This window comes from Chiloscyllium plagiosum, unplaced genomic scaffold, assembly GCF_037043375.1.
Source record: "Chiloscyllium plagiosum isolate Xiang-an unplaced genomic scaffold, Cpla_swu_hap1 HiC_scaffold_28, whole genome shotgun sequence".
Lineage (NCBI taxonomy): Eukaryota > Metazoa > Chordata > Chondrichthyes > Orectolobiformes > Hemiscylliidae > Chiloscyllium > Chiloscyllium plagiosum.
The window spans coordinates 35,624,986-35,697,074 of record NW_028270166.1 but is presented as its reverse complement, the minus strand read 5'-3'; the positions used below and the strand labels follow the sequence as shown (position 1 = coordinate 35,697,074).

At 41.3% G+C, this 72,089-nt stretch overlaps 1 long non-coding RNA gene across 1 annotated transcript; it reads right to left on the bottom strand.

Moving 5' to 3' along the window:
* Positions 1–36,222: 36,222 nt before the first annotated feature.
* On the bottom strand, positions 36,223–64,384 carry LOC148142526 (uncharacterized). Its single transcript, XR_015751941.1, has 3 exons — positions 64,291–64,384; positions 43,231–43,337; positions 36,223–36,286 (listed from the first exon to the last, which is right to left on the bottom strand). It is a non-coding gene; the product is annotated as an uncharacterized LOC148142526 (long non-coding RNA).
* Positions 64,385–72,089: the final 7,705 nt, after the last annotated feature.

Sequence of the window (72,089 nt, the reverse complement as noted above, 5' to 3'; positions counted from 1 at the left end):
TGAAGAGAAGTGAGAAAAAAATGCACATCTTTGGACTACCTTAAAATAAGGAACTTTAATACAACTTCCATTTTCGATTGTCGGCTCTGGGAGCGAGGTTGCTGCAGTCTCCATCCTGCAGCATCAGGCATGGTCATTTACCTGGCAAAATATGGAAACAGTCTACTGAAATCTGAATAGTGAATGTTGGATCAGAATAGGTGAAACAGTGCCTGGAGGCATTGTGAAGCAGCCCTAACAACAGAGCTCTTCTCTATAGCTTTGATAGTCTTAACAAATCATTATAAGAGCTCTCTAGTGTATAAGAGCATTCAGTATTGTGCATAGACTGCTGTAAATCAAATATTATAAATTAATAACCAGTTTACCGAGACATGCTATGCTTGTGTATGATATTCAGAGATTGCTTATTTGATTAAATAAACCTCCAGTGTCCCAACATAAATGCATTACCTCCTTGGTACCATGTCCATTAAAGGTCCCAGCTTCCACCGTCCATTTGTGCTGAGTTCACATATCTTCTCCAGAATGCTGGGCCAGGGGTTAGATTGGGCCTCAGTGTTTCTAAGCAGGGAGCAAAAGAAGCAGCAGCAGCTTCTTTTCCCGGTTGCTGTGGCCTTGTTCAGTTGAAACATACTTGTGAACATTGAGCTAAAGACAGAATCAACCTCGATTAGAACATTCTTGCTGTCCAGTTTCTAAAATGAAGATTGATATTTTGCGCGTGGGGCTAAAGGTTGGATAAAAATATATCCCAGCAAAGCTCAGTACAATATGGATGAGGTGGGAGAAATTTAAAGTGGTAAAGCAGACGATCGGTTTATGATATTGTATTTGAGATGATTCAAAGCTTCACATTAAAAGTGAATATTATTGATGGCACTTCTGACAAAGGAAACTGAAATAAGACAGTTCTTTTCTCTGTTTGGTCTCTACAGATATTGTCTCAACATTCGCTACATTTTCTATTTTTATTTCAGATTTTCAGTGTCGATATTTTTCTGCTCTTTTAGTGAATCTGCTGTTATTTTAGACAACAAGAGACTGTTCAGTTCTGAAAGACATCTGGCATATGCTGATTTGACAAAAAGGAAGGCGCTGAGAAATGACAAGCCAACAGATTCAGGGCAGTTTTGCTTGAGTCAGGTCAATACATTTAACGGTTAGAAAGGAATCACAAATTGAATTTAGTGGAAAGTGATGTGATACATTGAGGACTCTGCTGGACAAGGGCAGTTATTGTTTATTGAGAAACTAAATAAAGGAGCAAAAATCATAGCGGGAAAAACATCAATATTTTAGGGATTATATCTGTTATTCCTTTAAAAAATTTGTGTTGCCACTTTGATCTTCCAGGTTATCGTACATCTGTCTGCCCACAACACTTAGAGCAAGCATTGCTCATAATTGACCAGATACTCAGTCAGTTAAACCATTAAATGCCATGTCAATGAGTGCAAATCAGAGGGTAGGTATGCTGCACCACGTAACTCACATCTTGATTCCCAAAGCCAAGATACGATTGGGAATGTGATGGAATATTCTCGACTTGCCTAAATAGGTGCAGCTGCATTAAAACCAGGGAGGCTCAATGCTGTTCAAGGGAAAGCAAGACTGCAGGCCTATCCGCCAGCTTAAACATCCACACCAACAACTGCCTATACACTCTGCCTGCAGTGGGTATCATTCACAGAATGCACAGCAACAATTCACTAAAATCTCAGACCAAACCCAGGTCCTCGAGCACATCGAAAACAAGGGTAGACAATGCTCCAGGTTATTCATCATTCTGATTTTTGCAAATATTGCTGTGTTTTATTTATTTTGGTCAAATTCCTAGAACACACTGAATAACTATCTTTGAAGAGGAAGTTTCCAGAATGGTACCAGGGAGAAGGGGCTTCAATGAAATGGAGACAAAACAATTCTCCCCAGTACAGAGGAGGTTACTGGGCAATTTAATGCTGATGATACTATCACTAATTATGAGGGTTTTCTTTTCCCGGTGGTGCTGGGAAAGCACAGCCGTTCAGGCAGCATTTGAGGAGTAGGAGAGTTGACATTTCAGGCACAAGCCCTGATTTCCTCTCTCTCTGTTCTCTGCAGAAAAAGCTAATTTAAATGTGAGAAAAACATCATATGTTTCCTCCAGCAGTTGTTGTAATTCCCACACTTTCAAAGAATATGTCCGAGACCTTTTAAAATTGTGAACGGGTCCTTGTACCAACTGAAAATTGATGAAAGGCACCAGAGAAGGAAGACTGAGAAACAGCACTCTGTCCAGTACAAGCAACCCTATATGTAGGAACCATGTATTGCCTGGCCCTATGAAATGTGAGCTGTTAGAGTCGAATTACTTATAATAAATAATCATTTTTGTTGAGTACAGAAACCTGTTCCTTGCTTTCTATTTTGATTTTGAATACACAACCCCAGTGAATAGTGTCAGTGTACCTACACCAGATGGACTGCAGCAGGTCAGGAACGCAGCTGAACATACCTTCCCAAAGGCAAGGAGCAATGGGCAATAAATGCTCGCCCAGCCAGCAACACCCAAGTCTTGTGAATTAATTTTAAATTGGGCCATTTGTTTGAAGTGGAGAATCTGGCTTGGCTATTGGGAATAAGCAGGTGCAAGGAATCAGTATAGTTATGATGGGCCGAACATACTGAATGATTGGCATTCTTCTTTGTCATAAGAGTCTTGAATTAACAGCACAATGGGTGTGCCTTCACCACATGAACTATATTTCATGGAGGCAGCTCACCACCACCTTCACAAGGACAACAAGTTTCTATCAATGAGACATCAGGAGAATGAATGCAAAGCAAAACAATACCAATGGTCAGTAGGATTGGTGAGAAACTAAATGTACCAGAGAAGTTTTCAGGTAGTGCTAAATGTTGTTTTGGGAAGCATGTAGTTTTTACAATGGGGCAACTGAAAAAAGGAAGGAATTTTGAAACCATGGAATAACGTGAATTGTGAATAAGGAATGTATTTGTATAACATTTTAGTTTTGTTCTTCACTTTGTTTTGTGTGTTTTTTTTAACATTAACAAAAATATTTCTGCTGTTTTGAGTACATGGTTTCACTCAGTGTTCTGGTGATAAAGCAGCAATAAAGCTGATTGGTTCAGCTGAGCCATTTTCCTGAAAGCTGCTGTCAGGTTGAATGAGCAGGTTCACTTGCTTTGCGACCCTACCATCTGATTTGGTCTCTCTATTGTGTTCACCTTCAGCAAATTGTAATTGCAGTAGAATTCTTCAAAGGATGCAATATCTTAACAGCTGTCCCCTACCCAATAAACTCTACTAGAAAGAAGAAATAGAACACCACAATTACAAAAACTTACATTTATTTTTATTTATTTTATGCATTCACATAGGATGCAGACATTCCTTTTATAGACAATATTTATTACGCCTCCATGACTGGCAAGACGTAGTTAAAAGTCTATCACAATGAATCAAATGTAGGCCAAATCAGGCAAGGCCAGCAGATTTCCTTCCAAAAAGATATTAATGAACCAGGGATCTGACAACAATTCCCAGTAGTTACAATCACATCATTAGGCTAGTTTTTTTATTCCACATTTTTATTAATTTCAAATTTCACCAACTGCCAGAGTGAGATTTGAACTCATGTCCCCAGAGCATTAGCCTGGTGTTCTGGATTACTAGTCTTGTGGCACTACCACTTTGCTGCCACATTTAATAGAGTGAAACATGCCAAAGCACTTCACAGGAACATTATAAAACAAAAAGTGGCACCAAGCCAAATAAGGAGAAATTAGTACTGATGATCTAATGGAAAACCTTTGGGATACCATTAGCTTAAGTTCTCATCCAAATCACAGGATCTGATTTGGACATATAGGAGAAAGTGAGGACTGCAGGCGCTGGCGAGTCAGCGTTGATAAAGTGCGGCGCTGGAAAGGCACAGCAGGTCAGGCAGCACCTGAGGAGCAGGAGAGTTGACGTTTCAGGCAGAGCCCCTCTTCAGACTGGGGAGGGGGAATGGAACTGATAGATAAATGGGGGGTGGGGCCAGAGGAAAGGTAGGTGATGGGTGGACGAAGATAGGAGGTGATAGTGATAGGTCAGTGTGAAGTGAGGAGCAGATAGGTGGGAAGAAAGATGGACAGGTAGGACAGGTCAAAGGGGCAGATCTTGGGTGGGGGGGGTGAGGGAAGATATGGAAACTGGTCAATTCAGTGCTCATGTCGTGTGGTTGTAGGCTCCTGAGACGGAAGATGGGGCGTTTCTCCTCCAGTTTGCAGGTGGTTTGTGTAGGCAGTGGAGGAGACCCGGAATGGATGTATCCTCAGGGGAGTGAGATGGAGTGAGTTGAAGTGGATAGCCACAGGAAAGTAGAGTTGGTTGGTGCCTATGGACCAGAGATATTTCATGACCCGTTCCTTGAGTTTGCACTTGGACTCTTCGATGTAGAGGAGACCACATTAAGGCATCGGATGCAGTAAAAGAGATTGGAGGATGTACAGGTAAATCTTTGCTGGATTTGGAATGACCCTTTGGGGCCTTGGACTGAGGTGAGAGGGGAGGTGTGGGTGCAGCTTTTGCACCTCTTATAGCGGCAGGGGAAGGTGCCAGGTGTGGAGAGGGGGTGGTTGGGGAGAGTGGACCCAACAAGGGAGCTGCAGATAGAATGGTCCCTGTGGAATGCAGATAGGAGTGGGGAGGGACATATATAAAGGCAAAATTCCACTGGTACTGGAAATCTGAAACAAATACAGAGAAAGGTGAAGAAACTCAACTGATCTTAATAGTATCTGTGAAGAGAGAGACAGATTTAATGTTTTAAATCGAATGTGACCCTTCTTCAGAACATTGATTGAGACATATATTACTCTGCATTAATAGAGGCTCGATATCCAGAAATTCCCTATCAATATTAGTGTGGAGCCCCGGTATAGCAGGGATTATAAACATTTCAAGCAGACCCACTACCACTTTCTGAAACCAACTCAGACAGACAATAATGGTGACCTGGTGAATGTCATCCACAACAAGTCATCAAATAAAACATATCTGGATAATCCGATCTGTATTTAAAATGCTAGGTTTTAAAATGTGGTCTATGTTGAAATGCCCAGTGCTTTTTCTGCTAACTTGCTGTGATGTCAGGGCTACTGAATAACTTCCAGTCCCTCACTCAAGTGGCAACTCCTAGAAATGGGGGTGTTAACAGACAATTCATCACACAAACAAATCTGATTCTGTTCTCACTTGAAGTTCACGCATGCAAAAATACTCCAATACCTTGCATTTATATAGCACCCATAAAATAATAAAGTGTTCCAGGATTTTTTTGTAGCATTATAAGGCACCATTTGCCCGCTACCTGCAAGTTAAAGCCTCTGAGCCACACACTATCCTGACCCTTCCTTTGCCAATGCTGGTTCAAAGTCCTGGACCTCCCTTCCTATCCTTGCACTCCCTGAAACCTCTATGGTCTGACACCCACAGTACTCCCACCCAGAATGCTGAATAATTGATAGCAGCATGAAGACTGTATCATGGACCAAGCAGCTAGAATTTAACTGGCCTGGAAAGAGATCATCCAATATTCTCTAAAATGACTGCTTTTCATCTCATTTTATATTGCACAGGGTATTTTAAATTTGTTTAAAATTCCACTTCCAACCCTGATTGAAGACATCCATGGTTTCTCAAAATCTCCAGGCCCAGCAGAAGCAGAAGTCCCAAGGCTGCCACAATACAAAGACATAACCTATACCAAAACAGCAAACAGAATACACTAAACCATTAGGGAGCATGCCGAGCTAATAAAGAAGGTTTAAAAAGTGTATTTAAAAACAACAGTTGCTCCTACCCTTCCCTTCCTTCGAATGAAAATAGTTATGAGTGGTATGGTGATCAGTGTTTACCACTGCTGCCTCACAGCACCATGGACCCTGATTTGATTCTAACTTTGGGTGACTGCCTGTGTAGACTTTGCAATTCTTCCTTGTGTCTGTATGGGTTTCCTCCGGGTGCTCCAGTTTCATCCCACAGTTCAAGGATGTGCAGGTCACGTGGATTGGCCATGCTAAATTCCAATGTGGTGCGCATGGATGCGTAGGCTAGGTGGGTTAGCCATGGGGAATGCAGGGTTATAGGATGGGACTGTTGGTCTTGGTGGGACGCTCTTCAGAGGGGCAGTGTAGACTCAATGGATCAAATGTCTTGCTTCCACACTGTAGGGACACTATGAACAGCTTGGTCTTCTCAAATAACAATTTCTTAGCCTCTCTTTCATATTTCATAGCTCGTTCCAAAAAATCCATGTTGCAATGAATGTGTAGTGAACTCACTACTGAATGTAGTAGATCAGCACGATCAGTGCATGGTGGCAAAGACTAATGCCTCATTGAGAGGGATTTCTCCCCATGCTGTCAGAGGAACTGTTGCAAAAGTACATGGACTTTAATGCCAACACTGAACACCAACTCTCGAGCTGAGAGCAGCTCACCTGCCCAATCCCCATTCTGCATTTTACTTACAGTGTTTTTAGGTGCATATTAATCCCTGGAAGTGGACAGTCAGCCAATCACATGTCCAGTAACCATGCATGTTCAATTGCAGATTTCCTTTCCAAAAGGGCATTTATGAACTAGATATTTTTTGATAGTGGCTACACCGCTACAATTGGGCTAGCTTTTTATTTCAGATTTTTCTTAAAAATTGAACTTAAAATTCACTTCCCACAGTGGAACCTCAACCCCTGTTTGCTGAATTATTACATCGCGTCATACGGCACAGAAACAGACCAGTCCATGCTGACCATAATCCCACCTAAACTAGTCCCAGCTGCCTGATCTTTGCTCATATCTCTCCAAACATTTCTTATTTATGTACTTATCTAAATGTCTTTTCAATGTTTTAATTGTACCCACATCCACCACTTGCTCTGGAAGTTCATTCCCCATACAAACCACTCCCTGTGTAAAGAAATTGCCCCAAATGTGCAGAAAGATGCCATTTGGTCCATCGAGTCTGCACTGACCCTCAAAAAGCACCCCTCCCAGACCCCATTACCCTGCATTTTCCATGGTTAATCCACCTAACCTGCACATCTTTGGGATTGTGGGAGGAAACCAGAGCGCTTGGTGAAATCCCCACGCAGACAGTCACCCAAGGCTAGGATTGAACACAGGCCCCTGGTGCTGGAAGGTAGCAGTGCTAACCATTGAGCTACCATGCTGCCTCAAATTAGCTTGGGCCTCTAGATTCTAGTGTACTTGCAGTCTTTGTGGGTAATTCAAAAGAAACAAGCTTATCTTTCTCTATCTAACATCTGGAACAGGCTGGGAAATTCATTTCTGGAAATGGCCACTTCCACTGAATTATAGTAAGTTGGCAGATAATAGGCTGTTTATGCACCAACTGCAGCCTGACCTACATATTCAATCTCAAAACTGTGAAGGTTTTTGGGACAAAAATTGAAATATTTGTCTTTCAGTTTCTGTAATTACAAACAAATGAGGTTTAAAATGGAGATGTTTTGTTCAGGAGAAACAAAAGGAAGACAGCTGACAGGGAGGGAACAGTGAAATTCTTTTTGATCTGGAATCAGTCGTGATAAGGTGCTTTGATGTTTGGAAGCATGTTGAAAATGTTAATGAGTGCAGCATTTTTTCATACTAAAATGCCTCTTCCAATTAAAGTCAAGTATTAAAACAAGAAGGCTGATGGTGAACTGACAGTTGCAAGTGATTACCTATCAAGGTGTGAAGACTATTAAGGTTTGAGTTGCCTGACTGTTTCAAAGAATTCGCTTGAACTTCAAAGGAAAATAAAAGCTTATAACTTACATCTATCCTCCAGTCTGCACTTATCTCTGACACTGCTATGCATGAAAGATGGGGCGGGGGGAACCTGTGGATTTGAATCTGTCAAGATGGGTAACTTTCTGCACTGGCAGCAAGTTAAAGGACTGCAACATGTTGGGAAGTCAGAAGAGTATGCTGACTATAACTCAGTTGCATGTGTGTGTGTCTGCTTTTGTATATGTCTATTTTGTGTGTGTGTATGTCTGTTTTGTTCTGTCATGTGTGTGTGTTTCATATCTGTTTTGTGTGTTATATGTGTGTGTTTTGTGCCTATTTTGTGTGTGTGTGTGTTTCGTGTCTATTTTGTGTGTGTGTTTTGTGCCTATTTAGTGTGTGTGTGTTTCGTGTCTATTTTGTGTGTATGTGTGTTTTGTGTCTATTTTGTGTGTGTGTTTCGTATCTATTTTGTGTGTGTGTGTTTTGTGTCTATTTTGTGTGTGTGTGTTTTGTGTGTGTGTTTCGTATCTATTTTGTGTATGTGTTTTGTGTCTATTTTGCGTATTTGTGTTTGTGTGTGTTCTGTGTGTGGTATGTTTTGTGCATGCGTGTTTTGTGCATGAGTGTGCATGTGTGATGTGTGTATAGTGTTTTGTATGTTGGTGGTGTATGTATGAAAGATAAATCTCTGGAGGGCACCTATTTAAAGCTGCAGAATGGTTGTTAGCATTAGATTTAATTCTGGATTGTGACTAAGGTTTCCTGGACTTCAGGGAACTCACCAGAAAAAGAAACAAACTAAGGGGGCAAGTTGAGAGGACAACAAAGATCTAAGAAATGAATAGGTAAGGATTTTTTTTTTATTTTGAGATGTGACATTGGCTTCCTTGCTTAAATGGAAAGGGTTTTTAAAATCTCACAGGACTTGTTCTGAGAGTGTACTTTTCCCTGATGTGGAGGTGTTGCCAATCATGTGAAATGCCATATTTCTTGCCTTTGATTCCTAGCTATCAACATTCGCAACAGAAGGACCATTTTGCAGATCAATTTTGGATATCACAGGAGGACCAAGAAGATCAGCAGCAGTAGCAGCAACAGCAGCAGCAATGTTCTCTTCAGTTAGCTGTGAGCCCCACAGTCAAAGGAGACAGGTACAAGCCTGTAGTTCAGAGGGGACACGCCCTGAATACACGGTGCACAGGCAGAGGATTGTCTTCTTGGAAGTGACTCACTCTACTGCCTTGGAGGATGTGGGCTGCGTGATGTTTAGACTTACCCATTAGCTGATTGCTGGCATTCACAGCCTACTAGAACATGATCTCCTTCTCAGTAAACAAAGGCCTTCGCCATTTTGTCAGTGGTAGCCAAGATCACCACAGCAACAAAAGCAGACGGTGCTTGAAAAACTCAGCAGATCTGGCAGCATTTGTGCAGAGACAGCAGAGCCAGTGTTTCAGTTCCAGTGACCCTTCTTCAGAACGGGTCATCCCAGCTCTCAGTCTCTTTGTGTCTGCCTTCCTACAGAGATATTCCCATAATAACATCTGCCTAGTGGCAGATGAATCCCACACCTGCTTGTCACAGATTTATATCCATCTCACTATGAAGGAATCATGTTGTGATGGGAAAGCATGTGGATGCATTCCCAGAGCTTATACTCTTCTGAACCTTCTCCAACATAGTAATATTCCTCCTACCACAGGGAGACAAGAACTGGGCACAGTACTCCAGAAGAGGCCTTACTAACGTTTTGGAGAACTTCAACATGACATCCCAACTCCTATACTCAAAGGTCTGAGCAATGAAGGCAAGCATGCTAAATGCCTTCTTAACCACTCCATCTATAGGTGATGCAAACTTCAAAGGATTATGTACTTGAACCCCTAGGTCTCTTTGTGCTACTGTCCAAGGACTTATTTTTAATTGTACAAGTCCTGTCCTTGTCTTTTTTTAACCAAAGTGAAATACATCCCATTTATCCAAATTAACATCCATCTCTTCAGCCCATTGATCTAATTGATCAAGATCTCTTTGTAATCTTCACTGTCCACTATACCACAAACCTTGGTGCTATCTGCAAACTTACTAACCACGCTTTCTATATTCTCACCTAAATAGTTTATATAAATGACAAACAAAAGTGGACCCAATTCTTGTGGAACACCGCTGGTCACAGGCCTACATTCTGAAAAACAGCCCTCTCTGTTTCCCGCCATTAAGCCAATCCAATTGGCAAGCTCATCCTATATCCTATGTGACCTAACTTTACTAATCAGTCTACCATGTGGAATCTTGTTAAATGCTTTACTAAAGTCCAAGTAAACAATGTCTACCACTCTGCCCTCATCAACCTTCTTGGTTGTTGCCTCAAAAAACTCAATCAAGTTTGTGAGACACGATTTCTCTTGCATAAAACCATGCTGACTATCCCTGATTATCCCTTGCCTCTCCAAATGCACATAAATGCTATCTTTCAGAATCACTTCCAACAACTTACCCACTCACTGGTCTATAGATTCAATTAAAAGCTAGCCTGTAGCAACCATGTGACCATTGCTAATTGTGGTAAAAGCCCATTTGCTTCACTCACGTCCTTTACAGAAAGATAGCTGGCTACATGTAACTCCAAACCCACAGGAATGCTGTTGGCTTTTAACTGCTGTCTGAAAGGGCCTAGACAGGCAAACATTTCAAGGCCATCTAGGGATTGGGAATAAAGGCTGGCCTTGCCAGCAATGCCCACATCCCATGCAGGAATAAAAAGAACCTGTCCCTGAAATACACCTTCTCCAGGTATCCACACCGTCATTAGGACTGCCTACGTTCACCTCATAGACATTATTTAAATCCATCCTTACTTGAAATCCTCCTCTGTATGTCTGAAACCTGTAGACCTGATCTACTCCATTTCTAGATGGCCTCCCTCGTTCTACCCTCCACAAACTGAAGATGATCCAGAGCTCTGCTATCAATGTCCCATAACACTAAGTCCCTCTTATCCATCTCTCTTGTACTCACGACTTATGGTGATTCCATAAGCAAACCCTGCCATGACCTTGTCCTTCCCTACTTCTGTAATCTCCTCCAGCCTAATCACCTTGGCACTATGGTAATCCTTGAACAATCCCAATTTCAATAGTTTCAAGACTGGATTCCCAAGGTCTAAAGCTTGTGTCTCTGTCTCTTTCTCCGTAAGGCACTCCATAAAACCTAACTCTTTGACAAAGGTTTTGGTCACCCATCCTAATCTCTTCTTTTGTATGTCAGTGTCAAATTGTGTTTGTGTTTCTCCCCTTGTAAAGCCCCTTGGGGGTGATTGATTGCATCAAAACTGTTCACTTTTGGAGCCCTGCATTGAGAAGGAAATTGTGAGCCTCGGATAGGTTATTGAGCTATTGGCCGTGCCTCAACAGATTTCTCCACCATGGTTATTAGTATGGAGGATTGCAGTATCATTTTACATGAGATCAACACTTTGCAGTTACCTCTATGAGTGCAGCCTCCAGGGATGCTCCAGGGAAATCATGTTTTTTTTCAAATGCTGACCTGGTCATGATTAATTAGTTCACCAAATGACAGGCACAACCCCGGGGACTTTTTAGCCACTTAACTCTGTACCAAACTGAGCGCTGCCTTTAAGTACAATCCGAAAAGGACAGCTTCTCCTAGTCTTTAAACTTCATCCCTCATTGAATGCATCAGTATTTACCATTCATAAATGTTGGGAAAAACATCTCAAGTTTATTCTCATTCACAAGGAGCTTCAGGCCTCAGGTTTCCTGCTCAAGGCTGAAAGCTAAAGGTGGGGGCGGGTGGTGGGGGGTTGGGGATTGGAGCCAGGAGGGACGTTTGACATCATCAGCCAAATACATCAACCTGTTGGCATTTGTAAAGCCTGGAATATGAGCTGGATTATGAGCCAGGGTCGACAGAATGTCTGCAGCTCTCTGGTTACATATTGCTGATGCTGGACAACTCCCAGAATCAAACACCAAAGGGAGTGTTACATTTCCACTCCTAAATACCAAGTTGTCAAGTTTTTATCCCCCCTTCTATCTGCTCAACCACTTGAAGCCTTTCTCCATTACTCTGTGGTCGCTGTTTTAGATCACTGACATCATTGCCTGAATAAAGTAGAATTTATGAGTTGATTTTCAGCCTGCTTAATAATACAGGGATCGAGTGCCGTCAGACATGGCTATTCACTTATCACAGGTCGGATGTTGCGATAACATTTTTGTTACATTAATTATAGTTATGAATGCTAAAGTACAGAGCCATTTCTTGTTGGAGCATTTAATCTTATTAACAAAACAAGCAAATATTCCCTGATATGCTCACACAGAGTAAGATAAGATGCTGTTTCATAACAATTAGGACGTTGTATCCAACTGGACATAACCTCAGGGCTGCTGATTTATGATGGCCAGATAAGTCAAATGCTATCTTTTTTAATTAAAAAAGGATTCATAAAATTGACAAAAGAATGTACTGTCCAACAATTAAAATACATTGCACGAAGTGCAGTATAATTTCATTCCCTTCAATCAAATGTAGTATGCTGTTCTGAAGAAGTAATTTCAAACTCAAAACATAAAATCTATTTCTGTCTCCACAGACACTGCCAGATTGCTGAGCTAATCCAACACTTTCTGTTCTTATTTCAGATTTCGAGCATCTACTTTATTGAGCTTTTATGGTATGCTGTGGTGTCCCACTTAAAATTATGACTAAAATTACAGGTACAATTACAATTTACCTTGACAATGCATGTTAAACATTCTCTGGAGCATATCATCTGAAGATATTTACATGGCTTCAGCTCCCTGGTCTCAGCTCTGACTCTGTTTGGTGCAATCCGGCTGAATTTTACTAGGTGTCATTCCTGATGAAGGGCTTTTGCCCGAAACATCAATTTTCCTGCTGCTCAGATGCTGCCTGACCTGCTGTGCTTTTCCAGCAACACACTCTCAACTCTAATCTCCAGCATCTGAGAGATGCCTTTTATCAGATATCAGCCAAGTGTCATTTCCATTGGACTTCATGGAGGTTTCTCCTCTTGAGGTCTGGCTCCTTGAGGCCCATCTCGTGCTATCATCCCTTACGTTCCTCATTATCTAGGTACCATGCCCCGATGGTGGCCCTCTCATCTGATGCTACCCTGGTTTGCCGCCCCACGATTGTCCCTTGCTGCTGTCTTGGAACTCTAGCTATGCACCCAGTCAAATGTTGGCATCCTGGAGGCGCTCTTCACCACCAATACAGTGGCATAGCAGCTGCAAATTAGGTGGCACAGTTGACAACTTCTTGCAAATACAACTGCATGTTCTTACGTCTATTGCTGTTTAAGCCACACAGTTTAGCTGTCCTTATCCTGAGCCACATCCCATCTTACAAACCTCTCTGAGTCACTGCCACCATGACCTCAATGCCCACCATAACCCACCATCTAATTATTGTCCAATGTGGCATTATACATGGAGTTCAACCATTTCAAAATGTTCGCCAATACCAAAAGCGAACAGAAATCAAACAATCAAAGGCTGCATTTGCCTTTTGGAACATAAACATTCATCCATGTGACTGTGAAATAGCTAAGCAAGCCACTCAGACTAAGGGGCAATAAGGAGTGGGTAAAAAATGCAAAGCACACATTCCATGAAAGGATAAACGATAAAAACAATTCTCTTCCCAAGTCACCATAATATTTTTCCCATTTGAATTTGTTCCCTCCACCCCCAGGTGGCATGGTGGCTCAATGGTTAGCATGACTGCCTCACAGCACCAGGGACACTGGTTTGATGCCACCCTTGAGCGATTGTCTGTGTGGAGTTTGCACAATCTCCCCATGTCTGTGTGGGTTTCCACCAGGTGCTCTGGTTTCCCCCCATAATCCAGTGATGTGCAGATTAGGTGGATTGGCCATGCTAAATTGCCCATAGTGTCAGGGATATGCAGGCTAGGGGGATTAGCCATGAGAAATGCAGGGATAGGGGAAGGTGGTGAGATACTCTTCGGAAGGTTGGTGTGGACTTGATGGGCCAAATGGCTTGCTTCCAAACTGTAGGGATTCAATGATATTGTGCTATGTAAGTATTCAGATGTTACTTTATATACATCCACTTTTAGAGTATGCGAATGCAAATGATATTGGTTGAATTCTCAGAGAGTCAAGTTAATTTTGATGATTGCATCTCATTGAGATTCACCCGAGTTCTGTGTAGGTTGTGAGACATTGTTTAGATTCTTGAAAACTCATTAAAGCACTGCAGATTTTTTTTTTGAGATAATTCAACAAAAGGTCAAAACCTGCAACCATAGAGTCTGAGAGGAGTAGGGAAGAAGAAATTAAGTAAATTAAAAAGCCATATAAAGATAAAACAAAACTTTGACTGATAAAGGCTGATTTCCTTATTCTTTATGTTGAGGGCATGCTATTTTCTCACATACAAAACAAAGGGAAAATGGAACACACTGAACACAGAATTACAGGTTGTTTTTATACTGAATACATTCTGCTATGACAGATAGAACCAAGCCGTTTCTCCAAGTCATGTGACAGGGCATGGCATCACAACTCCCCCTGCTGATGTTTATCGATTGATATTTAATATACCCCAAAATATTCGACTGGCTGGCTGCAGTGTTGCACAATGCTAGCAAAACATTTGAACAAAGCATTCAGTCTGTCATTATTCAGTTTGCACTGTTCTAAACAGCAGTGAAAATACTGACTTCTAATCATATCAATTTATGCACATTGTTTTTTTCACACTCAAGTGAGAAAAATGAAGGTGAAAATCAAAAATGTCCTAGATAGTTTCAAACCTGTGATTCTACTTCCAGTTTATTCTCCTCATTACTCTGTTATTACAGTCATGTGTCACCATAGTCTTACCAGACCATAGGGGCAGCTCTCATTTTGAGAGAAGATCCTGGTGGTGGCTTAACCTGAGGGCTATCAGACCTCAGGCAAACTAAGAGGTTGAGAAGGAGAGTCCTTCATGGTAACCTCAAGCTAGTGATGGGAATTGAACTCCCACTGTTGGCATCATACTGTTCTGCAAAGCAACAATCCAGCCAACTGAGATAACCAACTCCTGGATGTTTGGTAAGGCATAAGACAGATTTCTTGTGTTTAATGTTACAATCTACTCAACGTTCTTTGAATTAAGAATACTCATTTACTTAGCATGAGGTCTACACAATAACGTCTCTCCTCATAGGTTCCTTATCACTTAGTCTCTGTCATTACTACTGATGTAGCTTACTACTTTACATTTTTGAATATTAACCCCATACTCGACTCTCAGCTCTCTGAATTGCTGTCTCCTTACAATATTTATATTATCCTACAGCTTCCACTCCTCTTCATCCAAGCGTCTGTCATTATCTCTGCCTCACAGAGGCAAACAATGTGGCAGCTTCACCCATCTCCATAATTTTGTTCTCATTTCCCTCGGAGGGAGCTGAGGATCTCTGTTCTCCAAGATTTCATTTGCACTCGGTGAATTACTGATTGAGTTGTCAGAAACTGCCAGCTCTTTATTCGGGTTGTGACTAGACTTTTGAAAAATTGGTTCATCCCATTGAGGCTTCCATCTCATCCTCAATAGTGTGCTTTAAATTGGATACATCAGACCGTTATCGCTCTCTACAAGCTACGATCTTGGAACTAGCTTTTCTCCACAATGTTGCCGACCTGATTTTGATCTTGCTATACACCATTCAGAGCTCTGGCAAGCCATGATGGGCTCCATGGATTAAAAGCAAATAAGTTTGCCAAAGATCCTCAGACAGCACCTTCCAAACCCACGATCACTTCTGTCTAGAAGGACAAGGGCAGCAAATACATGGCAACAGCACCACCTACAAGATCCCCCCCCAAGCCATTCATCATCCTGACTTGGAACAATACTGCCATTCCTTTAATGTAACTGGGTCAAAATCCTAGAATTTCCTCCATAAAGGTCTATCCCATAGGTCTATCTCCAGCATGGTCTGGAGCAGTTCAAGAAGGTAGCTCATCACCTTCTCAAGGGCAGCTAGGGATGAGCAATAGATTCTGGCCGAGCCAGCGAGACCTATGTACCACAAGGTAAGAATAGCAATATCTCAAGGTCTACACAGTCACATCTCTCTTCAGAATCTCTCTGTTGTGTGATCTTTCACATCACAATTGATGTATCTTATTATTTACCTACTTAAGTATGAACTTTTTACTTTACAAATCCCAGCCTCAAAAGCCTTTTCTACTTTACAGACAGAAGTTTCAGTGAAATATTCCATTTTTCATCCCTTAGCTACTGCTCGTTGTGCAATGATCAATAAATTACAGCAGTCATAAACTTAAAATGGTGAAACCCCTCATCGGGGAGGAACACCTGATGAGGTATAGAGGTTAATACAGTGGATTCAGTGGGGAATGGTAATGCACATCTGATGCTGAGCTGTGTAAATACTTTCCCTGTCAGCTCTCTGGATGAGCAAGACTCCGGTCAAGCCAAACAATACTTTGGCGGAGCAATAGCAAAGTGTGGGGGGTTTTAATATGTTAATGGGCTTTGGGCATTGCTGGGAAGGCCAGCATTTGTTGCCTGCCCTTATTTGCCCTTGAGAGCAGTTAAGAGTCAAGCTCTTTTCAAGTCATAGGATCATAGAGATGTACAGTACAGAAAGAGACCCTTTGGTTCGACACGTCCATGCCGTCCAGATCCTAACCTAATCTAGTCCCATTTGCCAGTGCTTGGCCTGTAGCCCTCTAAACCATTCCTATACTCATCCAGATGCCTTTTACATGCTGTAATTGTACCAGCCTCCACTACTCAGAACTGGGATCATATTGGTCAGATCAGCAAAAGGTGGCAGATTTCCTTAACTAATGGAATGAGATGGGTTTTTACAACAAGCACCAAAATTGAGACTTTATTTCAATTCCATATTTTGTTTGAATTAACTGAATTTATTAACTGCTTGAGTTCAGGTTTCACCAGTTGCTCTGGTGAGTTTCAAAGTCATGAACACAGGGCATTAGCTTTGTCCTCAGGATTACCAGTTCCAGTGATATTATCATTAAACCAATGGCAATATCAATAATCCAGTGATATTATTGCCATACAATCCAGTAAACTTTGGTAACATGATGTATTGGCAGTTTGTGAAAATGGTACTGTACTGGCATAAAGGCAGAAAATGAATAGCCTGGAGGTTTCTTATTATCTCAACACACAGAAGCACATTTTACAGGCAAGTGGGAAGGCGATACTTAGTTCCAAACCTTCATTTCTCTTCCCACTTCAATATGGCCTTCAGTTAGATATTCAATCATGGGGATGCCATAGATTAGCCCAATCATGTCTTTATCTCTTGAGTTGTGTTTCCAAGAAGCTTTTTCAAGGAGCAAAGTTGGTATCAAATATAAATCATTGCCTCTGGTGACAAGACGGGCATTTAAGCAGTCAGTTTCCCTGGGAAATAGGTATCTCTGGCCCTCACTTTCCCAGATATCACCAAAGTCTGTGGTCAAAAACTCTTGAACAACTGCATGTGTATTTTTCTTATTATTTGAATCTAACTCCATTATGTAAACAATGAATTCACAAATAGCCGCACCAGCTTAGTCATTGTTACATTTCAGATTCGTAACACATTTTGTGTTTCCTACAAAGTTTTTACATAAAACATGGACTAAAGTAGCAAAAATAAATATCTAATATACCAGATTTGCAAATGTCAAATCACTGCTGGACTTTGTTCAATGCAAACACTGCGCAGAAGTAAACTTGACACTGTAAGTCCTTCCTACTAATATCATTCCAGGATCATCCTGATTTTGGGTTCAATGCCAGAGGATAACTGATACAAGCACAGCACAGAGACAGGCTCCATTCAGTGGTAGAGTTAGCTTCATCTACTTTGTGTGCCTGTGAGTCATTGTACTGGCGTTCTTTGCTAGTGTGAGTTTTTCATACGGTAATTGTATCTCTAAATTCCAGACAAATGTAAGATCCAGGAGCAGAAATTAAGTAGCTTCTACCTATAACACAGATACATTTTTCAGGCGCTTATAATATGATTCACATCAGCTCCTTTTCCTGCTTTAGCTAAAATCATGGTTAAAGAATACATCCAGCCCTTATGTTAGTTCAGGCTATGGTTCTGATCGTTGCGGTGGCCAGAGCAATGGTTTTGAGAGCTGTATCTTTATTCTCTCCTTGACTTGCAATAATATGAACTTTTGTTGCTCCTCAAACCCTGTTGCAGTAGAAAACCTGGCAACAGCGCAAACCCCAAGTGTAATAAACAACAAGCCCATATAGCATCTGTCTCCAGTTTACTGGATCATCCCTTGCTAGCTGCCTGATTCCAATTACTGCCAATGACTAGGATCGCAGACTGCGATTTAAATGATGAGTGCCTTTTGAACCCGTTCCCTGTTACAACTCTCCTGGTGAAACAATTTACTTTTCAAAAAAACTAATAAATTATTGAGTCGTTTAGTAGTGCAGAACTTAAAGATTGTTGTAAAGAAAACATTTTATTGAGGTTTTTTTGTCTTGCACTCATCAGGACAATTTGCACGAATGCTAATGTAAAGGGGACAAAGTTAAAAATCACACAACACCAGGGTATAGTCCAACAGGTTTATTTGGAAGCACTAGCTCTTGAAGGGCTTTTTCTTCATCACGGAGCAGCACTCTGAAAACTAGTGTTTCCAAATATAACCTGGGGTCGTGTGATTTTTAAGTTTGTCCACCCCAGTCCAACACCGGCTCTTCCACATCATGTAAAGGGAAAACGACATTTATACAAGCAGTGAAGTAAAAGCAACATGAAAAGGAGAAGGCTGACATTTTGGCAAATAGACTCTGATTGGTATGGACAGTGAACCAGTTAGGTGATGACTGACAGTTAATTGCCAAGCTTTGTTTAATTTTAAACCATGCAGCTTGACTCTGGTCAAGGCATTGTCCTGAGAAAGGAACTGGAGAATATTTGTAACCTGTTTTGTTGAATTAAAACAGGAACAGTGTATGTCAGTTCGGTTCACAGTATTCCATACATCCCCATATTGGAAGCCACTTGTATTAATATCCAGACTTAAAATCTATGAAATCTATAGGGTTCCTTTCTTTGCAATCAGAAATAACATACATGTGCACATGTGTACACTCTCTCACACACATGCGCACGTGCCACCTAAAGGTTTAGTTAATGAATAATTGGACAACAATGGTATTTTATTGATAATTCTGCCTGATTTAGTTCAACAACATGTTGGAAGAGGCCATTCTTGTCAGCTTGGTCTTATGGCAGTTTTAGAGATGGAGAAGTTGCTTGGATAACGATTGTCCATTGCTAATTGAAACTATAAACGCTTAAATCTGATGTTTTATATTGATGGACTTGTATAAGATGCAACTTCAGAGACCAAGGAAGCTGAAAACAATAAGAGAAGGCAAAAGTAGAACAATTATTAATTGTTGGACAATTTAAGGCTTGATTCGTAAACTCAAATGGAGGGAAGAGAGATTTGGAGACAAAAGGAATTCTACGTTTTCAAGTCACTGGCAAAGAATGAGTCAAAAATCAAAGAATGATGGACTGAGTTTTCATTTCAACTATTTAGAGATGGAGGAATATGTAGGATAGTAGATTTTGAGCTGAAATAGGATGGAAAATTGTGAGGAGCAGTAAGCATACCAGAGTAGATAAAAATCAATGGAAACAAGAACAATTGAGCAGATTAAAATAAGAGAGAAGTGTTCCAGTCCCCATGACAGACATTCTTAATCAGTGGAAAAATATCTACATTTGAAGCACATGCAAATTCTTGAAAATTCAATTTCAAAAGCTCACAAAGATCCTTGATGTGTTGTAAACAACGTTTTAATCAAGAAGATTCAAATCCAGTTTTGAAAATTATCCAACACTTCAGACCCGTTCTTGAGAAACAGCTCTTCCTCAAAAAAAAACTAATCTAATTAATTATGCAGATTTCCATCTGGTAAATAGCAGTGTCTGGGGCAGATTCTAATCCAAATTCGAAAACAACATCAATATTTAAGCTTATATTCAAAGTAATTGCAAAGTCCCATATTATTGCTGCAAAAGTATTTCTGGAATTGTGTTTGAAATCATTCCTCTTTTGTCAATGTCAAATTCTTTAACACCGGGTAATATGCACAGCAGTACAGTAAAGCTTCTTTACTTCTCACTCAAACACTATACCCAACTTCAGAACAACATCAAAACCTGCACCAGCAAAGCAATTCTCCATTTCTCATCAGTCATCTCAAGTTGGAATCAATTTTGTGCTATGGGTAAGCCACATCACAGATTAGATGGAGACTATCCAGCCTCAATACACAGGCAACAAGACAGGATTTCATCCCATTAATTTGAATGGCTCTGAAACAATTTCTGCAGTTTGAGTGACAGTGTTCAACCATCCTTCGTCCCTCTTCTTTCAAAGCATTAATACATTTGAATGAAAGGAAGCAGTTCCATTTTCATTAACAGGTCGCATCCAAGATCAAGGCATAATAAACCAATTTGTATTACATTTTAGCAGAGTAGATATATTTAAAACCATCAACGTAGTTTTAATAATCTAACCAATTGGTTTTTATAAACTAATGTTTTGGATAGCATATATTAAGTTGTAATTCCTTGCACAAAGATATCCAATCCTGTCCTGGTATGGCACGGATTATTATCCAGAGAAAGTCCACATGAGTGAATACTGGATAATTACCAAGAAGGGGAAAAAACAATAAAACTTGTGAATGATATGTACTGGTCTAACTTGTCTTGATTGCTGTCAAAATGTGGCTCCAGTATAATCCAATATTAACTTTTTTTTTACAATTTCTTTTCTGTCTGGGTAGTGATGCCCCTGCAAATATACTGCAAACACACTTTACCTTTTCACAAGAGCTGTGGGCATTTTACACAGGGCATTGAACAATAACTGAGTCTGGAATCAGGTTCTGGCAAAACCGAGGGCCTTCAGATAAGGAAAAACGCTAAGGAAATCGAAACTACAGCATGTTACAGCAAAACTTGCTCTACACATCAACAGATCTGAGAGAAACATCTTCAAGAAGCCATAGGGGAAGGCATCCTCATTACACCGTATCTAATAATGTTCACCAAGGAATGTTTTGTTTACCTGATGTACAGGCAATCACTCCCCATATCTTTTGTGAGCTGTGTATCAATTGTTGGCAGTGCCCTCTGGTGGTTTAGAAAGAGTCAGCATGATACATTAAGCCTTCCATCAAATAAATATTAATGTATAAAATCAAATGTAATTAAACTCATATCTAAAATTAAACAGAAAGAAACTGCTGGTCATAAAATCCCTGACCATTGTGTTTGATGTATTTCTTCCATTTGTGAAAAAATACTAATCATATTCTTTTGTCAATTACATTTTGAGATGAATTATATGATTACAATGAGTACAGTGAATAAATAAAGGCTGACAATATAAATGTTGTGGGATGGATGTTATAAATTGTGTTGACTAAAACCTAATTAAATATATGTTTATTATATTTTATGAAATTTTCAGGAATTAAATAACAAAGGAAATGCATATTTGACTTTAAAATGTTTCATTTGAAATGTTAAACAACTTGTGGGAAATTTTCTTCAATTTATTAAATCTATCTTGTTATTTTCCTCCTTTTGACTCATTATTTTTATTTTTGACAGAAAACTTTGAGGAATCTTTGATTCAAACTTTTCAATTTTATGGATATTTTAGAGATTGATTCACTTGCATTATTAGGGATGAAAGCAAGGACAGAATGGTGAAACAGGAGCATGAAAGATAAGAGTGAAGAGGTGTACTATGTCATGAGAGATTTTGCATGATCATTTCCAATAGTCAACTATGCAGTAGCTAGAGGATATGAATTCAAGGAAACCTAAATATAAAGAGAGCTGGAGGATATTGTATGCATAAAATTGATAGGATATGGTAAGAACAGTGATGGAAGGAGAATCTTTAATCTCTCAATAACAGAGGTGGATATTTGCAAAACAGGAAGTGAAGCAATGATGGACTAGGATTAAATGGGGAACTCTCTCAGACATAGTGTGATGCTTTAAAATTTGATGATTTGAGACATGTGGAGTGGAAATCCAACTCAGTCGCAGAAAATGAGTAATGATACATGCTCCACTAGTTATACTCCATTGATTATTTCAGAATACTGGGTGATATTTTCATGTGACATCTTGTTTTTTTCTCTACTACAGGGATGTATTTCTCATTCATTGACTCCTTATTGACCATGAATGCCCAATGACCCAACTGCTCAATCATCGTACCCAGTAAGAAACTGCAAGTTACTTGGGTATATTGTAACTAAATTTTTCCAACTCTTACTTGATGTCTTTATACTGAGAAAAATTCCAGAAACAGTTCCTAGTACATGTGTTTATTGATGGCTGGTATTTAATCAGGCTGTAGGATGGTAAGTATGTATTCCTCAGCCCTCTTGCCATTGCCCAATTAAGTCCATTCTGGAAGGGCATACATAGAGCATTGAGACCATTAAATATTCTGGCATTCACACTAACATGTACAGGACCCACCATGACAGAGGCCTGGTAGGGGAAAGTGAGTGCCTGATTCAAGAGCACTCAGTGTTCAATCAATGGACCAACACCAGCAAGGTGATGTGACTAAGAGATACACTTGCTCTTGTTGTGTGTCTCCTCCATTGAGACACCACCCCACTAACCCATCATTACATGGGGCTCTCAGTGACCTTGGGCCTTGAACGGATGGAGTACCAGGTGCAGCCACTGCCTTCCTCTTGGCCATACTGAGCAATAAAGAGGTGCTAACCTCTGATTAATTAAGTGGCACCTCCTATTGCACATTTGCTCCAGGGCTCCTTGTTCCCAAGGAAGGCCCACCATTGCCCAGTTAAGTAGCATTAATATGGAGGACAATCCCAATGAAAGATGCTACAGGGTTTTCACTGGCTACCAGTCAGCAGGTGAGACACCAACCCCAAACCCCCACACACACCTCCATTAAATACTAGCCAATCAGTAATCGTTTGATAACACCTGGTGAAGTCAGTTTTGATGCCCGAAACTAATAACCCATCATAGGCCAAGAGTCATCCTGAGGATGTGTATTTCCTTATTGCTGTACTGAATGATTATTTTACACATTCTAGGTCACCAATGGATCTTAGTGTATCTTCTCCAATACAGTAAAAATGTCAGGTTGTTTGGAATAATCTCCCAAATTGGATTTGTCAGTACAGTCATAGAGATGTACAGCATAGAAACAGACCCTTTGGTCCAACTCATCCATGCTGACTAGATATCCTAAATTAATCTAGTCCCATTTGCCATCACTCGGCCCATATCCTTCTAAACCCTTCATATTCATACTGTCATCCAGATGCATTTTAAATGTTGTAATTGTACCAGCCTCTACCACTGCTCTGCAGCTCATTCCATACACGCATCACCGTCTGCTTAAAGAAATTGTCCCTTAAGTCCCTTTTAAATCTTTTCCCTCTCACCTTAAACCTATGCCCTCTAGTTTTGGACTCCCCTATCCTGGTAAAAAGACCTTGGCTCTTCACTGTATCCATGCCCCTCATGATTTTGTAAACTTCTAAAAGGTCACCCCTCAGCCTCGGACACTCCAGGGAAAATAACACTTTAAATGTTGATTGGTGGTAACCTACGACAAATTAATCTGAAATAAGTCTTATTCTTGTAAAATACTCATGGAAGAATGTTTGCACAATATCTGATGTTTAAGCATTCAATGTACCATCTCACATTGGTGCAGTTCAGAGACTTATATTCATTACAAGGCCATAAAAGAGCTTTGATCGTCAGTAATACATGTTATTTTTTTTAGATTAGATTACATTACAGTGTGGAAACAGGCTCTTCGGCCCAACAAGTCCACACCGACCCGCCGAAGCGCAACCCACCCATACCCCCACATTTACCCCTTACCTAACACTACGGGCAATTTAGCATGGCCAATTCACCTGACCTGCACATCTTTGGACTGTGGGAGGAAACCAGAGCACCCGGAGGAAACCCACGCAGACACGGGGAGAACGTGCAAACTCCACACAGTCAGTCGCCTGAGGCGGGAATTGAACCGGGGTCTCTGGCACTGTGAGGCAGAAGTGCTAACCACTGTGCCACAGTGCCGCCATGCTGCCCTAGATAGCCTTGTCGGTTTGATTTCACCTGTCACTCCTATAAGCAAATTTCAAATCCTGTACATTATATATATTTGTTTTTTCCTCAGAGGCAATGTAGATATTACAATGGTTTTCTCAGGTTTTATTTATGTTGCTTTAAGATATTCTGTATTCAAAAAATATTTATACTCATGGTTACAGCTCAGGTTCAAGGAACATCCATGGTGTCTGTTCACTTTTCTCTGAATCAAACCAAATCAAACACTGCGCGTATGGGTCAGTTCCTGGACTCATGATCAAACACAGGACAATTAAACCATTGAGCACTATAATCCATATCTGCTGCAGATTGGGGAATGGACAATGTGCTCTGAGGTTTAATAGGATGCCAGAACCTATACTGGTTTCTAGTTTTCTAAGATATGAAAGTAAGAGTTCACACACCAATAGGAATGAGCACAAGAAGCTTTTAATCTAAAACTTATCATTGTCTGATCAGTAAATGTTTGGTAGAGATCATGAAGTTTGGATTTTGCCCTAGATAGCCTTGTCGGTTTGATTTCACCTGTCACTCCTATAAGCAAATTTCAAATCCCGTACATTCACATGTGATAGGGTCCGGTGAACTCATGCAATTGGGCTCAGTGGTTAGCACTGCAGCCTCACAGCACCAGGGTCCCAGGTTCAATTCTAGCCCTGAGAGACTGTCTGTGTGGAGTTTGCACATTCTCCCCATGTCTGCATGGGTTTCCTCCCACAGTCCAAAGACGTGCAGGTCAGGTGAATTGGCCATGCTAAATTGCCCATAGTGTTAGGTGCATTAGTCAGAGGGGATTGGGTCTGGGTGGATTTCTCTTCGGAGGGTCAGTGTAGACTGGTTGGGCCAAAGGGCTTGTTTCCACACTGTATAAAAAAGACAAAAAAATCTAGACCATGTGCAGAATAAAGTGACAGCATGTGTTCGATCTCTCTCTTGATGATGGCAGTTCATACAGGCCTGCTTCCTTAGCTTGCCCCAACCAACTGTATATCTCTTTCATGGAAAGAGATTCCTATTGTCCTTCGTGGACTATGTCTTTTGTTCTTACACACAATGCAAAACTTACCTCTTCTTGAAAATATCCATTTAATCAGTAGCATGGCCCAGAACTGATATCATAACTTTGCTGTGTGCATGGCTGTAATAATACCAATACACTGCCAGGTACGTTACTTCTCTTCACAGCTGATGCACGCAAAACTTCCATTAACAAACAGTAACTGTACAAAGGAACAAAATGGTTCATTTGAAATAAGGTACATGACTGAACAGAATATAGATGTCACAGTAAGATCTGTCAGGTTCTCAAGCGCATGTTATGGAAAGCAACAAGATGGAAGGGTGTGATGCCTCAAGCATTGGTTCACTTTCAAGCTCGGTTATTTGAAATCACACAGATCCTGTCTGTCTGTCAATAGTTACATAAGGTCATTCAAACCTTTTGCCTTTGAAAAAAAATGCTGACCGTTTACTTAAGTCTTTGTCCTTGAGCTCAGTCTAATAAGTTGCTATTTAAACGTCATGTGCTTGGTTTTGTGGATGTCTCTGGAAGCCAGCATGTATTGTCTAATCCGAAAGCTGATGATGGGAACTCTTGAATTGTTGCCAGCCATCTTTTTATTTAAAATGCTTTCGAACTAGTGATGAATTTCAGAGGCATATACATATATGTCTAACAAAATGTGCACATTGGATGGGAGTTTTGAGTTTCCCCTGTACCTACTGCACAGGTACTTTCAGCTGGAGGGGGTTTCTTTGATGTTGAGAGCCATTAATTTCACCTCATCATTGAAATTCAAGTTCCTGGATCCATGTTTGTCTGAAATAAGGACAACAATTTAGATTTGTATAGTATTTTTAATTTAATGTTCCAGTGTGCTGCATAGGAGCATCATGAAACAAGATATAACACTTAACTACATTAGGAGATATTAGGTTAAAAGAGGTATGTTAGTGAGGTTAGTGATGCTATGTAAGTGAAGTTAGAGAGGCAGAGATGTTTAGATATAGAGATGTGCGGTCTTGACAGAATTTACTTCCTGTAAGATAGTGGTGGGGCCTGGAGCTCATCAGCATCGCTCGCTTTTCTTTTCATTTCCTTTTTTTTCTCTTTTTTCTCATTTATTTTCCTTTTCTTTTGACTTACTTCTTTTTAGTCTTGGCCTTAGCAGGGATGGCGAGTGGGCCTATCCTGGCCTGGAGCAGAACCAGAAGTGCAAACTCATGGCTGCTGCGGCAGAGGTGGGTTTGGGCCTAGTACAAGACCCTGTGGCATCAGCAGCGACTGCGAGGCGGGCCTGAAGTAGAATCATGGCGGCAGTGGAATTGAATTTGTGCCACTGTGGCACCCAGCAGCATCAGGGTGATATGGTGACTCAGCAGTTAGCACTGCTGCCTCACAGCGCCAGGGAGTCAGGTTCGATTCCCGCCTTGAGCTTCTATCTGTGTGGAGTTTGCATGTTCTCCCTGTGTCTGTGTGGATTTCCTTTCATCATTTATATAAATGACTAGGATGTGAACTTAAGAGGTACAGTTAGTAAGTTTGCAGATGACACCAAAATTGGAGGTGTAGTGGACAGCAAAGAAGGTTACCACAGATTACAACAGGATCTTGCTCAGATAGGCCAATGGGCTGAGAAGTGGCAGATGGAGTTTAATTCAGATAAATGCGAGGTGCTGCATTTTGGGAAAGCAAATCTTAGCAGGACTTATACACTTAATGGTAAGGTCCTAGGGAGTGTTGCTGAACAAAGAGACCTTGGAGTGCAGGCTCAGAGCTCCTTGAAAGTGGAGTCACAGGTAGATAGGATAGTGAAGAAGGCATTTGGTATGCTTTCCTCTATCGGTCAGAGTATTGAGTACAGGAGTTGAGAGGTCATGTTGCGGCTGTACAGGACATTGGTTAGGCCACTGTTGGAGTATTATGTGCAATTCTGGTCTCCTTCCTATCGGAAAGATGTTGTGAAACTTGAAAGGGTTCAGAAAAGATCTACAAGGATGTTTCCAGGGTTGGAGAATTTGAGCTATAGGGAGAGGCTGAACAGGCTGGGGCTGTTTTCCCTGGAGTGTCGGAGGCAGAGCGGTGACCTTATAGAGGTTTACAAAATTATGAGAGGCATGGATTGGAAAACTAGACAAAGTTTTTTGCCTGGGTTGGGGAGTCCAGAACTAGAGGGCATAGGTTTAGGGTGAGAGGGGAAAGATATAAAAGAAACCTAAGAGGTAAGTTTTTCACGCAGAGGGTGGTACGTGTATGGAATGAGCTGCCAGAGGAAGTGGTGGAGGCTGGTCCAATTACAACATTTAAGAGGCATTTGGATGGGTATGTGAATAGGAAGGGTTTGGAGGGATATGGACCGGGTGCTGGTAGGTGGGACTAGATTGGGTTAGGATAACTGGTCGGCATGGACAGATTGTATCGAAGGGTCTGTTTCCATGCTGTACATCTCTATGATTCTATGACTCTAATAAAAAGATGTGCAGGTCAGGTGAATTGGCCATGCTAAATTGCCCATTGTGTTTGGGACATTAATCAGGGGTAAATATAGGGTTTGGGTGGGTTACTCTTCGGACTGTTGATGTGGACTTGTTGGGCCGAAGGGCCTGTTTCACACTGTAGGGAATTGAATCAGCATCAGGTGCATCTGCACTGGCAAGACCCAGTGAGGACTCGTATTGGTGAAGGCAAGATGGTGCGAAGAGGGGCCACCTTTGTTCCAGCAGAGGCACTGCAAAGGGGACTGACGCCTGGTCAGCAGGCCCATGGCCGAGCACTTCATTAGAAGGACTGTAAAATATTTATTTCTTAATTTTTCTGCCTTTGTATCCTATGTTTTTGTTTATTGCTGTGTTTTAACATGGCGCCAGAGTGTGGCATCACCTTACAACACATTCCATTGTAATTTGTAACTAAATACATGTAACAATAAATAATTCAAATCAAATCAAGTGGGAATAGGTTGATGGGGAAGCAGTTGGTTATGATTCCCAGCTTAGGTGGGACAGATTTGCAGAACCTTGGTCTGACTCCTTGGTTGTAGGGGCTCCTGGAGGAAGCAACTTGAGGACTGTTAACTGACATTTCCCTCACTGTTTAGTTAATCCAGAAGAGCCAACTATCATGACTAAATAAAACCAAACCTATTTGGCCATTTAAAATGACTGATCTCCTAGGATTTTTCCATTGCTTCAAAACTATTGAACCATATCTAAGTAAGCAGTTTCCATGTCAATGTGTCTCAGCAGCGACTCCTTATTTGAGTAGGTCATTAACAACAGGAACAACTTGCATTTAAATAGCATGTTTAGCATAGCAAAATGTCCCAACTTACCTCCTGGAGGTATAAAGGAAGAAATGGATGTTGGACCGAAAGAAGCAAATAATAGAACAAATGATTAAATGTTTGACTGAAGAGATGAGTTTTTGATGGCGGAGGCTGATGTGAAGAGGTACAATAGTTGAGGCAGGAAGCTTATGAATGTGATGGTCAAATGCACAGTCATTCACGTTTAACTCAGCAATGAGAGTTTAATGGAGGGCTAGCTAGTTAAGGATTTGGAATGCTACATGATGTTTTGGTGATAGGGAAAGATGAAACAGAGATCAATTTAAATGAACAGATGATAAGTCAATGGAATGGAGGAGATTCAGAAGTGAAGGCATGTTTACAAGCGAAATGCTAGTGGATGACAGGGAAAGGATTTCAGGTACCAAGTTTTGGATGAGCTCAACTCTTTGATGATGTGCTGTTGACTAGAAGACCCACAAGAACAGTTGCACCTGGAGAGGATGTGTTGCCTGTGAAACATTCTTTATGGACAATTCTGACCAATTCATTACTTACGAAACACAGTTACACAGGTGCACGAGACCATCAAAACACTGCAGTTCAAATTTCCTTTTATTAAAACACTTGCATGTCAGAGAAAACAACTCTTGCATGAGATTAAGCTAACTTTTCCCAAACTGGGCTAACTGCCTGAAAACCAAATATACTGCCCACTCCAGTAAACTTGATTGGATTGCTGGATTCAATTCACTGAGTTCTGTCAATGAGTGCACTCAGAGTCTTTTTGGTACAAAGACAAGTCTCACACGGACTCTTTGCTGTCAAGTCTTCACTGAGGGAATGGCAACCAGATGTCCCTTCTTATCCTGACGGAAGTGAATGGACACTACCAATCTTCCATTGTATCCTGGTGATCTTCCTTTTCCAAACTAGGCTGAGTGATCTCAAAGGTTTTAAACACAGAACATTGCAATCAGCATGACCACCACTCCTTATTTGGACAGGACTTTGTAGTTTTGTGAAGTCTCATGTTATGTTTCCGCGTGTTTTTCAAAAATCAGTTGAAAGTTAGTTTGCAAAAGTACCACCAGACAGCTATTGAACCAACATTTCATTTCTCTTCTATTTTATTATTTTCAACTGTCATTTCTCAATTTGAGAAGCAAAAGCTTTCACAAAGGTAATATTTTAAAATAAACCTCTTCGTTAAAAGCTATAATTATCCATAAGCAGACACATGAAAATAGTGGTTAAAGTGGGTTAGAATGCCTTGAGATGATGTCCTGACTGCATCAACTTAATTCTTACCTCTTACTCACCCCTCTACCTCCCCCCCACCTGTGAGTAGAGGATATGATGAACTACTAACGGAGGCTCATTGTTATTAGTATATCGCCAACAATTTACACAAATATTTTTTCTCCTGCTGCATATTGTTTGCTTAGTCACACAGAGTGTTTAACAAAGGAAACATTTCAAGGATTCTTACTATGTCTAAACAGTTGTGAACAGACTGCACTACACCCTCAGCACCTTCTTCTTCCTCAGGAGGCAAAGGAAATTCAACACGTCTATAAGGACTCTCACCACCTTTTACAGATGCACCATAGAAAGCACACTATTCGGATTTATCATGGCTTTGTATGGCAACTGCTCTTCCCAGAACCATAAGAAACTACAGAGAGTTGTTAAGAGAGCCCAGTCCATCACGCAAGCCAACCTTCCATCCATTGACTCCATCGACACTACTCGTTGCCACGGAAAGGGCACTATCTAAGACCCCTCCCACCCAGTTATAATCTATTCCAACCTCTTCTGTCATGCAGAAAACACAAAAGCTTAAACATGCATACCAACAGGTTCAAGAACAGCTTCTTCCCCGCTGTTATTAGACTTCGGAATGGACCTCTCAAAGTTCAAATCTCATGTTGATCTTCCATTTTATATACCTTCTTTGCAGCTGTAACTTTGTATTCCTCGTTCGCAAAACAAACCAAAACTTTTCGCTATCCCTAGGTACATGTGACAATAATAAATCAAATCAAATAAAAAGATCCCATTTTGCCTAAGATTGAGCGTTGTTTTCCATCAGATATTATCGAAAAGACAGGAGTGGTACACCTACAAAGAATAACCATCAAGGCTTTTATTTTGCCTTTCGAATCAGGTATTGTTGTTTGTAACTAATTCTGACTCTTGCATTAAGCAAAACTAATGAAATTCAATTAAGTAAGATAAAGTTAATGGAGAAAATAATGACATTAAAAATAGTCAAATTGCCCAGACCTGGTGGTCTCCAATCAAGGGCATCAAAATAAATAGATAAGGAAATTGTTAGTTTGTTAATTATGATCTTCCAAAACTTTCTTGATTGCAGAATTCGTTCCTCAGATTGGAACATTTCCAAACTCACTTAATTATTTATGTAAGACATAAAATGGGAATTAGGTGCATAATTTTAAAAGCCAGCAGTAGGGAAGTTCATAGATGCATAGAGTTATACAGCACAGAAGTGGACCCATTGGTCCAACATGCCTGTGCTGACCAGACATCCCGATCTGATCTAGTCCCATTTGCCAGCACTTGGCCCATATCCCTCCAACGCCTTCCTAATCATTTACCCATCCAGATGCTTTTTAAATGTTAGAATTATACTAGCCAGCACCACCTCCTCTGGTAGCTCATTCCACACACGCACCACCCTTTGCATGAAAAGGTTGCCCCTCAGATCACTTTTAACTCTTTCCCCTCTCACATTAAACCTATGCCCTATCGTTTTGGATTCCTCCACTAGGAAAAAGACCTTGGCTACTCACCCTATCCATTCCCTCATGATTTTATAAATCTTCATAAGGTCACCCCTCAGCCTCCGACCCTCCAGAGAAAATAGCCCCAGCCTACTCAGCCTCCCCCTTTCACACAAACCCTCCACTCCTGGCAACATCTGCGTAATTTTTTTCTGAACTCTTTCAAGTTTAACAACATTTTTCCTATATCAGGGAATCAGCATTGAATGGGATATTCTAAATGTGGTGACATCAATGTTCTGTACAACATCAAACATGACATCCCAATCCCTACACTCAATGCACTGACCAATTTGTTGCTAGGGATGATGGAGTAAAATTTGGACTAACATGAATTGATTGAAAAGAACCAGTATGGATTTGTAAACCATGTGAGAACATGTCCATGAACTTATGAAGCACTATGGTACATAAGAATATATGTGTAGATATTGTTTATATGTGCTTCAAGAAAGCCTTTGACAAGACTCCACATTAAAGACCACGAAGAAGAATTAGATCACATGGAACTGGAGGTAGTAATTGAATAGGGAGAATTGGTAAATTTGTTTGTTATGATAGAGGATTGATGGGAAATAGAAGTCAGACATTGGACGTAATGCAGCAACCCAAATTGGCAGGTGTAACTGGTGGTGCACCTCAGGAATCTATGATGAAAACTCAACTTTTCAGTAAATTTCTCAATGACTTGGGTGACTTTTGCTGATAACATGGAGTTAGGTTTCACATGGGCCGTAGTAAATAGGCCAGCTAAAAGGAGAATATTGCAAAGGGACATTACTTGAGCTGACAAAGCTATAGAGGATGGAGGTGAATTTTGGACTGCGTGAGGCCATTTTCATTTCAAGCCTAAAATAAAGAATACTGTATTTCATATGTGATGGGAAAGTTGAATACGCATTTGGACGTGTCCCAAGTACAGACATCACCAAAAGCCAGTGGACAGGTACACAAGGCAGCGTAAACGACAAATGGAAATTGTACTTTATCTCAATAGGGTTGGAATACAAAAGGTAGAAATTACATTATAGCTGTACAGAACTTTGGCTAGACTCTGGTGGAGTCCTGCTTTCAACAGTGATCATTAAACCTCTGCAAGAATACATTGCAGGGGGCTTGCAGAGCAGGCCACCAGAGTGTCACCAAATATGAAACAGGGGTTAAATTATGAGAATACGTTATGAAGGCTAGGCTTGTATTTCCTTGAGTATGTAAAATTTCCTTGGAAACAGTGATCTTATTGAGAAGTGTCAGATTATCAAAGGAGGCGAGAGATGGATAAATGCAACTTCCTCTTGGTTGGGGAGTCAAAATAAAAGGCACATCCTCAAAACTAGGGCCAGGTATTTTAACAGCAATGTCAGAAAACATTTCTTCACATAAAAACTAGTGGAAATCTGGAATTCGATCCCTCTAGAAAGCTGTCAAAGTTATATATTTCAAAGCAGTGATTGATAGCCAAGTACATTAAGGGCTGTTAGTGATGGTAGCAGGGGTTCAGGTACACTTCCACCAAGATCTTATTGAATGTCAGAACAAGCTACAAGGGCTGCATGCCCCCATTCCTAAACTTATGCTCTAACGACAAAAGAAAATCACCAATTTTGCAATCTTTAAAATGGTTGATGATGTATGCTATCCACTGAAACTTCTACAAGATGTTGCCATGGCTAAAATTTTTCATTTAACTTTAGGAAGTGGAAGCTCAGATAGTGCCAAACTGAGTGAGTCACCATGGCAACAGCTTTGCTTCTTTCAGTCATTTTGTCAAACAACTATTCTTATCTCACAGTTTATTGATGTGATTATAGATATTGCTTCTTCAAACTTGCCCACTCTCTCAAAGCCTCCAATAGACTCTCCGGCAGATCATTTTCAGCCGTGTAGCCTAGTTGTGTTGGTCAGAACTTGCTGCATGATCCTTTAACCAATCTATAGTGTTATCATCCCAGCTGATATTATTCCTGCACAAGTCAGACCCAGACAGGGCCCTGGTTTGATAGATCATATTTTTATTTGTTTTGGGTTCAACAAAGTGGTCCTTCCCTGAAAGATAAACATGCAATGCTGTTTTAACAATGATATGGAAGTTTATTACAAAAATAACAGAGATAAAATAGAATAAACCAAACCATCTACTTATAATACAAGCTCACAGATTTAAACAAACAATAAAAGCATATTCTGATTAATCCCAAAACACTCCTTTATAAATTAAGAAGAAACAAAACAGCTTTCCAATAGTGTGCAAAGCCCCACTCAAATAATGCTCGGCAGAATTCCTACATCAAACAGCTTGGTGGGTTTGTCACTTATGACTTTAAATTTTAACCTGGAATTGCAGATAGCTACTTCCTGTCAAGATCATATAATTGACCTTCAATGCACACAACTTAAGCAACAACTTCCACATATTACCCGGTCTGAGACTAATACTAACTAAGGATCTAACTGCCAAATTCAGCTCAATTTCTAAACAGCTTTCCTATTCCAATGTCTTCACAGGACTAATCCTTTGTCTCTCTCTCTCTCTCTTACCTTAGGAATCAGTTTACCCAGTTGAATGGATGGCTGGTTTGGAACACAGAATGATGCCAATATTGTGAGTTTATCAGCTGAAGTTATCATAAAGGTCTCTCCTTCACACCCTCTTCCCTTGCCTGAGGTGTAGTGACCCTTAGGTTAAACCAACACCAGTCATCTCTTTCTCTCTAATGAGAGAGTGGAACTATACTGACTTACTCTGAAGCATAAAAATCGCAGATTCCAGAATAATCTGAAGAAACTTTTGAGACCTTAGTATTTACTATGCCAGGTTGCAATACTCTGATATAAAGTGCATTAATGCACAAAATGCATTCACACTACAAACTAGACTTTAAAAATCTTTTTTTAAAGAAATTGTAAACTAAAGAAAGACTTACAAGTTAATTGTTAACTTCAGTCACACAGAAAACCCAACAAATTATTAACTACAAGCCAGAAATCCAAACATACAGCTAACATTAAAAATCATACACACAAACCAGTTTATATCAGGATAATGTTTCCAAAACTAATGTGATAAAGGAGTTCCTCCATTTGGGAGCTATACGTGCTGCATGTGAGCTGCGAGAGAAAGGGTTTCTTGAACCAGATCCTAGAGGAATGGGGGGGGGGGGTGCTAATATTAAGGATACCGTTAGCTTTAGAGCAACCCATGTACAAATAAATGAACACTCTCCTTCAGAGAGGCTAGAGCTTGGCTGCGGCAGGTGGATGGCAGGCCTGAGACACAAAGAAACCAAATCTTCCATCTTTCATCAAACCTGAGCTCAAAGTTCTTAGTGCTAGGTGCTAGAAATAGAAAATGTTTTGTTTTTAGCTCATGTTCTTATTCACAGACAAAAAAGAAAAATAAACCTCTCCAATGGATTGCCAAACTATGTCTAACTGTGAAAATAAATTCCAGAAGGGAAGAAGATAATGTGAATGATAGACTCACAAATCCTAAACCATTAAACACACCAGGAAATATTCAGTGTACTAAGCATAACATTATCCTACATTACATAAGCACACAATCATTATCATTTCCGGAGTAATTGTGAATGAAGCTCAAGTGCTGACTGTCATAATCATAGCATTCTGGGTATCTGTAAAATCTTTGTTTTGTTTTGCTTCATCCCCTTGCCTTGGAATGAATCCCATACTAATACCTCATTTGTAATCCAGTCTGGCTCTTAGAGGCAGTTCTGAAGCACAAATGGGACCAACGACTGTCCTTGGAGCCAGGGGGCATCAGATCAGGAAGGGCTTTAGTTTTATGCCTTCAAAAGAAATAAAAATGCTCTATTACCAGTGACAATATTGTAATTACTTGGCATTGAGGCTTCAACATTATTGGGTGTGGGAGTAGGCTGACTCTCAGGTCACATTTAGGGTCTTGCAATAGGCTTTTTAACAACACTAGTGTGCTGTCCTTCCCAGGTCTGCAAACAGAAGGTGCACATGTGACTGTTGTTTGTATGCAGTCAATGTATTAAACTAGCATGTAGCAAGGATGGGATGCAAATGGACCAGATTACATTGTAACACACTCCCTGTTGAGCTATTTCCATAATATTAAAGAACTATAAAGCATTATTGGTCACTTTTCTTTTACGATCTTGCTGTAATAGAGCAATTCTTTTTATTTTGCGACTCAGACCTTGATATGAATGAGGAGAGGAGGAAAGGGGGGAGGGAGATGAGGGGGGAACATTGTGAGTCATCAATTTCAGAGAAGGAGTTTGGCAAATCTAGAGTTGTTCTTAGTAAAGTGTTGGTAACACACTGAAGGCTTGTTGGGAATAGAGGGCTGGGTTTGGGTGTGAGGGGTCCCTGGATGATAGGAAGGGGCAGCAGGTGATGTGACATGATATGGTAAATGGAGTTGTATCTTTATAAACAGCTCAGCATTGCAAACCCAGACTGAAAACAAAGAGTGCTGGAAATCACAGCAGGTCAGGCAGCATCCGTGAGAGAGAACAAGCTAATGTGTCGAGTTTAGATGTCACTTTGTCAGAGCTGAGATGGTGTGGAGGGGGCAGTATTTACGCTATAGTTTGGGGGTGGAGTGCTGGGGGAGAAAAGGGTGCTGATAGTGCGGATTAAGTGATCAGGATGTGAGAAAGGCAGAACAATGATGTGTCCAACTACCAGACTAGAAAGAGCAGATGGTCCCTCTGGAGTGGGGGGAGGGGACAGAGGACAAAGAGAATGCAATGAGTAAAGAGAAAGCAAAGAAATGGGAGTGAGGCATTGAACTCAATATTGATTCTAGAAGGTTGTAAGGTGACGAGTCTGAAGATGAGATTGAATTAAGTGAATTGAATTGATTGTCACGTGTACCGAGGCACAGTGAAAAGCTTTGTCTTGTGAGCAATACAGGCTGATCACAGAGTTAAGTAACATTTTTAGTAAATAATAGGTAAACAGCAGCAAAAAAAAACACACAGATGATGTTGTTCCTTCAGTTTTAGCAGTCATTCGCTGGAGGATCATAGCATGTCGAGGACAGAGAAGTGGATCAGGAGTATCTGTCATTACAATCTGCCTTAAGGCCAGGAATGGGCTGTTTAACCTTTGGCAGGGAGCTTGCAACGGATCGAGAAGGACATATGTTAGCTCCTGTAACATAGAAATGAGATGTGGAAATGTAGCTCTGAAGGATTCAATGATCATAGCTTCTGGTATCTGATATCTATGACAATCACAGGCACTTGTGCATTTGGGCTCAAGCTAAACAATTCAAAGTCAACTCTCGCATATTTCCCTCAACATGTTATGCAGCAAGTAGACTCAGTAAGATGAAGATATTGTTATACCATCAGATCACCTGCTATGGTATGGCGGGAAGATCATGAATTTGCCTTTTAATGATATCTTGCATGCTAGATGGGAGATGAAACAGAATCATGCTCTGGATGTAGGGGTGGATATCAGTATTCCATCACCAAGTCTCCCTGTATTTACATGTGGAGAGGTGTTGTGTTCCAGATGCAATTCGATTATTCCAACTATCAGTCTTGAAGCTAAATACACTGATCCAGCTCCCTCAGAACCAGCCCTTCGACTGAACAGGATGTCTGACACTCCTGTTAATGTCTGTCAGCCAGGGCTCCCTGATTGAACCAAGTTAACAGCCTCAATCGGGAAACTCATATTCTATGAGGTCCACCTGACTGACCTCATTACAATCACTATGGGAACCATCATCTGTTCTTTCAGTTAAGCAAATGGAAGTCACATTAATCAGGTCTCCCTCATAGTTCCAGTCAAAATTAAACTGATATCATTAGACCGCAACTTGGAGACATTAATTTGACCATGTTCTACCTTTTGGCACACTGAGTACCTGTGTGTAAACATTTAAAAAGGTGGGGAAAGGAGGAATGTTTGTAGCTAATTTGCCTAATCCTGATATTTTGCATCCATACCCAATGTCAACCCAGACACTGTAGTTGACCCACTCCTACCCCCTGACAGGGAGGTAACCATTAAAGGCTCTTTATCCTCGCTGACAGATGGGAAGTGGTTGCCTGACTGATGATCTGGAGCCCTGCTGACTTCTGACAATAGTATCCAGCAAACAAAAAAAACTTCCAGATGAAAGAAAATCTAAATTGAAAAGAAAATTTTAAATGAGAGAAAATAAATCAAATAATTTCATTGAGAATCCAATTGTTTTCTTTGTGTTATAAGTGCTTTTTACACCAATTTCTGACAGTTTTGGAACTGATAATATAAAGACTGCTGTAATGTTTAAATTTCAATCTCATGAATTGAAATGAAGTCACAGTTTCCCAAACCAAGCTCAAACATTAAACTGAACCATCCAGCTGTTCAATATAACACGCTCGTGATAATTTTACCAACATTGAGACAACCAGAGAGGACCAACTGTTACATTACAAATATGAGAATTGTTAGGAACACAGAAACATATTATAGCTCTACATTATACTTTCAAAACAGATGACAACTCCACCTTCTGTCTTGTCACCTGGGATAATTTGAAAGGTTTTAGCCTTTTTTTTCCTTCGTGGACATAATTTGACAGTTATTTTTCGATGCATTTTTATTACAGTGAGTTTGCGTAAATTTAAAAAGCGGTGGGGTACACCATTTTGAGCAGAGGATGTCTGGAATTGTATAAGATTAGTTAAGCATGACCTGCCCTTCATGGACCCACGCTGCATCTGCCCAACGAGACAGTAGCTATCTAGATGCTTTGCTGTTTCTTCCTTGATAATAGACTCAAGCATCACTGGTCTATAACTACTCATCTTTTGTCTACTACCCTTTTAAAATAGTGGTGTCATACTTGCTATTTTCTAATCTGTTGGAACTGCCCCAGGGCTCAGTGAATTTGTGAAAATTACTACAAGTGCACTTCTTATTTCTATCCCCATCTCTTTTAGTACCATGAGATGCATTCCACCAGGGCCAGGAGACTTGTCTATCCTTAACTCCATTAGCTTGGAGAAAGTGAGGACTGCAGATGCTGGAGATCAGAGCTGAAAAATGTGTTGCTGGAATTCTGTTGCAGGATTCCTGAAGAAGGGCTTTTGCCCGAAATGTCGATTCTTCTGCTCCTTGGATGCTGCCTGACCTGTTGCACTTTTCCAGCAACACATTTTTCAGCTCCATTAGCTTGCCCAACACTACCTCTTCTGTGATGATTGTTTCCAGGCCCTCAACTACCTTTTTCTCTTTGTCAATTACTTGTATGTTTTTAGTGTCCTCTACTGTGAAGACTGATAAAAAAATCTGTTCAATGACTCGGCCATTTCCTTATATCTCGTAACTAAATGCCCCTTCTCACCCTCTAAAGGACCAATGTTTACTTTAGCAATTGTTTATCCAAAACCCTCATACCTGCTGTCTTTCAGATTTTGGAATTTTTCAGATAAAGAATTTGATGACATTTTCATAGTAAAATAAAAAAGTTACTGATCAGCAGACCCACTGAGTGTGAGCACTGAGACAGAATTGACTCCTACCAGTGCTTGGCCTCGCCTCTAAATCACATCTGAGTGACTTGGGTCGAATGGGTGTGGGTTTGCATTAACTGTTTGCACGCCAAACAACCTTGTTAATGAGAAAAAAACTTCAGGATAAATACTTCGGATTTTGGAGCTTTTCGGATTTCAGAATTTCGGATAAAGGATTGTCTGCATGTACTTCTACTCCAAGTTCTTAAAGAGGCAGACATTTGAGCAGTCAGATGAGCCAACAAATATTGTGGACGAGACCAAATTCCCTCAAAACATGTTATGGAGATTAGCCTAGGGCCTAGCTTTTTTCTTATTTTAAAGACAAGTGCCAGGCTGTGTTCCAGATGCAATTTGATTGGTTAAACTGCTAGCCTTTAAGCAAGACACACTTTATCTGTACACCAAAGTTAAAATACAACAAAAGAAAGAAGAAATTGGAATAACATAGCTCTCTTGGAAAGCTTAACAGAGTAATAGACTATTTAACTATAAAATAGTTACTGTTTCAATATAATAGCCCATCACATCAACACACCCTTGACAAAGACAAATTCAGTGAAAACAGATTGGCCCACATGCAATTCTCCAGTCTGGGAGGAAAAACATCAAATGAAATCTCAGAGAGAGAATGAGAGAGAGAGAGAGAGAAAGAGAGAGAAACAGGAAAAGATGACCTACAGCTTCTAAACCCAGCCTCAAGACCCTAGCAACTGCAGCTGAAAAACTAAAACTAAAAATCTTGGTTTTGTGGGAGCTTGACTCAACCCGTTCAGGCTGCTTCTATTGTTACAACTTTTAAAAAAAACCAAGGCCTCACAAGCTATTTACTTTTAGTGGCTTTGGAGCAGACAGTCTGGGACCTGTTCAGAACCTTTCTTCACAAAAGAAACCTGGACAAAATACACCGCTTAAACCCATGGGGAGAGGATGCTCTTGGGAGAAGAATCGAAGGGTTTGCCACACAGATTGCTGGTGAATCCTTGGACAGGGAAAGTGAGAAAAACTGGGAGTACAATAAACAAAAAAGTTGGGGGAGGTGAATCCTTGTTGATGAGATATTCAGAGTTTGACCAAAACAACATTGAGAGATGGTCATTATCCTGAGGCAGAAAGCTTAAGGAGTTCAATTTTTGCACTTATTATTTGAAGGAAAAGTAATGTCATCATAAATTATTCTTGCCGACAGATTTATCAAACTGTTCTAATTTTATGACAAGAAATGAAGTTAGTTGAATCTGGATGGTTTCTCTGAAGGAGTTCCTGGCTAATGTCAGAAAAAAAAACAAATGGAGAAATGCAGATGAGTGCACACTGAAGAGAGAACATAGAACATCGAACAGTACAGCACAGTACAGGCCCTTCGACCCTTGATGTTGTGCCATCCTTTTATCCTATTCGAAGATCAAACTAACCTACTTACCCTTCATTTTACTATTATCCATGTACCTATCCAAGAGTCGCTTAAATATCCCTAATATCTCTGACTCGACCATCACTGCTGGCAGTGCATTCCATGTACTCACCACTCTCTGTGTAAAGAAACTACCTCTGACATCTCCCCTAAACCTTCTTCCAATCACCATAAAATTATACCCCCTCATGATAGACATTTCCACCCTGGGAAAAATTCTCTGACTATCCACTCTATCTATTTCTCTCATCATCTTGTGCACCTCTATCAAATCACCCTTCATCCTTCTTTGCTCCAATGAACCCTAGCTCCCTCAACCTTTCTTCATAAGACTTGCCCTCCAGTCCAGGCAACATCCTGGTAAATCTCCTCTGCACCCTCTTTAATGCTTCCACATCCTTCCTATAATGAGGTGACCAGAACTGAACACAATATTCAAAGTGTGGTCTAACCAGGGCTTCACAGAGCTACAGCATAATCTCACGGCTCTTAAACTCAATCCCCCGCTAAGGAAAGCCAACACACCATACACCTTCTTAACAACCCCATCACCTTGGGTGTCAACTTTGTGGGATCTATGGACATGGACTCCAAGATCCCTCTGCTCCTCCACATTGCCAAGAATCTTACCTTTACACTTGTATTCTGCATTCAAATTCAACCTTCCAAAGTGAATCACTTCACACTTTTCCAGGTTCAATTCCATGTGCCACCTACCAGCACAGCCCTGCATCCCATCAATACAAATGCCTAACTGTGGTATGTCATTATTAGAGCAGGCATAGCAATGAGCTGAAGATGGATACACTTGAACGACCATAATCACTCTATCTGCTTGGAGTCATACCAAACCAAGAAAGGTGGCTGTGATCTTTGGGAGGAGATCACCTCAACTCCAGGAGATCACTGCAGGAGTTCCTCAGGGTAGTGTCTACTGCCCAGCAATTCTCAGCTGCTTCACTAAAGACCTTCATTCCATTATTGGGTCAGAAGTTAGGATTTTCACTGATGATTGCACAGCACTCACTTTCGTTCATAACTCCACTGGTAATGAAGCAGAACTTTCTGGATAAAATTCAGGCTCGGGCTGCTCAGAAGCAGGTAATATTTATGCGGCACAACTGCCAGGCCATGAGCATCTGCAGCAATGAAAATAAACTTAACCATGCCCCCTTGTCATTCAGTGGCACTATCAACATCTTGGGAGTTATCATTTACCGGAAACTGAATGGGGCCAGGCATATAAATACAACAGGCGCAGGTCAGAGACTGGCAATCTTGTGTTAAGTAGTTCACCCACTTATTCCTCAAATCCTGTCCACCACTTACAAGGAACATGTTAGGAGTGTGATGGAATACTCCCTGCTTGCCTGGCTGGGTGCAGCTCCAACAAGACACAAGAAGCTCAATGCTGTTCAGGACAATGTAGTAGTTGGTTTAATGGCTGCCCATCCCTGAACATTTCCTCCCTCCACTGGATGATGATGGCAGAAATCTGTGTCATGTACAAGAGACGCTATAGTAATATGTGAAGCCTCTTTTGTTCGAGCACTTTCCAAACATGTAACCTGCTCTAATAGTACTACCTCGAAATATAAGCAGTCTTGTGATTTGTGGCTTCACTGTGTCCTCACGTACCACCTAGGAGGACAAGGGCAGTAGATACATGAGAATACTACCACCTAACGTTGCTCTCCAGGTCACACATTGTCCTGACGTGGGACTATATTGCTATTCCTTTCTTGTCACTGAATCAAAGTCCTGCAAGTCCTTTTGTAACAGTATTTGTAGATATACCTGCACAAGATGGACTTGCAGGAGATCCAGGAAATGGATCACTACTACCTTCTCAAGGCAACTAAGATAGGCAACAAATATTAGCCTTGCCAATGACACATATATCTCATGAAAAAATAAAATCAAACCACCTATGTATTACCTAAAGTATATATTAATGAGTTGGATGAGGAAAGTGAATATACTGTGAGACAGGTTTGTGGGTGACACACAGTCAGTGGGAAGGCAAAGATGCAGGTATATACAAAGAGCCTGGAGAGAGATATAGACAAATGAAGTGAATTAGCAAAGAACGTGGCAGATGAATATAATGTGGGAAACATGTGGTAGTGCATTTTGAAAAGAGGAATAGAAGAACTAAAGGTTACCTAAGTGGGGATAGACTAGAAATCTGCAGCACCGGGAATTTTTGAAGTCCTCCTGCATGAGTCACAAAAACTAACATGCACCATCAGTGGGTCCTAGTGAAGGCAACTGGACTGTTGGCCTTTGTTTCAAATTAAATTAAATACAGTGTTAAAATAGGAGGTCATGCTGAAACTATACAAGGTACTAGCTGGAACACAGAACAGTTTTGGGGTCCTTATTTAAGGAAAGAGATATTGGCATCGGAGGCAGTCCAGTGAATCATAGAATGGAATCCCTATAGTGTGGAACCAGGCCATTCAGCTTACACCAACTCTCTGAAGAACATCACATCCCCATACACTATCCCTGCATTTCCTATAGCTAATCCACCTAGCCTGCACATACTTGGACACTATGGGTAATTTAGCATGACCAATCCACCTAACCTGTACATCTTCAGACTGTGGGAAGAAACTGGAGCACCTGGAGGAAATCCAAACAGATATGGGGAGAATGTGCAAGCTCTATAGACAGTGACCCGAAGGTGAAATTGAACCTCAGTCCCTGGTGCTGTGAGATAGCAGAGCTAACCACTGAACCACTGTGCCACCACAGAGAAGATTCACCAGGTTCATTCCAGTTATAGAAGACTTGTCTCATGAAAAGACATTGAGTAACGTGGGCCTGTATTCATTGAAGTTTAGAAGAATGACAGGAGACCTTATTGAATCATGTAAGATCCTTAGGGGACTAGACAGGAGAGATGTAGAGAATTTATTTCCTCCTGTGGGAGAGGTTTGACCAGAAGGCACAATCTCAAACGAAGAGGTGGTGAGTCTGTAGAATTATTTATTGTAGAAGCTGGATCATTGAGATGGACAGCTTTGTAATCAATAAGGAAGCAGCGGTTATGGAGAAAAGGCAGGAGAGTGGAGTTAAGTCTTATCAGATCAGTAAAAACAAATTAATCTTTTAAATATTATGCCCTTTGTTTCAATGGTAACCCATAATTCTCTTACCTTTTAGATCACAAAGATTGTCCAGTTTCCAAACTGTTAACTTTTCTGTTTGATTTGGAAGTTTTTACTGCAGCGTACAATTTGTGTAGTCGAGAAAACTTTACTTTCTTTAGGGAATGAAAATATTTGATTTAAAAGGATTCATTCAAATCACACTGTACTCTTACAATACTGTTATTTCCGTAATAGCATATAATATCAATACTTGCCACATGGTGCTCAAGGGTACATGTATCTCTCAGAGTCATAGAGAAGAACAAAGAAATAGATAAACTATTCTATTCTTTCAGGTAACAGTTCCTTACCATAAAACATTGTGTTCTGAATCACGTGATTTTATTAAAATACATGAATGTACATCTGTGATTTTTTTTACAAATTCCCAGTAATTTATTAAGTATCAAAATGTTGTATTATCACAAAGAAGGCCACATTTGCTGTCTCCTCACAGTTTTATAATGTACAGCACTTAGTCTACAGCCTTTAAAAAACTTTTGAACACCCGCAGAAATTCATTCTTGCGTAAAGCTACATAATTATTCGAGGGCTATTGAATACAATTGTGAGATTTGAACACAGCAGTTCCTGGAATTATTTTTTTGAACCTGTACAGTCTCAGCTTTTCTCTCCAGGACTACCTAAGTTGCAAATGCACAGCTTGAGACAATCTATCTGATCCACCTTTGAAAAGAACTCGCTTCCATACTCAGCTATCTGCACTTAAACTGGCAAACCCCTCACATCCATCAGCTTTACTTCCCAAGGAGGTTCAGGCTTTTAGCACCTATGTATGACATTGGACAACCGCTGTGTCTTTATTCATCCTGTCTTCTGTGCTACTCGTGGTGTCACAGTCTGGGACTTGGTGCCCCATTAAGATTTCTGAATAAACTTGAATATTGTACATCATCTAATTAATCCACTGCTGGGATTTTATTGAGCACAGCAGTTTTGCCATAAAGCTCTACAAATCAGCTCCTTCTAATAATAAAGAGGCAAGGGCTCTGATAATTTAACATTTAAAGAATGGAGTGGAAACAAGCAGCCAGAATTGACTTTCGAATGTCAAAAAGCATTCCCTCATCAAAAGAGAAAGTGCTGGAGAAACTCAGCAGGTCTGGCAGCAACTGCGGGGGAGAGAATCAGAGGTAATGTTTTGAGATTGTATGATTCTTCCTTGGAACTGAAAGGAACTGAAAAGTGGTACTCTTTATGCTTGGCGAAAGTGAGGACTGCAGATGCTGGAGATTAGAGTCAAGAGTGTGGCACTGGAAACGCACAGCAGGTCAGGTAGCATCCAAGGAGCAGGAAAATCGACGTTTCAGGCACGAGCCCTTCATCAGGATGGAAGCAGGAGGAGGAGTGAGTGGGTTAGATACTAAGGGTGCTCAAGCAGACTGGGTGACAGCATTGCGGACTCAGTCAGTAGAAATGATCCTGGTCTTCCTGTTGCTTGCTATTTCAATTAACCACCTTGCTTCCATGTTAACATTTCTGGCCATGACTACCCTGATTATATTCTCTTCCACCCTCTTCCATCAGGCAGAAGATAGAAAAGTTTGTAAACACATGCCGACAGTTTCAAGAACAGCTTCTTCCCTGCTGTTATCAGACTTTTGAACAGACCTGTCATATATTAAAGTTGCTTTTTCTCTGCACCGTCTCTTGCTCTAACACTATATATTGCATTCTGTTCTATTAGGAGATGCTGGAGATCAGAGTCAAAAAGCGTGGTGCTGGAAAAGCACAGCAGATCAGACAGCATCTGTGGAGCAGGAGAGTCAATGTTTTGGGCATAAGCCCTTCATCAGGAATGTGTGGGAGGTGAAGGAGGCTGAGACATAAAAAGGAGGGTAGGGATAGGGGCAAGGTAGCTGGGAAGGCATGAGGTCGATGCAGGTGAGAGGTGATAGTGGTTGGCCGGAGGGAAGGGTGGAGTGGATAAGTGGGAAGGAAGGTGGACAGGTAGAACAGCTCAGTAGGGGGGAGGAGAGATGAGGACACTGGTGAAGTCGACATTGATGCTATGTGGTTGGAGGGTCCCAAGGCGAAAGATGAGGGCTTCTTCCTCCAGGTGTCGGGTGGTGAGGATTTAGCAGTAGAGGAGGCCCAGGACTTGCAGATTCTTGGTGGGGTGGGAGGGGGAGTTGAAATGATCGGCCACAGGGCAGTGGAGTTGTTTGGTGCATGTGTCTTGGGGATTTGTTGGTGTCCCGTCTCCCCAATGTAGAGGAGACCACATCGAGAGCAACAGACACAGTAGATGCGTTGTTTGGATGTGCAGGAAAATCTCTGCCGGATGTGGAAGGATCCTTTCCCAGTGCCACACTTTTCAATTCTGTTCTATTACCCTGATGTACTTATATAAGGTATGATTTGTCTGGTTAGAATGCAAAATAATCTTTTCACTGTATTTCAGTACATGTGACAATAATAAATCAAATCAAATCAAATTAATCTCAATACAAACTGAAAGAACAACACCTGATTTCCTGCATAGGCATTTTATAGCCTGTAGGATTCGGTAATGATTTCCACAATTTCTGCACTTTGTTTTTCTTACATCCCCCGTCCTCCCCTCGCCTTGATTTAATATGTTCTTGACTTTGCTCTCAGCAGAGCAGGCCCATTTTGTCCTTTTCAAATTAACCTTTATGTCTATTTTACAAGAAAAAAACAAAAAAAACTGCAGAGGCTGGGAACTGGAAAAACAAAAATAGAAATTGCTAGAAAATTTCAGCAAATCATCTGTGGAGAGAAAGCAGAGTTAATATTTTGAGTCCAGTCGCTGTTTTTCAGATTTTCTGTTCTATTTATCTATTGCTGCATTATTGCCGTTATCACCGTTATCACAGTTCATCATTGCCTTTTGTGTTTTGCTATGAACAATGTCAGAAACTAACCCACTCACTCCTCCTCAGCCACTACCTGCAGTACCAAACACAGCATTTTCCAGCTCCTTTCAGTTCCAAAGAAGAGTCATACCGGACATAAAATGTTATCTCTGTGTTTCTCTCTCCACAGGTTTTGCCAGACCTGTTGAGTTTCTCTAACGTTCTCTGTGTTTCAGATTTCCAGCATTCACAGTATTCATTAACCTTTACTATTACCAATCCATTATGGAACTGATTGCCTTCACTGGGTTAAAAAGAATGTTTTCAGTGAGTTTTCTCAAAGAGCCAAACTGTTGGTTGAACTAATGGAAGGGGTGAGGGGGAGATTAGAGAGGTGGCCGTGGTGAAGAAGGAGGTGGGAATGCTTGCTTTCCCAACGTATCATTCTTTCATATGTTTTAACTGATTGAGGGAATCTTGCAGATCTGCATTTCTTCACAAATGATGTTCTTCCACCATCTTGTAGAAACATACAAGATAATCACAAGATAATCAGAGGGTTAGATAGGGTGGACAGGGAGAGCCCTTTTCCAAGTATGGGGATGGCAAACACGAGGGGACACAACTTTAAAGTGAGGGGAAATAGGTATAAGACAGATGTCAGAGGTAGTTTCTTTACTCAGAGAGTAGTAAGGGTATGGAATGCTTTGCCTGCAATGGTAGTAGATTCGTCAAGTTTAAGTGCATTTAAATCGTCGTTGGACAGGCATATGGACGTACATGGAATAGTGTATGTGGGGTGGGCTTCAAATTAGTATGACAGGGCGGCGCAACATCAAGGGCCGAAGGGTCTGTACTGTGCTGTAATGTTCTATGTTCTATGTTATCAGTGGAATGTTTGCTTTTACTTATCAGAGTTTACAATGCTACAGATGTTGCGATCGCTCACTACACTGACAATGGGCCTTTCTGGGACAGCCTGTGTTTTCTGCAGGACCTTGATCCTTGCCCTCTACACAGGCGATATGGGCTGCATCTGAGCAGCTCAAACACTGCTAATCAACCCCCACCATAAGAATGTTAACGTTTAACTTGTAACTTTATTTCTTTATTTTTCTACTTTATATGAAGAAGAACTGCACTGTTGAACATTTTAACTTGTTTCTTTATTTTTCTACTTTTGTACCTAAGATGGCATTGGGAATGTTGACACTGTACACTGTTCACTGTACTCCTGGACTTCTGTACTTGAATACACATGACAATAAAATCTAAATCGAAAAATAACCAAAGCATCATGGATGCTGGAAATCAGAAACACAAACAGAAATTGCTGGAAAATCTCAGCAAGTCTGTTGGTATTTGTGGATTGAAAGCAGAGTTAACTTACCCAATATCATTAAGGACTCAATGTTGACTTCAATAATTTTAGGGCATAAGCACCTTCTCCCATGTCCTGACCCTAACCTCCACACGCCAGACCTTGTCATCACATGGGCTTCTACCACAAACAGGAGACAGTGAGATCTGCAGATGCTGGAGATCAGAGTTGAGAGTTTGTTGCTGGAAAAACATAGCAGGCCAGGCAGCATCCGAGGAGCAGATAGCTCTCCACCCTGAGGCTCCCAGCCTCATTCCTGATTAAGGGCTCCAGCCTGAAATGTCTATTTTCCTGCTCCTCAGATGCTGCCTGACCTGCTGTGCTTTTCCAGCACCATACTCTCACTTCTACCACACATAGCCCATTGTCAGTCACCAATGGTCCCCACTGGCAGCAATTGGTTTCCCCAGTCTGTCCAGTTTCAGTTTTCTCTCTCTCTCTGGGCTCCATTTCCACCTATCGTTTACTCCTCCCTCCCACCCCATCTTCAGCAGATATTCAGTTTTGAAGAAGGGTCACTGGGCCCGGGACGTTAACTCTGCTTTCCCTCCACGGATGCTGCCAGACCTGCTGAGCTTTTCCAACAATTTCTGTTTTTGTTTCAAACTCTATCATCTTAAGGTTGGAGGAGAAACAATCCTCCTTTCTGGAAGTTTAAAACAAAACTTAAACAATTGAGTTCGCCTGTGGTGGAACCCTGTAATGAATAAAAATCAAACAGTCAACAGAAAACCAAGTTTAAGTGAAAGATGGTGATTCAGGCTGCGGATGCACCCTAGCCCTGCAGTTCCCTTTGGTTTTTAAATGCCTCTATGGTGCTGGAGGACACCACATTCTCTTTGTCAATGGACACCTGAGTGTAGACGTAACTGGGAAAGAGGGACACACAGTTGGGTATTACACCCCTCTCCAAGGCCCATTGTCTGTGCCTATTGATAGATACTTGACAAGATCCATGAGGATGAGGTTCTCTGATCTGCTCATCCCCTCTCGGCACAGAATGCCCCAGAGTAGGATCATGGGGTTAACATGCAACCAAAGATTTAAAAGCAGGCCCTTTAAGAAACTAAACAGGAGCTGCAAGCAATAGCATTCAGAATAAACATGAAATACCATTTCCCCCAGTCCTCAAACACTATTTGTGGCCTGGCACGTGGTGAAACTATTTCACCTTCCATTGCATGGGATGCCTGAGTGCAAATGCTCTCAACCTCATGAATGGATGGAGGGAGGGAGGAGCACCTTATGGAGATCCTCCCACTGGTATTCTTCACCACTCGAAAATTGGGTTGCTCCACCAGGGTGTAGCTGAGCAGTGGAAAAAGGTGAGGAAGGGCAGATGCAGCCCACATGGGAAGCACCTCCATGTCATATTGAAGGGCACGGATGGAAGTTCCTTAAGATGCTCAGATTGTGGGGCACCAGGTCCCATGGAGGGTTCAATATCTGGGGTCAAGGCCAAGTTTTGGACAGACTGGGATAATTTTGTCAGGAAGCCCACCGCCTCGATTCTTCGTACTGCCTGGGCATTGGATATCATAGCCAGGAGTCTCTGGATGGCTCCAGCTATGTAGTCGTTCCTCAGGATATCCCTGAACACCCTGTGGAAATCCTCAGTCAGCCCATTCTTCTTGGTCCTGGAGATTTGGTAGAGTTAGCTCCTCCAGGCTCAGATGAACAGCAAGTCCTTGTGCTTCTAAGCTCAACAATGGCAGCTCATTCCCACTGAAGTTGGTGGGCTTCCTCATTCGATATTTGCTGAGAGAAAAGAGTGGAATAGCACTCCCTCATGTGGGCTCTGATGCCCTTTGGAGGCAAGACAAAAGATCCACCATCAGTAAAAAGCACAAGGAGCTGCCTGATGGACCCTCTCTTCCAGTGAGTAGAAGAAGCAGGAGCTGGATTCTCAATCTCAGGGACACAGCCAAGTAACAACAAGTTGCAAATCTCAGTGTGTGCCCTTCTACTCTACATACACCCTCTGCTGGGCAAAACTGGGCTGACTGAGGCTTGTCGCTAAATTGAACATCTTCTCTAATGCCCTTCATCAGGAATTCCTGATGAAGGGCTTTTGCCTGAAGCGTCGATGTTCCTGCTCCTCAGATGCTGCCTGACCTGCTGAGCTTTTCCAGCACCACTCTAATCTTGACTGTAATCTCTGGCATCTGCAGTATCCACTTCTACCTATCTTCTCCAATGCCTCAGTCTTGGATTTCAACATCTTTCTAGGTGCCATACTTTAGGATGGACGTGAATATGATGGAGCAATGCAGATGAGCTTTAGGAAAATAGTTCCAGGGTAGAGCAACTTCGGTTACAGGGAAGGATTGGATGCATTGGGATTATTTATCTTGGAGTGGAGAAAGCTAAAACAAGATCTGATCACAGTTTTCAAGATCATGAAGGGCCTGGGCAGAATAGATAAGGAAAAACAGTTCACACTTGGTCAAGGTTGCAGGTTTAAAGTGTTTTGCAAATGAAGTAAATGCAAGGTGAGTGTACTTTATCACAGAGTGACTAGTTAGGGTTTGGAAACTGTTGCCTGGAGGTGTAATGGATGTAGGTTCCATTGAGACATTCACAAGATCAGTAGGTGATTTTTTAAATCTAAACAAGATGTAGAGTTACAGGCAAAAAGCAGGATGCTCCAAAGTCAAAATGCTCCAAAGGCTAGCTGAGGCAGGATGGACTGAACAGCCTCTTCTACTGTGCTGTGATTCTCTGATTTCTGTACCCATACTGATGCCAATGATAGAGAAACATTATGAGGAAAAAGAGCAAAGATAACTGGGTAATACTGACAGAGCAGATGAGGAAGGATTAGACGAAGCTTGAGTTAGGCTGCATGGATTCCGAATTCTATATTTTATGTCATTTTATGATGTCAAGTAATGCTAACATTTCCCAGAACACTCATTAGAGTACCCACAAACATAAAAGCAGTAGGGGGATAATTCAGTGTAAGCGATTAAGCATGAAGTAGGTGTTAAACTCAGCATTTACTCTTTTCAATCTTGAGGTTTTAAATGTCAATTCATTTAACACTTCATGCACAAAAGGCACAGCATGTTTAAGGATTTGCAATTGACAAAGGGTTCTGTTTTTAAAGCATCTGCTGTAAAACAATTTTAAAAAATGATAAAGTCAGCTCTAAATGAGAAATTTCTGTTTTTTAAACACTACAAAACTTTACAATAAAATGCCAAAAGAATGATTTATTTCCCCGTGCAACCTGAAGATTTGGATGTAATTTGAAAAGAGCTTCTCGTCATGACAGTGGATCAGACTCCTGAAGTTCTGTGGACATTTTTAACTTCTAAATCCAACAAGTATTTTGTGAGGACTGATGGGGCCAAACACGCTAGCAGATTAAGCATCTGTCTGGAGTGAGAGAGTAAGTTAAATGATTGAGGGAGAGATGCACATGAAACATCTAAAATATCTGAAGGAAAATTCATAAAACAACCCTTAAAAAGGGGAAAAGTTAAGGCCAACACTGACTGCGATCTGTTGTGACTAAAAAGTTAACAAGGGACTGATATACTTGTAATAAAAAACTAAAAGAAATGTGGATGCTTTAAATCAGAAACAAAATCAGGTCTGGCAGCATCTGTGGAGAGAAGTCAGAGTTCACATTTTGGGTCAAGTGACCCTTCCTCAGAACTGTTCTGTGGAAGGAACACTCAACCTAAAACATTAACTCTGATTTTTCTCCACAGATGCTGCCAAACCTGCTGAGCTTTTCCAGCAATTTTTGATTTTGTTTCTGATTTAAAGCATCCACAGTTCTTTTAGTTTTTTATTACAAGCATATCAGTCCCTTGTTAACTTTTTAGTCACAACAGATCGCAGTCAGTGTTGGGCGTACCTCCACTCAACAGCAAGCTATTCCCTATGGATTATGTCCCAAACTGCAGATACATTTTATGTTTTTCCCTTTAGAGAATACATGAGGCAGGGATTGAACAGTCACACATACCAGCCTACTGAGATGGCCATAGTTGAAGAACGTTCCTTGAGTCACTTCTGCATTGCAGGTAAAGGGGAATCTCACACTGAAGATAGACAAAAGGAAGCAGGACAAAAGAAGGGACTCTGTCTCACGTTGAATGCTGGGACTTAGTCATGGTTGAAATGAAATAGAATAATAGAATCTCAACCAACCTGTCAAACTATGAATCCTGAGAATGATTGATATTTATTTTTCTTAACTTTCACCTTTTTGGACTCATCCCTCTTTTCTAATCTGTGTACATATCTGTTGTATTACCCGTTCTCCTCATGTTTAGCAATTAATAACCTTGCCCTTTGTTAATGCAACAAAGCTTTGTTGAATTGCTTATTTTAAAAAAAGAGTTTAACTTGGGTCTGAAGAAAGACATGCAGAAGGCAAGGGATCATTTTTTTTAAATAAGCCTTTCTGCATCCAATCGAGAGAACAGGGTAGTAACAAAGAGGAAACAAAATACGTAGGTGACTCAGAAATAGATGAAAGAGTTTAAGAAAGAGTTGGATAGAGCTCTCAAGGATAGTGGAATGAAGGGTTATGGAGATAAGGCAGGAACAGGATACTGATTGAGGATGATCAGCCATGATCATAATGAATGGTGGTGCAGGCTTGAAGGGCAGAATGGCCTACTCCTGCACCTATTGTCTATTGTCTATTGAAAAGGCATGTACTGAGGATGACATATGAGTACAGACAGTTTAAATGAGAGAGCAAAAACTTAGAAGATGGGATATATAGTAAGAAATTGTGAAGTTATGCACTTGGCAGGAAATATAGAAGAGCTAAATAATATTTCAATGAAGAAAGACTAAAGAAAGCTGCAGTACAGAAGGATTTTTAAATTCTCGTGCATAAATCACAAAAGGCTAGCATCCAGGTTGAGCACCAAATAAGGAAGGCAAATGAATGGTTGATCTTGATTTCAAAGGGAATGAGAGTACTGGAATTGGAGGTAGCTCAAAGAAGATTCACTAGGCTGTTGTGGATTGATGGAGAGTTTGAATATGTTGGAGCCAATACTTACTGGAAACAAAAACAGAAGTTGCTGGAAAAGCTCAGCAGGTCTAGCAACATCTGTGAAGAAAAACCAAGGTTAACATTTCGGTCCAGTGACCCTTTATCAGTACTGGAGTTTAGATAAAAGAGAGGAGACTTTATTGAAACATATAAGATTCTTAGCAGGCTTGCCAGGCTTGAGAGGTTGTTTCTGCTTGTGAGAGAGTCTAGGAGCAGATGGCATAATCTCAGAATAAGGGGTCACCTAGTTGGGACAGTGGTAGAGAAGAATTTCTTCACTGAGTATTGAACTTGTCACATTGCTTGCCACAGAGCTCTGTACTGATTGAGTTGTTAAATCAATTAAAGGCAGAGATAGATTTTGATTCAGTAAGGGATTCAAGAGTTATGCAGAAAAGGCAGGAAAGTGGGGTTGTGGATTAGCCATGATCTCATTAAATGGTGAAGAAGACTTGATGGGTCGAGTGATGTCCTTCTGTTCTTATGGCCTGATAGTCTAAGCAGACCCAATTCTTCACTGCTTATCTAGGGACTTAAGCATTTGAGGTAACCTATCTGAAACAATCATAAATTGGGGAACTTTGTCCCAGGGTCTGGGTGTAATGGTCCGAATTAACAAGTAATAATGGATATATGTTGAGGTGAAGGAATTGATAGATGGGCAAAAGGTCAAAAAAATTATTTTCACCAGTAATTTAATTGCCCCTAAATTCCTATGGATCTCGAAACTGATTTACCCCTTTGAAGCTTTAATGCAAACATGCAGGACGTTCAACATTTATGAAAACATTTGCACAAGTGGGTCAAAGAGTCAGAAGGCGTGAGTAATGTTTGGATGTGTAGTTGTGACTCAGTGATCTACCCACTCTTGCAAATCTGTGCAAAGAATGAATCAGGCTTGCAAATAGGTTACATTTATACAGCACCTTTAATGCAGAAAAACATTTAAAGGGTCAATACAAAAAAGGAATTTGACATCAGCTAGAACAATGACCTAGAGTTTAAAGATGGTCTTATACGAGCATCTTCAAGGAGGAAAGAGAGGTGCAGAGACTTACACAAGGACTTCCAGCTCTCTGGACCCAAGCTACTGAAATTATGGTGAAACAACAGAATAATTAAAGTGTGGGATGATCAGGAGGCCAGAACTGGGAGGAGCTGAGATATCCCAGAGAGCAGTGCAGCAGGTGAAAGGGATAAAGGATAGAGAGATCTTGGAATGCTTTCAAAACAAGTCTAAAAATTTTTAAAATTAACTACAAAGTTCTTTAAGGTTGGGGTGGCACGGTGGCTCAGAAGTTAGCACTGCTGCTTCACAACACCGGGGTCCCAGGTTCAATCCCAGCCTTCGGCAACTTTCTGTGTGGCGTTTGCACATTCTTCTCATGTCTGTGAGGGTGTGCTCTGGTTTCCTCCCACAGTCCAAAGATGTGCAGGTCAGGTGAACTGGCCATGCTAAATTGCCCATAGTGTTAGGTGCATTAGTCAGAGGAAAATGGGACTGGGTGAGTTACTCTTCAGAGGGATGGTGTGGATTTGTTGGGCCAAAGAGTGTTTCCACACTGTAGGGAATCTTAAATTACTCACCAACATTTGCTATCTAAACTTGGAGTGAAAAAGGAAACTACCTTCATGATAGAAGGAGAGAAATTGAAAATTGTAATTATCAGAAACTCACGTATCTTGGTGAAACTTCAAATTATTTTCATGAAGCAAGTGGAGCAATAAAGCGTTACAAATGTGTCTGCTCCACTGATGTTATAATCTTGAATGACTCTTCCACTGATGGATGCTTTATTGCAACCATTAAAGTCACAGGAGCTGGAGTTCTCCAATTTATAGTGAATGCCCTAAAAGTAAACTCAATATGTGAATACCATGAGGCATGAAATCTACCCACAGTATCAGGAATATTGTATCAAGTTACAATGCACTAATTTTCATTTAGTAGAAACAAATGTGCACAATGCCAAATTGTTGCAGAGTTGAACCTGACTCTAAAGATCTTTCGAAATTACAGGTGGGACCCCAAACCAGAAGTTCCCACTTTCAGAAAATCCCTTTTTTGTTGACAGTGAAAGAGGACGGATTGTGAATCACAAGCTCAGGCTGAGCATGGCCGTTAGAAACTTATTAGGCCAAAGTGGGTATTAAGTTCAAGAAGACCCTATTTTCATGTCCCAAACTGAGAATGGGAGTCAGGAACCAAAAGAGAAAATGCTGGAAAATCTCAGCAGGTCTGGCAGCATCTGTAAGGAGAGAAAAGAGTTGACATTTCGAGTCTAACTGACCCTTTGTCAAAGCTACAAAAAAGGGAGAAATAGGGAGGTATTTATACTGGGCTGAGAGAAGGGGAGTCATGGCTCCAGAAGCAAAGATAGCAATAACGAGGTGATAATGACAGTGCATAGAGAGATTATAGGGAGATTAGGAGCTGTGAGTGAGCAAGGCTGAGGCCAGTGCTGTGTGACAAAATATGTGGGGGATGGGGGGGATGGGTGAAGCAGAGGCAAAATGGAAAACAGGGGAGAAGGGTAGCTAAGAGGGAAGAGGAGAGAAAAAGGTGATGAGAGAGTGGGGAGTGAGAGAAAGAGACACAATCAAGAAATGAGAGGTACAGAACAGTGAAAAAAAATTGAAAAAAAAAACAAAATAAATGAAATAAAATTACGGAGCAGAATGACAACAGAGGGGTCGAGATGGGATAATCATCTGAAGTTGTTGAATTCAATGTTGAGACCAGCAGGCTGTAACGGGCCTAGTCGGAAGATGAGATGCTGTTCCTCCAGTTTGCGTTGAGCTTCACTGGAACATTGCAGCAGGCCCAGGACAGACATGTGGGCATGGGAGCAGGATTGTGTGTTGAAGTGGCAAGCCATGGGAAGGTCTGGGACCTGACGGCATACAGACCGAAGGTGCTCAGCAAAGCAATCACCCAGTCGGTGTTTTGTCTCTCCGATATAGAGGAGACCACATTGGGAGCAACGAATATAACAGACCAAATTGAAAGAGGTACAAGTGAAACGCTGCTTAATCTGAAATGAGTGTCTGGGGCCTTGGATGGTGAGCATGGAAGAGGTAAAGGGACAGGTGTTACACCTTCTGCGATTGCATGGGAAGGTGCCATGTGTGATGGGAGAGGTGTTAGGTGTAATGGGAAGGTGCCATGTGTGATGGGAGAGGTGTTAGGTGTGATGGGAAGGTGCCATGTGTGATGGGAGAGGTGTTAGGTGTGATGGGAAGGTGCCATGTGTGATGGGAGAGGTGTTAGGTGTGATGGGAAGGTGCCGTGTGTGATGGGAGAGGTGTTAGGTGTGATGGGAAGGTGCTGTGTGTGATGGGAGAGGTGTTTGGTGTAATGAGAAGGTGCCGTGTGTGATGGGAGAGGTGTTAGGTGTAATGGGAAGGTGCCGTGTGTGATGGGAGAGGTGTTAGGTGTGATGGGAAGGTGCCGTGTGTGTTGGGAGAGGTGTTAGGTGTAATGGATGGAGGAGGGGACTAGGTTGTCCTAGAGGGAACAATCTCTGCGGAATGCAGACAGGGGGAGGGAAGGGAGGATGTGTTTAGTGATGGCATTGTGTTGGAGTTGGTGAAGGTGGTGGAGGATTGTGCTTTGCATGTGAAGGCTGGTGGGTTGAAAGGTGAGAACAAGAGGGACCCTATCCTTGTTCTGGGAGGGGAGGGAGGGGGTGAGGGTCGTGGTGCGGGAGATGGACCGCATGCTGTCGAGAGCCCTGTCAACAACGGTAGGTGGGAAGCCATGGTTGGAGAAGAAGGAGCACATATTAAGAGCACCACTTTGGAAAGCGGCCTCATCAGAACAAATGCGGCGGAGGCGAAGGAGCTGAGAGAAAGGGATAGAGTCCTTACAGGACGTAGGGTGAGAAGAGCTGTAGTCCAGATAACCGTGGGAGTCAGTGGGCTTGTAATGGATATTTCCTCTTCCATGCTCACCATCCAAGGCCCCAGACACTCATTTCAGATTAAGCAGCGTTTCACTTGTACCTCTTTCAATTTGGTCTGTTATATTTGTTGCTCCCAATGTGGTCTCCTCTAAATCAGAGAGACAAAATGCTGACTGGGTGATCGCTTTGTTGAGCACCTTCGGTCTGTACGCAAACAGGTCCCAGACCTTCCCGTGGCTTGCCACTTCAACACACAATCCTGCTCCCATACCCACATATCTGTCCTTGGCCTGCTGCAATGTTCCAGTGAAGCTCAACGCAAACTGGAGGAACAGCATCTCATCTTCCTACTAGGCCCGTTACAGCCTGCCGGTCTCAACATTGAATTCAACAACTTCAGATGATTATCCCATCTCGACCCCTCTGTTGTCATTCTGCTCCGTAATTTTATTTTATTTACCTTTTTCAATTTTTTTTTCACTGTTCTGTACCTCTCATTTCTTGATTGTCTCTCTTTCTCTCACTCCCCACACTCTCATCACCTTTTTCTCTCCTCTTCCCTCTTTGCTACCCTTCTCCCCTGTTTTCCATATTGCCTCTGCTTCACCCATCCCCCCCCACCATCCCCCACATATTTTGTCACATAGCACTGGCTTCAGCCTTGGTCATTCACAGCTCCTAATCTCCCTATAATCTCTCTATGCACTGTCATTATCACCTCTTTATTGCTACCTTTGCTTCTAGAGCCATGACTCACCTTCTCTCAGCCTCATATAAATACCTGTGTCTAGATTAGAGTGGTGCTGGAAAAGCACAGCAGCTCAGGCAGCATCTGAGGAGCAGTGCCTGAACTGCTGTGCTTTTCCAGCACCACTCTAATCTAGACTCTGTTTTCCAGCATCTGCAGTCATTGTTTTTACCTCCCTATTTCTCCCTTTTTTTAGCTTTGACAAAGGGTCAGTTAGACTCGAAACGTCAGCTCTCTTCTCTCCTTACAGATGCTGCCAGACCTGCTGAGATTTTCCAGCATTTTCTCTTTTGGTTTCAGATTCCAGCATCCGCAGTAATTTGCTTTTATTTAATGGGAGTCAGGGATTTACAGAAGCAACACAAACCTAAATCCCTGAAGGGTAAATAAGATCAATTTATGTTCCATGACATGAAGTTAGTTAAATTTCCAGCCTTTAAAATATAATCTAGGCAGCTATCTGACTAAAATGCTGCTGGAATGCATGGATTGACAGACAATCTGATGCAGTTTAGAAGAAACCCCATTAATATCTAGACTTGGAATTAAAACCAGACTTTATTGCTAACATTGGGCTATTGTTATAACTGAGCACATTACAAATGTTTGCCTGAGTTCGTAAAGTTCAGAAACTATTTGTTGCAGTCGAGAGCTAAGTTAAAATTTGATTGACAGATGTGAGGCTCGTAAAGAATCAGCTGTCTTTGATGTGATTATTAAACAGAAATCTGCTTGTCTTCCAAGCAGATTGAAGGAATTTCAAATCATTAATTGATTTCATAAATCAATTTAGTTAGGCCACATTTGGAGCATTGTGGGCAGTTCTGGTCACCACACTATAGGAAAGATATGGAGACTTTGCAGGAGGTGCTGTTGCCTGGATTGTAGTGTATTAGCTGTAAGGAGAGATTGGACAAACTTGGGTTGTTTTTGCTAGAGCATCGGAGGGTGAGGGGCAACCCTACAGGAGTATATAAAACAATGACAGGCATGGATAGGATGGATAGTAAGAGTCTTTATCCCAGGGTGGAAATGTTAAATACTTGAGCACACAGGTTTACGGTGAGGGAGGGAAAGTTTAAAGGAGATGTGTTAGGAGAGTATTTTACACAGAGGGTGGTGAGTGCCTGCAACCTGCTGCTAAGGGAGGTGGTAAAAGCAGATGCATTACCGAAATTTAAGAGGCATTTGGACAGACTCACAAACAAGCAGGGAGTAGGGGGATACAGACCATGTGCAGATAGAAGGAATTAGTTTAGCATAATAGTCGGCAAGGACATGGTGACCAAAGTCTTGTTCCTGTGCTGTACTGTTCTGTTTTATATTCTAAATGAGAGATTATTTTCTGTATGAATGTAAGCTTTATTAGATTGTTCAAAGTCTTTTTTTCTGATCCCCACATCGCTCCTGATATGTACTCCTAGTGGAATCGGGGTTAGTGGGTTTTGGTATCAGGAGATATGGATGATGAGGTGACATGGAGAGGACTTGAGGATGTGTGCAGTGGGGGACTGGAGGCTGAGAATTTGAGGGGCTAACAAATTTCATGGAACTGCGTCAGAGTCTCCAAGAGTAAAGGCTGCTGATTTGAATTGAAGCAAGTCTTTAGCTAGCCTGCCTCGGCACTCTCCCATCATGTGTGTTTCCATGGAAACAGTTTTGCTGCATTGGGAGATTTCCGGACTTGTGCTGTACACCTCCATAGTATAAGTCTGGCTTTAAATGGCAGATGAATCGAAAAGATATTCTCATCAAGATTTTACATCCTTTACTTGCTCCTCTTGCTTATCTTTTTCTTCCCAATCTCACTTTCCACTTGCCACAGCTGGGACCTCCCTAGATTCCTTGGACTGATGTCATCTTGCAAGCCTAGCTGTGTTCACCTGGTCAAGCACTGGTAGCCTGCAGCTGCCCTGGATAGTTTCTATCAACTTGCCCCAGACATGTCAGACCAAGGGTAATTGGCACCTGGCTTTGCTGAGGGGGAGCTGGATGGGGTTATGGTAGACTGCGGTGCCTATGGTCATTTCCCATGAGGCATGCCCTGAGACTTTAGTAGTGACTGGTGGAGAGCCAGAGGTGCAATTGGTGAGCTGGTGTCACCCAGTAACCGCTCTGCCTTTCATGTGGGAAATTGTCACCATCTATTATCTGTTTGATGGGAAGTATGATGAGAAACTGCAAATTGAGGAGGTGAGATGATACAATAACATGGACACTGAAGCATGTAAATGGGCCTTTCACTGCTCTGTAGTGAGAATCTCATCTCAGCATTCAACACTTGCTTGAAAAATTAGACTTTTAGTTGAGTATATGGGGATCTCCTCACTGCTGATCTCACACAATCTTCCCAATGTCCTTACATTATCCACGACATTCAGTAGCTGGGAGGATTCCATCCAAATACTGTCTGTTTTGCTCAGTGCTTCCATAATTTAATTCTATTTTTACTTAAGTTGTTTTGTAAGTTTTTTTAAAAATGAAAGCCATGACCATTTTTAAAGCGGGAAAAGAATATTTAAAAACTTGGAATCTTTAACTTTTTTTTGTGTAGACTAGCCCTTGGGAATAACTGAGAAATTCATTTGGCCTGCGACTGTTTTTTTTAGCCTGGTGGAGAAAGAAGAGGATCTGCAAGAAGGCAATTGAAGAGGTGATAGGCACAATTGGCAAATTCTCGAGTCAGTTTACTCCCCAAATCCAAAGGAACAGCTGTCTCAGCGTGATTCCTCAGCAGGGTTTGAGAAGATTGCATGGTCTGGACATTGAGTATCCTTCAAAAACAGCAAACCATGCAGCCAAAGGATGCTGCTTTAGTGCAGGTATGACCCAGGCATTTTTCCAAATCTGCAACATCATACTCCAACCAACAGTACAGAGAGCCGAGGTAAAACCAAAGGTTGAGGAAGGCAGAATGGTAACACAACACTGCTGTCTTCACTGGAGACCTCATTGGAAGCATGCTTTTGGATTTTGCCCACTGCAAAACAGTAGCTGCACAACCCATCAAAAGATTTGCAGTTGATTGAGATCCAAAGGTATGATCAAGTGTGTTCTGCTATGAGAAACATCTATGGCAATAGATTACACAACTATCAGGTGCAGACATTGAGTTCCCTCTTTTTCAGAACTTGCAAAGGTCACTTGTACTATTCCTTCACAATGCATACACCCCCCAACTTGTGCAAAATCATTCAACCAATATCTAGCAATCTTTTAAAAACCCTCTATGGGATTCCAGTGCTAGCCTTTAATGGAGACAGTGGGTGTCTCACCCACAAGCTGATGAGCTAGCAGGATACCCATGTCACCATTTTTTTTTGCATGAAGACCCATTGAATTAAATGCCAATTCCACTCTAAAATAATTTCTCTTTCGTTATTTCCTAGTGGAGGTACTGAGCTGGTTGCTTGATCATTTGAAGCCAACAAGAATGTTTGGCTGTTAAGGTGGTCTTTCCTTGTCTGGTCGCAAGACATTTCTCTTCTGGAAATTTGGGCAAAATTTAATGCCATATGCCATGATGCATTTGGTGCCAGATTTTAAAGAGGAAGCAAGGAGGCAGATGGGGCACCAATGCTGTGAGAGAGTCAGTCAGGCTTGAGGCTTCAACAGATAGTGTTTATTTTCTCTAGTGTCTTTAGTTACATAGGAGAGAAAACACAACTGTTGGTCAGTTTAAAGGTTTGATTTGTGAGCATTATCTCCTTCCATTTCGATTCCTTTTCCCATCCGCTGCTAGAAAGTGAACCAGATAAGAAAATGATCCTAGATGTTTTATTCCTTCCCATTCTATTACTATTCTGCATCTTGCAGTAATCCTTTCCCTGGGTATTACTATGCATTCTGTTTAATGTTAAAAACACATCTGATTTTGTTCTTTATAACTGTGCTGAAAAGTATTTATAGATCTTCCTGTATATCTGCTGGGAGTCTGGGTAAAACATTGCCTTATCATGAGAAGGAGCACATACAAATATCAGGACCTGTAGAAAGTGTGGTCTGCAGATGCTGGAGATCAGAGTCAAGAGTGTGGTGCTGAAAGACAGCAGCTCAGGCAGCATCCAAGGAGCAGGAGAACCGAAGTTTCGGGCATAAGCCCTTCCTGAAGAAGGGCTTATGCCCAAAACATTGATTCCCCTGCTCTGCAGATCCTGACCTGCTGTGTCTTTCAGCACCATACTCTCGACACATATTAGGACCTACCTGATTTTTCTCCTCAATGAGTGAATAGGCAAGAAATTAGTTTACCACCATATTTTCAAGGGCAACTACAAATGTCCTACAAATGCCAGTGAGGCCAACATTTGGTGAAATTATAATAAATAATTGACAACTGATCCTCCAGTCTCCATATGCTCAATCCGGATAATATTTAATTGAGCAGTGATTAAAAATAATACACCCTGCAGAATGGGCATCATTAAGTTAGTTGCTGTGGTTGTCTAAAAGGAACTGATACACAAATTAATTTATACTGAGGAAGATTTTCTACCTGTTTCTTGACTTCCTGCACCTAAATTCAATGGGAATAATTACTTGGAGATGAAGTTAGCTGTGGTGGATATACCTATCCCACAATCCGAGTGCATTTCCCATGGCTAATCCACCTAGCTTACATCTCCTTGGACACTGTGGGCAATGTAGCACGGCCAGACCACTGAACCTGAACATCTTTGGATTGTAGGAGGAAATCTACAGAGACATGAGAGGAATGTGCAAACTGCACACAGACAGTCACCAGAGGTTGGAATCGAATGACCTGTAAGACAGCAGTGCTGACCACCGAGCCATCATGCTGCCCCATTGAGTCAATGTCTTCAGTGGAAAGGGGGTTGGGGTTGGGGAACAGATTGATAAAACACACTGGCTGCTTCTGCTGCCTCTAAACCAAAGCCAAGTTTTTTCTGTTTTGTTTAATCAAAATTTCAAACGCAAGGAAGACAAGTGCAATAATCTTTGTCAAGGGAATATGCAAATCCCAACATCTATTGAAGATTAGTTTTCAATTCTCTGTTACTTTAAAATCTAAAGAATTTGCATCTTGAAGAATTTGCATAGCCATTTTCATTTGTATGCAAATACTTAATTTATTTCCTAACGTCCAGAAAAGATAATTAAAATCCTGTTGCATAATAAACATGAAAGCTGAAACTTGTTGCAGGCTTCTTTTGATCATGCATTGAGAGAGATGATTTAAAAATTGATTCAAATAGCTATGACACTTTAAGTGCCCAAAAAACAGAATGCTTTATAACTTAGTAAACCATTTGTTTGTGGGAAAATGTGCTGTTTTTGTGACACATAGATTCAAAGAATTTATCTGAGTACCTTACTTAGCTAGTTGATGCCAATCAAGTTGAGGGTGGCACGGTGGCTCAGTGGTTAGCACTGCAGCCTCACAGCGCCAGGGACGCAGGTTCGATTCAAGCCTCGGGCGACTGTCTGTGTGGAGTTTGCACATTCTCCCCGTGTCTGCGCGGGTTTCCTCCAGGTGCTCCGGTTTCCTCCCACAGTCCAAAGATGTGCAGGTTAAGTGAATTGATCATGCTAAATTGCCCGTAGAGTTAGGTGCATTAGTTAGGGGGAGTGGGTCTGGGTGGGTTACTCTTCGGAGGGTCGGTGTGGACTGGTTGGGCTGAAGGGCCTTTTTCCACACTGTAGGGAAGCTAATCAAAGCTAATCAAGTTAGCAACTTGTAGCCCTAATGCCTGAATTCAGCAAAGAAGATGAAAATCAGCTCAAGTACCTGTTATTGCAATGATGACACTGGAAAGTGTAGCTTACAGCTCAGAGAAGATCAATCACAGCAAAAGCAAAGTAATGCAAATGCTAGAAATTTGCAGTAAAAATAGAAAAATGCTGGAGATAATCGGCAGACAGTATTCTGGTATGACCAGGAAGAGGAGCTGTACTGACACCCGTCTGTTCAACTTCCTCAGTTTGTCACCACAAAGATTTTTTTTTTATGAGCCTATAACTCTAATTTAAAATGTAATTAGCTATTTTGCTGTGAGGATGTTTTCATGAGTCAAAATAGAGCAAATTTATCAACTGTTCAACTTGAGCAAAATAATTTGAAAATGCAACATCAACCATACTTCCTTTGTGCTCTGACTTGGGTCAATATTTAAAGATCAAGTTAAAAGGCATAGTGTCCAACACAAAGGAAGGTAAAAGAATGTACAGTTTGGAATATTTGAGGTAAAACATTTTAACATAGAGTCATACAACATGAAGGTAAAAACAATGACTGCAGATGCTGGAAACCAGTTTCTGGATTAGTGGTGCTGGAAGAGCACAGCAGTTCAGGCAGCATCCGAGGAGCAGTAAAATCAACATTTTGGGCAAAAGCAAAAGCCCTTCATCAGGAACATTCTTCATGAAGGGCTTTTGCCCGAAACATCGATTTTACTGCTCCTCGGATGCTACCCGAACTGCTGTGCTCTTCCAGCACCACTAATCCAGAATCAGACAACATGAAAACTGATCCTTTGGTCCAACCAGTCCATGCTGAACATAATCCCAAACTAAACTCGTCCCACCCGCCTGCTCCTGGTCCAAATCCCTCCAAACCTTTCCGATTCATGTACTTAGCAAAATGCCTTTTAAAAGCATTGTAATTGTAACCACATCGACCACTTGTTCAGGACGTCCATTCCACACGTGCCATTCCATCCTCATGCCTTTTTTAAACCTTCGTCCTCTCGCTTTATAAACGTGCCTCCGAGCGTAAAATTCCCCTTGGGAAAAGACAACTACCATTAACCCTTCAATATTTTATAAACTTCTTTAAGGTCACTTCTCAACCTCCTACACTCCAGTGAAAACATTCCCAGCCTCTCCTTATAACTTAAATCTTCCATACCTGGTGACATCCTAGTAAATCTTTTCTGAACCGTCTCCAGCTTAATAATATCCTTCCTACCTTAGATGCAGTCATTGGTACCAACTATTGAAAATGATTAGTTTCTTGATGACTTTCTCTAACTCTTTGTGTGGAAATTAGGTAACAACTACTTCAGATAGATAAAAGGGAGAGATGGTAGTTGCTCTTCAATTACTTCTGAGAATGCTCTCAGAAACTCTCTTTAAGGTTCTTGTATGCATTCCCAAAAGGTTTCTTGGCTGAGTCTGTGACAGACATTGCATTACATATCTAGTACCTTACAATTGTTAAGATCTTCCTGAGTCCTATACAGGTTTCAATGGTTTGTTGTCAGAGTTCCTCTGTTATTCTTTGATATAGGCAGAGGCCTTGCAATTCTCCTCTTTGTACAACGAGTTTTGGATTTAAGTCTTCATTCCAGCAATACCTGTAGTTGAGAAATCTTGAGACAAAGGTTTCATTGTGAGTTATACATTCCAGATGATAAATTTAAGTGGTAAGTAGTTACCTTTGGATAACCTTTTTGGGTGTGAGAGTAAGTGTCAGCCATTAGACATTCCTGTGAGTTTGACAGGTCAGGTGACTTTGGTGGCCAATTTAAATTGTCCCAGCTGGTTTTACCTATTTTTCTATGAACCCCAAATTTCAAGGCCTTTAAATTAGTCGATAAGGTTTTCGAGCTGAATAGTCTATATTTTGTACCATCAAGACAGAGAAAAATAGAGTTAATGTTCCAGGTTGATCACTTTCCATCGGAACTGGGAAAAATTTGAAACAGTTTAAGTTTTAAGCAGGTCAACTTGGCAAGGTGGAAGGGAAAACAAAGAAAAGTTCTGTGATAGGGTGGAAGGTGGGAGACATTATTTGATAAAATAGTTGGAGAGGCAGAGTCAAAGAGAATGGTAATGGGGTAAGTAAAGAAAATAAACAAAAAAAACTTCCAGAGAGGCCGAGACTGACAGAATGGTGAACAGCTCCCATCCAAAAGCAAAAGCCAGTAAAAAATAAGATTAAGATTTAAGCATACAGGAGGCTGAAGGCCAGAAACATCAATTTGAGGGCAAGGTGGAGAGTTAATATGGTGGGCCATTAAAAGGTTGGAGTCATGATCGCAGATTGAATGGGGGGTGGCTGTACAAAGTGGTAACATAATCCATCACATTCGGCTGGGCTGTGATGAACATTATGGTTAAAAAGCCTTTGTTGTTTTACAGTTTTCACATTTTGAGGGTATCATACCTTTAATGGAAAGCATGCAAATAATCAGAATTAAACTTTCATAGATATTTAAACCAGTTATTAATTGTCTTTTTCAATGGATTGATCAAAGGAACTTTACTACAAGTTTTGACTTTCATGATTATTAAGCAATAGGAAATTAATTATCTTTTCTGAAAGTTGTGAAATAAATATTTGCATGTAAATGACAAACTGTTTTTAAGTTTTTCATGGAGAATTATTGAAAACTCATCTTCAAAAGATGATGGGATTTCTATATTCCCTTCACAGAGGAATAATTGCACTTGTTTTGATCGAATTGTTTCTGGGAGCTTGATTTAAAAGAAAATACAATGGAAATATGGCTTTGCTTTCAAGGCAGAAGAGGGAGGATACATGATTAAAGGGATCATAATAAATTTATGCATGCAAAAGGCTACAGTTTGGGTCACATATGTGGTTCTGGGTATTCAGTTCCAGAAAGGGTTTTAACACTATAGAGAAGATATGTGTGCAGATTTACCAACATTTTATCAAATATTAAAAAATAAGCTGCAAAGAGAAACTCAGCATTCAGGGACAATTTCCAAAGAAAGGCTGAAGTGAGATTTCATTAAATTTTTTAAATGACGTATGCCTCTGAAAGACATCATGATTATTTCTTCCAGTTTAGAAGTCAATATAAGGATTGATGCTGGAGGTATTGGCTTTCTACAGACTGTTGTTAGGGCAAGGAACAATGGGTAATTTAACCATCCCAACTTATAAGGGGAATGTGCTGAAACATTGAACTGCCAGGTGATACAAATTTTGGGGAAGTAAAGTTCTAGAATTGTTTTTGAATTACAGAAGCAGAGAGCTAGCACAGATGTTAGGGGCCAAATGGCTTCCTTCTGCAATCTAAAGTTTTATCGTTCTATAGAGCAACCTGTTCATACATTCTCAGTAAACTGCAGGGGAGATGGGAATTAAAAATGTGTTTCGAAAACACAAGAATCCCATACCAATGGAAATTAAGAGTGAATTGTGTGCGAAGAGTAATGAATTTTGAGTTGTGATCCTCAGTGTCAAAATGAGCAAGGTAAACGGTTTGATTGTACAATTGTTGAGACAGAGTGAACAAAAATACCTGCTGATCTTAGTTGGGAGCTTAGTAACATTCAGTGAACTTAAAGCCTGGTTCAAAGTTCAGTTGATGAATCCTCAATGTCTCTCCATAGATGCATGAATAAAATTGCGAATTTAAGAGGCATCAGTTAGTATCAGTACATGTTTTGACTGCTGCTCTTGATGGAACAGTTGCGAAGCCTGTGAAAAATTAATAATGGTTATCATTGAAGAATAGATAACAAGATACATAAGTTGTGCTCTAATTAAGTTGAAGCATGTTTCTGTTCAAAAATTGAGCAATTCTTGCAATTTTGCCATTCACATCCAGGATCAGATGTCTTGAGGTCAGGTAAAACGTGTGTGTGTGTGTGGCTATTACTGGGAATTTCTACTCTTTCTCGATGTGTTTCACCAACAGCCATATGGTGGGGACCTGAACGGCATTTTCAATGTTAACTATCTTGTAATCTCGGAGTGATGGTGCTGACTATTGCACAAATAGACCTCACTGTTTCACTCGGCTTATAGAGTCATAGAGTCACAGAGATGTACAGCATGGAAACAGACCCTTCAGTCCAACCCATCCATGCCAACCAGATATCTCAACCCAATCTAGTCCCACCTGCCAGCACCCGGCCCATATCCCTCCAAACCCTTCCTATTCATATACCCATCCAAATGCCTCTTAAATGTTGCAATTGTACCAGCCTCCACCACTTCCTCTGGCAGCTCATATTTAAGGGTGGTATGGTAGCTCAGTGGTCAGCATTGCTGCCTCACATCCAGGTTTGATTCCACCCTCAGATCACTGCCTGTGTGGAGTTTGAACATTCTCTCTATGTCTGTGCAGATTTGCTCCGGGTGCTCTGGTTTTCTCCCATAGTCGAAAGACGTACAGGGTAAGATGGATAGGCCATGCCAAATTGCCCACAGTGTCCAGGGATGTGCAGGTTGTGGGGGGGGGGGGTTAGCCATGGGAAATGCAGGGTTACAGGGATGAGTCTGAGTGGGATGCTGGTTGGACGATTGGTGCGGACTTGGTGGGCCAAATGGTCTACTTCCACAATGTAAGGGATTCTATTCTATGATTTTATGACACCAATTAAGAAGTGAATTGAGACTTTACATTTTTTCTGCATTCAGGTTTACAGAGATCACTTTCATTCCATCAGTCCAGTTCAGAGATGTAACTAAACCCAAATATAACAGGTCAGTGAGTTATTGGAACTGGAGTAGGCCATTCAGCCTATCAAACTTATTCCTCCAGTTTATCGATTATGTCATCCAATACTCCCTTACAATACAGTCAACAGTGGTCAGTTTACAATTCTAAATTACTCAAATTTGTTTGTGATTCTTCTGAAAATCTTTGAATCTAATCCTCTTCCATTGACTGCTGTTCCTGATGTTTTGTTCTGATGTCATTGAACACATGCAGAAAACAGATAAAAGAAAGAATTTACATTTATATTACACTTCTCACAATGTCTGGAAGTCTCAAAGTTAAAAATCACACAACACCAGGTTATAGTCCAACAGGTTTAATTGGAAGCACTAGCTTTCGGAGCGACGCTCCTTTGCTTCCAATAAAACCAGCTGGACTATAACCTGGTGTTGTGTGATTTTTAACTTTGTACACCCCAGTCCAACACCGGCATCTCCAAATCATGGAAGTCTCAAAGCACTTTCCAGTTTAGCATCTTCAAATGAAATGTGGTTACTGTTGTCTTGTCTGCAAGTTGGCAGCCAATTAGTACACAGCAAGGTCCCACAGACAGCAGTGAGTGTAATAACCAAATAAGCTGGTGTAGTTGTGTTGACTGGAAGACAAATTCTGGTCATGAGACAAGGGGAACTCTGGTCTTTTGTCAAGAGAGCTTGGTTTGATAATTCATTCAATGAATCAGCTAAGGAGCTCACTCATTGCAGTACCAATACAGCACTACCTTTTTACTCCATTGAAGTCTCAGGGGCCAGATTACATAGGAAAGTCTAGAGTGGGGCTCAACCACCATTATTCACAGACAAAATTGTTATCACTGAACTAAAGGCTGACATTTTATGATATAAGCTATTTGGCTGCTGATAAAATAGAAGATATTGCTTTCATTAAGATCTAAGAAAGGAAGGGATATTATTTGTGCAGTAAGAGCACAATCAGCACAGTAATTGAGGGAATTGCAAAGTCAATTTATGTATGAGATTTGCGATTAGCTGCCAAGGCACTTTGTTGTTCTCTTACTTTACCAGGTAATCTCTTGCTTATCATTTCAGTATCTTTGCGGTCGTAGTAATACTTTGAAGTTATTTCCATCAGTTCAATACATTGACAGCAGCTCTGACCTGGAATTCAATAATCACTTTGCATTTATCTTTCTCCTCATGTAATTCTGCACCAGCTGTTGTTGATTACCAGTAACACGTGCTTAACAAGCAAAAGGCTGTTTTGTGAACTTTGTTTTTGCCAGCTTTTCAGAAGCCACTCCAGGATAGAAGCAATTTTCAAAATGGCACATATTCTTGTTAATACTCAAGATTGTTTACTCACATTTACTTTGTTGTGAAATTTAAATCAGCAGGGGAAAATGCAATTCTTAGAGTGAGATATAATGTAATCGTGTTATCCTTCGCTGGTACAATTCTCTAGCTCTTAGTAGAGATTAAGCCTGTTCTCATTGTCTAATTATGGACATAAATCTAATCCATGGGATGCATTTCAACTGGACCAAAGCCATTTTCTGGAGCACAGAAAATTGGGCAATTTCAGCAGCCCAATAATCTGATAAAACTGTGATGACTTTACCTGTCTACCTCAATTTCACCAGTTTCCTAATCTGTCCTCCCTGCCACCTCATCCCAGATCCAACCCTCTAACTCAGCACCGCCCTCCTGAACTGTCCTATCTGTCCATCTTCCCAACCCACCTACCTGTTCTACCCAACCCTCCGAACTATCACCATCACCACCCTACCTTCATCTACTTATCTCATTCCCAGCTACCTCCCCTCCAGTGCTGTCCCCCTCCCATTTATCTCTCAGCCCCCTTGCACTCCCCCTCCCAACACTCCCAAATTCGTGATGAAGAGCTTATGCTTGAAACATCGACTCTCCTGCTCCTTGGATGCTGCCTGACCTGCTGTGCTTTTCCATACTTTTTGACTCTGATCTCCAGCATCAGTAGTCCCCTCATTTTCACCTGTATTCTATAGGCTTAACAGTAAAGTTATAAGGGAGCAATTCTGTATGTCAAGTATGGAGAGGTGCAAAACTGTCAGGGAAGTGTCACAGTGCACAAGGTAGCTGTACAGTCCATTGTGTCTGCACCAAATCTTCAAATGAGTATCATTACCTATTTCAAATGTTCTGCTTTCTCCCACGATTATCTATATGAGCATCCATATACTCATCCAATGCCCTCTTGACTGTCTGAATTGAACCAGCCTCCACCACCTTTTCAGACAGTGTGTTCCATTCTATAACAACTCACTGTGTAAAAAAGACAGCAAGTTATAAGGGGATGTTCACAGCAGATGTCAGGTTGATACTATAATTGAGAACCAGGCCACGTGTAGCATGTTCAGAAGGAAAGTGAAAGAAAGAATTATGAGTGACAAAAAGGGAGTATGAGAAAAGATTTGCAAGCTCTGCTCACATAAAAAGGGTATCAAAACATCATTTGTAGGCATACAAATTGTTAAAAAGATGATAGGAGGGCCAATATTGAATAACAATAAAAAAAACGATGAATGGATGGAGATAGAGGTTGTGACTGAAGTACTAAATGTAATTTTGCACCTGTGTTTACCAAGGCAGAATATGCTGCCAAATGCCTAGTGAACAAAAAGATAGTTAAAGCACTGGATGAGCTAAAATTCATAAAGAAGAGGTTACAAAGCTGGTGACATTCATATAATAAATTGAAATGTCCACAAATATTATAAGCACCCATTTCCAACTGGCATTCATGTATGTAGTGCAAGTGAAGCCAAGTGCAGTATTTGTGGAAATGTTAGGCTTTCTAACAATTCCATCATTATCCTATGAATTCCACAGGTTAGCAGTCTTTACACAGTGCTGTTTATACCTGTCCCCTATTTCTTTTGGTAAATCCAACATGGAACTCCAACCCTGTAGAAGAAGTCCACCATTTTTCGCGATCTTTGTGTGTACTGTATTGGGAATCCAAAATCAAGTCTGTTGTTTGTTTCAGATACCATCTCTAAGTTCCAGTTTCATAAGTCAGTGTTACTTTCTAGTACTGCTATTCTACAGCGTTGAAGTAAAACATCAAGATTCAGTTGACTTTATGAACATAGGAAACTCAATCCCACCCTTAGGCAAATGGAATTTACTAAAGCAGATCAGGAGCGAGAGGTCGAGGACAATTCCTGTCATCATTCAAATGAAGATGAGCTGTAATGAGCAATACAGAATCAAATCCAGAGGGAAACATAAGGGTAAAGTTTCAGTTAGAAATATCACAACGATAATAGAAGATAAGATCAATATTCCATGAGGTATTTGTAGGAACATGAAAGCCAATGACATGCTGGCCTTCATAGCGAGAGGATTTGAGTATTGGAGTAAGGAGAAAGTGAGGACTGCAGATGTTGGAGATCAGAATCGAGATTGTGTTGCTGGAAAAGCACAGCAGGTCAGGCAGCATCCAAGGAGCAGGAGAATCGACATTTCAGGCATAAGCCGTTCATCAGGAATTGAAGGGCTAATGCCTGAAATGTTGATTCTCCTGCTCCTCGGATGCTGCCTGACCTGCTGTGCCTTTCCAGCACCACACACCTGACTATTGGAGTAAAGATTTTGGATTAGTGGTGCTGGAAGAGCACAGCAGTTCAGGCAGCATCCGAGGAGCAGCAAAATCGACATTTCGGGCAAAAGTCCTTCATCAGGAATAAATGCAGAGAGCCTGAAGCGTGGAGCGATAAGCTAGAGGAGGGTGGGGGTGCGGAGAAAGTAGCCTGGAGTACAATAGGTGAGTGGGGGAGGGGATGAAGGTGATAGGTCAGGGAGGAGGGTGGTGTGGATAGGTGGAAAAGAAGATAGGCAGGTAGGACAAGTCATGGGGACAGTGCTGAGCTGGAGGTTTGGAACTAGGGTGAGGTGAGGGAAGGGGAAATGAGGAAACTGTTGAAGTCCACATTGATGCCCTGGGGTTGAAGTGTTCCGAGGCGGAAGATGAGGTGTTCTTCATCCAGGCGTCTGGTGGTGAGGGAGCGGTGGTGAAGGAGGCCCAGGACCTCCATGTCCTCGGCAGAGTGGGAGGGGGAGTTGAAATGTTGGGCCACGGGGCAGTGTGGTTGATTGGTCCGGGTGTCCCGGAGATGTTCCCTAAAGCGCTCTGCTAGGAGGCGTCCAGTCTCCCCAATGTAGAGGAGACCGCATCGGGAGCAACGGATGCAATAAATGATATTAGTGGATGTGCAGGTAAAACTTTGATGGATGTGGAAGGCTCATTTAGGGCCTTGGATGGAGGTGAGGGAGGAGGTGTGGGCGCAGATCCTGCGGTGGCAGGGGAAGGTGCCAGGATGGGAGGGTGGGTTGTAGGGGGGCGTGGACCTGACCAGGTAGTCACGGAGGGAATGGTTTTTGCGGAAGGTGGAAAGGAGTGGGGAGGGAAATATATCCCTGGTGGTGGGGCCTTTTTGGAGGTGGCGGAAATGTCAGCGGATGATTTGGTTTATGCGAAGGTTGGTAGGGTGGAAGGTGAGCACCAGGGGCGTTCTGTCCTTG